Here is a 70,974-nt window from a genome sequence, read left to right on the forward strand (position 1 = left end):
GCCAGCTGTTCCTGCACCCTTTTCCAATGCTCCACACAGCCTCAAGCTGGAGGTGCTGCTCTGCAGAGCAAGTGGGCTGTGATGCCCAGGGCCATGGGTTGAGTCCACAGATTCAAGTTGGTCAGGATGGGAGGAAGACCCAGCTCAGGGCGGCTCCTACTCACTCCCTCTCAGCACACAGACATGGCTCCTGCAGCCCCAGAGATCTCAGAGAGAAGATTCTGGGCAAACAAGGCAGTGCAGGGTCCTTTATTTCATTTTTACACACAGAGAGTACAGCTCCTTTCTCAGAAAAAGACAACGGGTCACACCAGACAGGTAGATACAGATATAGATATAAGATGACAAATAATTTGGCTTGTGAGAAGCATCAATACAACAAAGAAAAGCTAAAAGAAAAGAAAAAAAAAACAAAAACAAAAACAAAAAAACATACAAAACTCAGGTTGAACTAGTAATGTCTTATATTACAAGTGACAGGCAGAAGAAGGAGGTCAGTTCATGACTGCTTTTGAAAAGCTAAGACTCATCAGTTTCCTTATAGACTCCTTGAGTTCCTTGTTCCTCATGCTGTAGATGAGGGGGTTCACTGCTGGAGGCACCACCGAGTACAGAACAGACACCACCAGATCCAGGGATGGGGAGGAGATGGATGGGGGTTTCAGGTCGGCAAACATACCAGTGCTGATGAACAGGGAGACCACGGCCAGGTGAGGGAGGCAGGTGGAAAAGGCTTTGTGCCGTCCCTGCTCAGAGGGGATCCTCAGCACAGCCCTGAAGATCTGCACATAGGATACCACGATGAACACAAAACAGTCAAATACTATTAACATACAAACCGCAAGAAACCCAGTTTCCCTGAGGTAGGAGTGTGAGCAGGAGAGCTTGAGGATCTGGGGGATTTCACAGAAGAACTGGCCCAGGGCATTGCCCTTGCACAGGGGCAGTGAAAATGTATTGGCCGTGTGCAGCAGAGCATTGAGAAACCCAGCGGCCCAGGCAGCTGCTGCCATGTGGACACAAACTCTGCTGCCCAGGAGGGTCCCGTAGTGCAGCGGTTTGCAGATGGCAACGTAGCGGTCGTAGGACATGACTGTGAGGCGAGAATACTCTGCACCAAACAGGAAACATACAAAGAAGACCTGGGCAGCACATCCTGCATAGGAAATGACCCTGGAATCCCACAGAGAGTTGGCCATGAATTTGGGGACAGTTGTGGAGATGGCGCCCAGGTCGAGGAGGGCGAGGTTGAGCAGGAAGAAGTACATGGGGGTGTGGAGGTGCTGGTCCCAGGCTATGGTGGTGATGATGAGGCCGTTGCCCAGGAGGGCAGCCAGGTAGATGCCCAGGAAGAGCCAGAAGTGCAAGAGCTGCAGCTCCCGTGTGTCTGTGAACGGCAGGAGGAGGAACTGGGTGATGGAGCTGCTGTTGGACATTTGCTTTTCCTGAGCATGGGGCACTGTCATGAGAAAAAAAAGACAGTGATAAGCCAGGGAAGAGTTCTCCGACAAAAACAAAACAACTCCCATAGACCTGTCACACACCCTGAGGGCAGAGGCTTTGCTGGGTGGGAGAGGAGGTGAGAGGGCTGCTCACAGGAAGGATCTGCACTGCAGGGGATCATAGCGAGTGTTTTCTCTTCGCCCTCCCATAACAATTCTGGGTTTAGTTTCATTTCTGATCATTTCCCTGCTGCCTGGAGATTCTCCCCCTGGGAGGTGTTTCCCTGTCCATGTCTCTTCCCTGTCAGTGCTCACAGACCCCATCCCACCCTCTGTGCCCTCCCCCTGGCCCTACAGATCCTGCCTGTTCACAGGGCACTGCCTGGGGGCATCTTCCTGTTTGCAGGCTGGAAAACAGGACAGGTCAGACTAGGCTGATGGTCCAGCCAAGGTGATGCAGGTGCTGTGCACAGGCAGAGGGGTGGTGAAGGGATGTTATGAGCCTTCTGGCAGATGTACTGATCACTCAGAGTTGTGGCTCAGGAGTCTCAGTGACTTGTTTAAGCATGAGAGCTCATTTTCATTTTATCCTTTCCTGCACCCCTCACCCCTTGGGAGAGGAAACTGAAAAGACAGGCTCAGGAAAGTTCCTTATCTGTCTGGTAATCCTTGCATTGATCTTCTCCTTGAGGCATCCCCCTGGAAAAGTCCTGGGGGTGATCTGGAGCTGTGAGCAGCACTGACTCATACAGCACCCTCTCCACAGCAGAAGCACAATTACTGCCCTAATAGGGTTTGCTCCTTCTACCTACATCTTCTCCCCTCAGTGTTGTCGGGATCTCCCCGGGCAGGCTGAGCACTGACCCTGGCAGGCGGCAGAGTCCCTTCCCTGGCACAGCCCTGGGGTGCAGGGACCCTGCTCTGCAGGACAGCCCTGGGCACCCCTGGGTGCTCACCCGGCTTCACAGCTGTTCAACATTGCCTGAGAGAGCCCCCTCCTTACAGATCCCACCAGCTGTGCCTGTACCAGTTTTAGGAGATGGCTCCAGGAGCTACAGCTGCATTGCCCTGCACCCAGAGACTTACCATGGCAAGGGCTGCAAAGGTTTCTCCTCCAGTGAGCTCTCAGTCATCTTCCCAATCCTGACCACCTTTCATCTCTCTCTGCCTTGCTCGTCTCCCTGACATCCCCAGGCAGAGCCCTCAGCCCTGCTGCGCTGTGCAGAGGAGCTGCTCCTGGGCAGAGCTGTCTCTCTGCAGCGCTGCCGCTTGCCAGGAGCTCCCTCTGTCCCAGGAGCCCAGCTTTGGTGCAGAGTCCATGAACCTCAGACCCTGACGGCAAGTTGAAGAAGTCAAACTCAGATCTAAACTTCAAAGTTTCTTGTAATGTTAATGAATCCCACTGAGGAACACAACTGAGAAACCATCCCCAGGGCAGCTGGGACAGAAAACTTGAAGCAGAACAAAGGGTAAGCAAGTGAAAGGTGGCTCTGATGCTGAGTAAACCTGAATGCGTTTCATTAACCAAAGGGCCAAGTCCTGACCCCCAGCCCTGGGAAGGCAGATCCTGTCCCTCCCACATTGCCCAGGGCCCTTCCTGGACAGTGTGATGTGGGGCTGTGCAAGGCCAAGGGCAGGACTATGGTCCCACAACTCCCAGGTTCCTGGCTGGGGACAAGGAGGCCATGAGGCCCCTGTGCTGGAAGGACACGGTGTCTCCTCACAGGCATAAGAGGTGGAGACAACAACCATAGCCAAGGGGAGAAGGAGCTGATGTCTGTTGGGGGCTTTCCGCCTCTTTACATCCCTTGATCGTCTCCACCACAGCCTGTCCTGTGCTGTGGCATCCCCTGCACCTCTTTCCCTGCAGGCTGCAGACATCCCCCCTGCTGCCCCACCTTGCTCTTGTCTGAGCATCTTCCTACCTTTGCTGAGCTCTCTCCATCCTCCCCAGCTGCTCCTTGAAGCACAAAGCCTTGGGCTGATGCAGACTCCCTCTGCTGACCTGCTCCACCACAGCACTGCCCTTCCAGTCACATTCCTTGCTGCTCATGTCCAGCCTGGACCTCCCCAGCTGCACTTTGGGCCATTATTTCTTTCCCATGCTCTTTCCCACTATGCAGAAAACCTCCACCATCTCTGAAACCACCCTTCAAGCACTCTCAGGCTACTCCTGCACTGCTGCAGCCTCCCCAGCACCACTCGGCCCAAGCAGCCCAGGTCCCTCAGCATGCCACACCATGTGCACAAGGTGCTGAACCTGCCTTGGCAGAGCCCTGCACTCTCCAGTTCCTCCCTGCTTCTCCAAACTGGGAAGCCGCACACTGGCACACCCCCGTGTGTGTGGGGTCACACCAGTGCTGAACCGAATGGGATGAGAACTCCAGGTGTCTGGGTCCCCACGCTCCTCCTCATGCAGCCCCGTGTGCAGCTGCCTTGTTCATGGTGAGCGTGCACCACGGACCTTGGAGTGCCCAGGGCCTTCTCCTCAGGGTCACTGCTCACAGTCTCAGTTCCTGCTCTGTCCTCATGGATGGGGTTATTGTCCCACCCTGATACGGAACTGATCACTTCATCTTGTCAAAATTCAGAGCTTTCTGATGGGTAAATAGCAAATGCGAGGATCTCTACCTGGGGACAGACAATGTCAGCTAAAGGTTGAGGAGTCAGCATGGGAGGGCAGAACATCGGCAATGTTGTGGTGACTGGACATCAGCTACAGACTCACTGATCAGGAAGAGGAATTAGATGAGGCCTCCTTCAGACAAATTAAAGAAACCTCATGTTTGCAGGTCTGTGTCCCTGTGGCAGACCTGAGATATCCCAATATCTGCAAGGTACCAGCCATCCAGGAGGGGTTGGAGCTCATTGACAACATCTTCCTGACATGGGTGACTGATGGGTCAGTGGGGTGAGGTGCCCTGTGGGACTTCACACTTACAAACCAGAAAGAGTTGGTCAGGATGGAACAGTCAGGGATGGGAAAGTGGAGCTGAGGCTCCTGGGAGATGATCACAAGGCAAAGAGCAGGATTTCAGGAGAGCAAGCTTTGGCCTGCTGAGGGACCTGCTTGGGTCCTATGGGATATGACCCTGGTGTCTGCAGTGCTATTCTCTCACATTTCCTCCCTCCTCTCTCCCATCTGCTGTTGTGCAGCGTTTTTTACCCTTTCTCAAATACAATATCCCAGCGGTGCTGTCAGCATCACTGAGTGGCTCAGATTTGGCAAGGAGTGGGTCCATCTTGGAGCAGCTGAAATCGGTTCTGTCTGACATCGATGAACGTCCTGTTGTCTTCTCAGAGAGGTGACAACTGTAGCACACCCACACTCACCCCCAGTTCCAAGACTTTGCCTTGTAACCCCAGTATAGGGTGACAATGTTTTGGGTGTTACAAACTACTTGATCATGGAGAAGAAATTGAAAAGATCTTCTGCCGGCAACTCAAGGAGGATGTCTCCAGTCAATGAGCAGGTTCCTATGGGGAACTGTAATTGCCCTGACATTCACTGGCCAGGCAAAGCTGCAGGTTCCAACGGTCCAGAAGATCTTGCGCCAACTGCTTAACATGTCTGCCTGATGGGCCAACAAGGGTGATGCTCACCTGGATCTGGAACTGGGAAACAAGGAATAGGTGATGAGGGATGTGAACATCAGTGTCCACCTTGGCTGTTGTGACCAGGAAACAGTGGGGTCCCAGGCACCAGAGGGGAGGGGGGGAGGCCAGTAGCAGAGCACAGTCTGGTGGGCTGCAGAGGAGAAGACTTGGACATACTGGGGGATGGCGGCCAATAAAGGTGGTGACATGAGAAAGTCATGGAGGGTGAAGGAGCTCAGGAAATCTGATAAGCCTTACAGGACAGACTGTTCCAAGCACAAGAATGATCTCTCCAGGTATCCGTGGACAGAAGCATTTATCTCGTGAGGCTGCTCCTCTGAACTGATGGAGCTCCAGGGCAAAAAGGCAGCACACAGGAGATGGAAGCAGAGGAATCTGCAATGCAGGAATTTAGAAACCCTGTCCATGGATGTGGGGATGATGCCAAAGCTGCCCTGGCCTTGATACCTGCAGGGGAGGCTGAGGGCAGCAAGATGAGCTGATACAGCTTCCTCACACTAAAAGAATAGACAGGGCGATCATGGGCTTGCTGCTGAACTTCAGACAAGTAGAATCAGACAGGACTGAGGCTCTTCATGGCTTCTTTGCTTCCATCTTCACCAGCAAGGTCTCCTGGGACTTTGTTCCTGAAGGCAGGAGTCTGGAGAACACCCAGCAGTGGATGGGGCTCATGTCAGGGGTGACCTGAGCAAACTCAGACACCATTACAGAACAGGAGATGGGTCACTTGACCAGCTCCCCGAACACAAGTATCCCTGTGCTGTGGCACCTGAGATTCCCAGGAACACCCACATTTTGGTCCAGAGGAGTGTGATTCCTCTTGAGGTGTCCTGGACTATCTCCTTATTCACATGGTGATTTAGGTACCAACTTTCTGACATATTCAGTCTTATCCTGAGACGCTCTACATCAATATGAACTGGAGGCTGCTGATACCACCTGTTCTGGAAACAGATGGAAGGGCAAACAGGGAAGGAAATAGAAGAATTCTGGATTTATTGTTATTGATTATGGAAATGCTCTCTGTTTGGCTATTCCTGAAATCTCCCTCATCATCCACACCAGACTTTAAGCCTTTAGGAAAATGATGCACAGTGGATTGGAATGGAAGAGCATTTTCTATGTGAATGAGCCCTCTGCTGCCATGATCCTGAACTGCAGCTACTGGAAGAATGAACAAACCTCTGATGAAGTGAAAGGCAGAAACAAATCCAAGTTTCTGAGGGTGTGTGGGACCCCATGAAGGGCCATCACTGACACAGCTGTGAAGGAAACAACGAGTCCAGATCCCTGTCCCCGGAGGCTGGTGAAGGAAAGACTTGGAGACACTGGTTACAGGTGGTGAGGGCCATGTGGAGGTGGCTCTGATGCCATGTCAGCCCTTGACGCTTGTTCATCACCAGAATGGCTGAGCCCTGACCCCTGGGACCTGGTAGATTTTTCTCCAATGTTTTTCAAGGCTTTTCCTGTGGTCACTGTGAGTGTTTTGTGTTTTGGAGTGGGTTTTATGTCAAGTGCTGTTGCTTTAACTGCAAGGCTGTGGTTTTCTGTGGAGTTGGAAATGCCTGTGAGTTCCTCACAACTCATCCAGCTTCTTTCATACACCTCTCAATGGCCACCAGTCTCCTTAATGTCCCAGTCCAACACTTGCTTGAATCCTCTCTTTGGATCCATACCCATCACTCCAGGAGGTTCATGCATCCACCAGGTTCATGGATGATTCCTGAGGTCCATCCAAGCGTGGGCAGTGTGAGAGAGGAGCAGAGCAGAGCAGGGTCAGCCCTGACCCTCTCCCACACCTACACATGTCCAATCACCGCTGCTTAGGCCTCCTGCTCTTCAGAAGAGGCTCTGTCAATCAACACCCCCACGTCTTTTTCTGACAGCAGCTTTCCAGCCGCTCTTCCCCAAGCCTGTACTGTTGCAGGAGGTTGTTATGACCCATCTGCCTGACCCAGCACTTGGCCTCATTGAAACTCAGACAACTGGCCTCAGTCAGCCAGGATCCCTCTGTATGACCTTCCCAACCTCCAGCAGATTAACATTCCAACCCAACTTGGTGTCATCTACAAACTTACTGAGATTGCCCTTGATCACCTCATCCAGATCATTGATAAAGAGATTAAAAAGAACTGTCCCCGATACTGAGTCCTGGGGACACCACTCACCATTAAAGACATGGTGATGAGGCACTTGACCAGCATCTTGAACCACGATATCAGCATGCCCTGTGTCCTGAGATTCCTAGGAACATCTAATCTTGAAGAGCAGAGCATGTGAGTCGTCACTGGGTGTCTGGGCTCATCTCCTGACCCATGTGGTGCTTCAGGCTGTGAAGACAATCAAAACCAACTCTTTTACTGGGGTAGTTCCATTTTGCATGTGTCATGCAAGGGAAAACGAAAGCAGCTCAGAACTCCAGTCTCTGCTGCACTATAAGGTTTGATACCCCATCCATAAGTACACACCTAAGTGGTTCAGATGAAGGGTGGTCTGGGAAAAGTCACTCTTTTCCTCCCCAGGTGCATGGACACTGCTCATGTGCCTCTGCAGAGAGTGGCAGGAGCTGGATCCCCTTCTCGGGACAGACTCCTTCCAGGAGAGACACAGACACAGGGGGAACTCATCAGGTCTTTATGGTATTTCACTTGGCATCAGTTTTTATGTATTTAGTACTTTGCTGTGACTACTCTTTCTGCAAGGATGATCATAAAAAGACAACCATTTAGTAAGACATGGTCATAAAGGGGCTGTTATGGACAAGAAATCTCACTATGAGCCCTGGAGGGAGCAAGAAAGTTTATAATAAGCACCAGCAAGTACCAAGAAGCTCAAGGCCTCTTCTGAAGAGTGAGAGGCCCTGAGCAGCCATGATTGGCCACGTATGGTGTGGGAGGGTCAGGGATGTGAGATAGAAAAGGATGATGGGTGATGATTACAGCATATCCTACAACCAGGTCTGAGCCTGCAAGTGGAATGTGGTTGATATCTGTGGGTGGAGGAGGAATAGGAGGAAGATTTTTTGGGGGGTTATGGAAAGAAAGCAGGCTTCTCTTGGACTAATATACAGCTGTGACATTTCAATCTCATGGGCATGGCTGTGCCTGGGAGATGGGGAATGGCTGCTGCTGGGGTGGCTGTGCTCAGTCACGGTCCATGAGCTGACCCTGCTCTGCTCCTCTCTTACACTGCCCACACTTGGATGGTCCTCAGGAACCATCCATGAGCCTGGAGGAAGCACCAGCATCCTGGAGTGTTGATGCATTACTGGAGGACAAGAGTGAAAGGTCTGAGAGACACATGGGAGTGCAGGAAGAGAGTGGTCTATTGGTCTACGCGTAGCAGTAAGTGTGTTAAAGGCAAGAAAAAGACCGGAACACCATGGTCTGGTCATGGTAATGTGGCATATACTGATTTTTCTTTTTTTATTTTAGGGCAGTAGTAGAAAGAATGTGTGCATTTCAGTGCTGGGGCATGGATTGAAATGGAGGATTCAAGCAAGTTTGGGACTGGGACAGCTCAGGTGATTCAGAAACACTGCCAGGTCTGTGAAAGAAGCTGGACGGGTTGTGAGGAACTCACAGGCATAGAAAACTCCTCAGAAAACCAGAACCTTATGGTATAAGTAGCAGCACTTGGCACTCACCACCCACCACTCAAAACACAAATAGACTCACACAGACCACAGGCAGAGCCTTGAGAAACCTTTGAGAGAAAAGGTCTCCTTTGCCAGGCCCTAGGGATCAGGGCCACCTCCACATCGCCCTCACCACCTGTGACCGTTGTCTCCAGGCTTTTCCTTCACCAGCCTCCAGGGACAGGGACCTGCACTGGTTGTTTCCTCCACAGCTGTGTCAGTGATGGCCCTTCATGGGGTCCCAAGCACCCTCAGAATCTTGGGGTTTGCTTCTGCCTTTCACTTCCTTAGAGGTTTGTTCATTCTTTCAGCAGCTGCAGCTCAGGATCATGGCAGTAGAGTGCTCATCAAAACCTATAATGTCTTTAGAGTGCAAGGCTCTGTGCACTATTTTCATAAATGTTTCAGGTCTGGTGGGGATGATCAGAGAGATTTCAAGACTGTAGCCAAACAGAGAGCATTTTCATAAAAGCCAAAATAAAGCAATATTTCTTCAATTTACTTCCTCCCTCTTCCCTCCTTTCCAGAATAGGTGGTATCAGCAATCTCCAATAAATACCGACCTAGAGAATCTCCTGATAAAGACTGAATGTGTCAGAAAAGTGGGTGCCTAAAACACCGCTTGAGTAACGAGACAGGTCAGGACACCTCAAGAGGAATCACACAACTCTGGACCAAGACGTGAGTGTTCCTGGGAATCTCTGGTGCCACAGAGCAGTTATATTTGTGTTCAGGGAGCTGGTCAAGTGACCCATCTCCTGTTCTGTAATGGTGTCTGAGTTTGCTCAGGTCACCCCGACTTGAGCCCCATCCACTGCTGGGTGTTCTCCAGACTCCTGTCTTCAGGAACAAAGTCCCAGGAGACCTTGGTGGTGAAGATGGAGGCAAAGAAGCCATGAAGCACCTCAGAAAGTTGGCTGATGACACCAGGTTGGGTGGGAGTGTTGATCTGCTGGAGGTTGGGAAGGCCATACAGAGGGATCTGGACCAGCTGGGTCTTTGTGCTGAGGCCAATTGTCTGAGGTTTAACAAGGCCAAATGCTGCGTCCTGTACTTGAGTCACAACAACCCCAGGCAGCGCTACAGGCTCGGGGAAGAACAACTGGAAAATTGCCTGGTAGAGAGCGATCTGGGGGTGTTGATCGACAGAGCTGAACATGAGCCAGTGTATACCCAGGTGGCCAAAAAGGCCAACAGCATCCTGGCTTGTATCAGGAATAGTGTGGCCAGGGGGATGAGAGAAGTGATTGTGGAACTGGGGAGGCCGCACCTTGACTCCTGTGTTCAGTTTTGAATCCTCCATCACAAGAAGGACATTGAGGCACTCGAGAGAGTGCAGAGGATGCGACGAAGCTGCTGAGGGGCTGGAGCACAAGTGTGATGATGTTATGGTTTAAGGCAAGGCAGCAATTGAGGGAACTGGGGCTGTTGAGCCTGGAGAACAGGAACTGAGGGGAGACCTTCTCGTTCTCTGCAGTGCCTGAAAGGAGGTTGGGGCATGGGAGATGTTGTTCTCTTCTGCCAAGGAGCAAGTGATGGGACAAGAGGAAATGGTCCCAAATTGCACCAGAGGAGGTTAAGATTGGATATTAGGAAAAAAATATTCACAAAAAGGGTTTTCAGGTGTTGTAATTGGCTGCCCAGGACAGTGCTGGAGTCACCATCTCTGCGGGGGTTTAAAAGGAGTATAGATGAGGTTCTTAGGGACGTGGTTTAGTGCTAGAGTGAGGTGATGTTTGGACTCAGTGATCCTAAGGGTCTCTTCCAACTGAAATGTTTCTATGATTCTATGATTTCAACTGGAAAATTCTTCTGTCACTTCTTCACACACCTGCCTCCTTACCCATACTCCTGAAACTTCTCTAATTAAGTACACAAGTCTTGAATACCAGATGTAAATGACAAAAGCAACATGGTCTGTCATTCTTGTTTGATACCTGCCAGTCCCAGGCAAACACCTCAGGTACGGGGGGGCCTCTCAAGGTTTGCACTGGGTGCTTAGAGTGAGACCATGGAGCTCAGCCCGAAAACCGGAGAACGCCCCTCAAAACTTGAAAACCAAACCCACCCAACAACAACAACAACAAAAAGAACTAAAATCTTCACACCCTATTTTTTAATAAGATGAAATAATTCAATCTTTCCAGTAAAATGTCTGTGGAATTTCTATCCTGCCAAAATATGAATTTTCAGAATGTGTATGGACTGTGGGAGATGAAACATTGGCCTTTCCCTGTGCTTGCATTGCCAGAACTCTGTCTATCACGATGTGTATTTAATCCCCTGAGCATCCAGGAGTTTCTCCCTGTCCTTATCCAGCTCACCATGTCTGAACTCATCTCTTCAGAAGCCAGTCTGCACATTTGCACTTTCCATGGCTCCCCAGAGGTTCTTCACCTCTCACTCTTTGCTCCTTCAGAGCCTCTCAGCTCTCACTCTGCTTTGAGCTTCAGGCAGGTAAAGTCTTTCAGCAGTTGCTCTCGTACTCCCTACAGGCAACTCTTCAATTATGGCAATGGTCCTCGCTGGAAACTGCTTAATTTAACCATAGAACTGAGAAACACCATTAAGTTCTGTTGTGTTTTTTGTTTTGTTTCCTCTAATTAAAAATTCCCCCGGTGCCTGTTTACTTGCAGTTCTCTGAGAAAATATGAAATAATTCCTGCAAAGAAGCTGTAACAATCAGGTGCAAACTTCAGTGTGGAATCTGATGTAAAGAAATGTGCTGTAAATCCCAGGATGGCCAATGAGCAGAACAGGGAGTTTGGGGAGCTGATTATAGATTTCCTGCTAACAATTTGAGTAGAGAAACATTCTTCACAGGAACTGCTCTGTTTATTTGACACCTTTTAGGTCTCCTCCTCTGCCTGTATTTTTTAATTTTCTTGTTCCTCCCCTTATTCTTTCTCACAAAACCTTTCCAAGGGAAAGATTCCTTGAATCACACAGTAACTCAGGTTGAACATCATCTTGTCTCACTGTCCTGCTCAGGGCAGGGTGAACCAGGTGAGGTTGTCCAAGGCCTCTGCCCAGCTTTGCACCATCCACAAAGGAGCTGAAGGTTCACTGCGTCACATCATACAGGGGAGAATAAAGACGTTCAACAGTGTTGGCCCAAGTGCTGGTCCATGAGGGATTCCACTGGTAACTGGCTCTATGGGGGACTTTGTACCACTGCTGACATTTGGACTCTACGGGGGACTACAGATGCTATATAAAATGCTGTATAAAAAGATGTGCTCATGTTTTTGTGACAGTAGTGTATTGAAAAATGAAAACGTAACGAGTTTGCCAGTTTAAGAGTTGGGGTGTTTGGTTGGAGAAGAGAGGCTCCTGGGAGACTTTATTGCAGCCTTTCTGGACTGAAAAGGGGCCGATAAGAACAATGGGGACAGACTTTTGAGCAGGGCTTGTTGTGACAGGACAAGGGGTGATGGTTTAAACCAGAAGAGGGGAGAGTCAAGGAATGAAATGAGGAAGAGATTTTTTGCAGTGAGGGTGGTAAAACACTGGGACAGGTTTCGCAGAGAGGTGGTGGATGAAACATCCTGGAGACATCCCAGGCCAGGCTGGACGGGGCTCGTAGCAACCTGAGCTGGTGAAGATGTCCCTGATCACCAAAGGGAGTTGGACCAGATGGGTTGTGAATGTCACTTCCAACTCAAACTGTTTTGTGATTCTAGGATTCAGTGGCAGAAAAGACTGGATGCATCAATGCTTGATAACCAGAAAAGGTCTTGTCTGGCAGCTTCACCCAGCAGGTCTCCCCACCTGAGTGGAGAGCTGACCCACTTCTGTACAACCGACCCTGCCCCTGCCCCACAGTGCCCAGAGAATGCTGCCCAGGGCCCCAGGATGGGGATGCTGTGAAGGGGATGCCCCCTCAGAAAGTCAGGGAGAGTTGCAGGGCACAAAGATGATGAAGGGAGTGGAGCATGTCCCATGTGAGGAGGTGATTCTGGTGCCATTTTGAGCCCTGAGGTGATTCTGGCACCACTATTTTGAGTCAGCTTGGGGGTCACTCCTTTGTTCTCCTCTCTGCCCTGGGGAGACCACACCTGGAATATTGTGTCCAGTTGTGGCCCCTCAGTTCCAGAAGGACAGGGAACTGCTGGAGAGAGTCCAGCGCAGCCACCAAGATGTTGAAGGGAGTGGAGCATCTCCCGTGTGAGGAAAGGCTGGGGGAGCTGGGGCTCTGGAGCTGGAGAAGAGGAGACTGAGGGGGGACTCATTCCTGGGGATCAATATGGAAAGGGGCAGTGTCAGGAGGATGGAGCCAGGCTCTTCTGGGTGACAACCAGTGACAGGACAATGGGCAATGGGTGCAAACGCAAACTGGAACACAGGAAGTTCCACTGAGAAAGGAGAAGAAACTTATTCCTGGTGAGGGTGTCAGAGCCTGGCCCAGGCTGCCCAGGGAGGTTGTGGAGTCTCCTTCTCTGCAGACATTCAAACCCGCCTGGACACCTTCCTGTGGAACCTCAGCTGGGTGTTCCTGCTCCATGGGGGGATTGCACTGCATGAGCTTTCCAGGTCCCTTCCAACCCCTCACATTCTGGGATTCTGGGATTAGTGAGGGGTTACTGGGAACACTGGTGGGGTTGCTGGAATCACTGGGGGGTTGCTGGGATGGTTACTGGCAGCACTAAGAGGATTTGTAGAGGATTTGTATTGGCAACACTGGGAGGTTTACTGGGAGCACTGGGAGGTTTTCTGGGAACACTGTGGGTTTTCTTGCAGGCTTACTGGGAACAATTGGGGTTGCTGGGATCACTGGAGAGGTTAGTGAGGGGTTCCTGGGAGCACTGGGAGGGTTACTGGGAACATTGGGGGTTGCTGGGAGTATAGTGGGAGCACTAGGTGGTTACTAGGAGCACTGGGGGGGTTTGCTGGGAGCACTGGTAGAGTTATTGGGAATGTTATGGGAACACTAGAGGGATTAGTAGGAGTTTATTGGGATCACTGAGAGGGCTACTGGGAGCAATGGGGGTTGCTGGGTGGTTACTGGCACCACTGGGAGGGTTACTGGGAACACTAGGAGGATTAGTGCAGGGTTATTGGGATGACTGGGAGGGGTACTGGGAACACTCAAAGTATTAGTGGGGGGTCACTTGAAACACTGTGAGGGTTAGTAGGAGCCCTGTGCGGCCTTGCTGGGAACACTGAGGGGGTTGCTGGGGGCACTGGGAGGGTTACTGGGAACACTGGGGTTTGCTGGGGAGTTACTGGGAGCAGTAGGTGGTTACTGGGAGCACTGGTAAGGTTACAGGGAGGGTTACTGGGAACACCAGGAGAACTAGAGGGTGGTTTCTGGGAACAGTGGGAGGGTTACTGGGAGCACTGGGGGTTTACTGGGAGTTCTTGCAGGATTACTGGGAACAATGGGGGTTTCTGGGAGCACGGGGTGAGTTACTGGGAACATAGGCAGTTGGTGGGGCCTTACTGGGAGCACTAGGTTGTTACTGGGAGCACTGTGAGGGCTTCATGGGAGTACTGGGTGGGTTACTGGGAGCATTTGGGTTCATTGGCAGTTATTGGAGGATTACTGGGAAAGATATTGGGAGCACTGGGGGGTTGCTGGGAGTTATTGAAGGATTAGTGGGAACAATGGGGGTTGCTGGGAGCACTGGAGGGGTTTTTGGGGGGTTACTGGGAGCACTGGGACTGGTTACTGGGAACAGTCGGAGTTGCTAAGGGCTGACATGAAAGCAGTAGGTGGTTACTGGGATCAGTGGGAGGGCTAGCGGGGGATTACTGGGAGCAATGCGGGGTTGCTGGGGTTCACTGCGAGCACTGGGGGGGCTGGTGGGAGCACTGGGACTTTTAATGGGAGGATTACTGGAAACAGTAGGATGGTTAGTGGGGGGTTAATGGGAACACTACATGGTTACTGGGAGCACTGTGGGGGCTTGCTGAACATTCCCTCTGTCACATCATTCAGGGGCCCAGGCTTGGGGCCGTGACACCTCCCTGGGAGCCTGTTCGGTGTCCAGCACCTCTGGGTGAAGAACCTTTTCCTCGTGTCCCACTGACCGTCCCTGGCACATCTTCTGCCATTCCCTGGGCTCTGTCACTGTCACAGAGAAGAGCTCAGCCCTGCCCCACCTGCTCCTGCTGAGGAACCTGCAGCCCATGAGCTCTGCCCTCAGTCTGCTCTGCTCCAGCTGAACAAACCCAGGGACTTCAGCCGCTCATCATACGGCTTCCCCTCCAAACCCTTCACCGAATTTGTAGCCTCTTCTGGACGCTCTCCAGTAGCTTTATCTCCTTTTGTCCTCTGTCCCCAGCCCTGCACACAGTGAAGGCTGCAGGTGAGGCCACCCCAGTGCAGAGCAGAGCGGGACAATCCCCTCCCTGCCCGGCTGGCCGTGCTGTGCTGGATGCACCAGGACATGGTGCCCTCTTGGCTCCAGGGACACTGATGGCTCTTGTTCAATTTCCTGATGACCAGAACTCCCAGATCCCTCTCTGCAGAGCTGCTCTCCAGCATCTTGTCCCCCAGTCTGTATGTACAGACAGGGTTGACATGTCCCAGGTACAAAATGGCACCCCAGAATATCTGACAGCATTGGTGCTCACTTGGGTTCATCTCACCTCATGTACATGATGTTCATGCTCACATCTCATCTGTACAAGGCACACATAGATTTCTGACCTACTCATTTAGGGTCTTTCCAAGGAGGGAAAAAGAACCATTCTGAAATGGGGCGAGAGGTCTGGGCTGGAAGTGAAGGCTGTGACGGATTAGTCCATGATGATTGGGGCAGATTCCTGGATTGTCTAGCACCAACAGCACAGCCCAGCCCCTGCTCAGCTGGTCCTGCAGGTCTCTGGCAGGAGGCCTGGCTGTGAGGGGACACTGCTGTGTGCCAGCCCTGCACACACACAATATTCAACTGTACAATGGTGTTTGCATCTGTGGGTAACTTTTGTGGGAAGGTTCTTGAGATAAACTTTGTAAGAAGAAATAAACCCTCTGGCCCTGCCCATTAGAGATCACCTTTCTATCTGGAAAGGCTGTTGTGAGCCCAGCTCTGTCACAGCAGTGCCCATTGCCTGTCCCTGCCTGCGCTCACAGCACTGACACACAGTAGGACGGGGACCAAGCTGCCAGAGCACTCAGGCCTTGCACCAACACAAGGGATGAGAAGGAGAGTGTGGGAGTGGAACCAGAACAGCTCTGGAAGAACAAGCGCTGCTGCTCCCTTGCTGTGCTGCCATGATGGACTCTTTTCCCCTCCACCGACCGCAGGAACTGTCCCTGCAGCTCCAAGCAGGTCTTGAGTAAAGGATCTCAGAAAAAAATAGATGATGCAAGGCCTTTTAATTTGTTGAAACACACATAGAGCACAGTTTCTCATTCACACAGCCCCTCAGTAAGCAAAGAAGACAGTGAATTGAAAAGGGGATGACAATATACCGCATGTGAAAAAGCACAAGCAGCAACAAAAAATACAGAAGACAGGTTGGGCCTACAACAATTTACACTATAACTGTTATGCAGAAGATGATGGACAGTTAATAGCTATAAGGAAATAATCCAGTCATCAGTTTCCTCAGGGCATCCTTGAGCTCCTGGTTCCTCATGCTGTAGATGAGAGGGTTCACTGCTGGAGGCACCACCGAGTACAGAACAGACACCACCAGGTCCAGGGATGGGGAGGAGATGGAGGGGGGCTTCAGGTGGGCGAAACAGGAGGTGCTGGCAAAGATAGAGACCACGGCCAGGTGAGGGAGGCAGGTGGAAAACGCTTTGTGCCGTCCCTGCTCAGAGGGGATCCTCAGCACGGCCCTGAAGGTCTGCACATAGGACACCACAATGAACACAAAACACATAAAAGCTAAACAGGAACTCACTGCAAGTAGTCCAAGTTCCCTTAGATAGGAGTGTAAGCAGGAGAACTTGAGGATCTGGGGGATTTCACAGAAGAACTGGCCCAGGGCATTGCCCTTGCACAGTGGCAGTGAAAATGTATTGGCCGTATGCAGCAGAGAATAGAGAAACCCAGTGGCCCAGGCAGCTGCTACCATGCAGACACAAGCTCTGTTGCCCAGGAGGGTCCCATAGTGCAGGGGTTTGCATATGGCAACGTAGCGGTCGTAGGACATGACAGTGAGAAGAAAATATTCTGCTGAAATGAAAAAGACAAAGAGAAAGAGCTGGGCAGCACATCCTGTGTAGGAGATGGCCCTGGTGTCCCAGACGGAATTGTCCATGGACTTGGGAACAATGGTGGAGATGGAGCCCAGGTCGAGGAGGGCGAGGTTGAGCAGGAAGAAGTACATGGGGGTGTGGAGGTGCTGGTCACAGGTTATGGTGGTGATGATGAGGCCGTTGCCCAGGAGGGCAGCCAGGTAGATGCCCAGGAAGAGCCAGAAATGCAAGAGCTGCAGCTCCCGTGTGTCTGAGAACGCCAGGAGAACGAACTGGGTGATGGAGCTGCTGTTGGACATTTGCTGCCTGTGGGCATGAGGACCTGTCATAGGAGGAAAGGACACTAATGGTTTAGATGAGACTTCTCTGGAGGAAACCAAAGCAATGCCCCACAGACCCCCCCACAAAGAGGCATTTTTCTTTTTCCAGGAGAACGTCCTGGCTGGAACCCTCGCCGGTGTTTGATGAGTGTGCAATGAAGAGCAGGGTCTCTGCCCAGGGGCTCTTGAGCAGTCAGCCTGACCCTGTGTGATTGGGTGCGTAGGGGCCAGTCCTGGCGTTCAGCTGTGTCAGCTGGAACCGTTCCTGGTGCAGAAGGGACTGTCAGCATCTGTACCCCCAGGCCTGAGAAACTGAGTTGGAGAGGTTTGGGGTTCCTACAGCTCCTTCTGCCCTCCCACCCTGGGCAGTGTTCTTGGGTGTCAGAAACGCTCAGCATTTCTGCTGCACTCAGGGAGAACAGAGCGAGTCCTGTGAGACCAGAGGATGCCTGTGGGTCAGTGCAGAGTGAGGGCAGCTGCTCTGTCCCTCTGTCCTGCTCCAGCTGCCCTGGGCTGGCACCTTTCTGAGATGGAGCCTGATCACACTCCCATGTTGCCCTGAAAAGCCAGCAGACACTGCTGAGAGCAGCATCTCTGTGCTTTTCTAAGGTGCTTTCATACATACACAGATGCTGTGGGACAGGTTTGCATCGTGAAGAGAAGCTCACAGCTTGGAAAAAACCTCAGTGGGACAGACAAGATGGCATTTGATTCAGGGAGCCTCAGCTCACACCCCAGCCCCACAGACTGCATTGCCAATAGCCCCACAGGGCAGAGCAAAGCTGGGACACGTGTTCCCATGGACACACCTGCAGGAAAGGATCCACAAGATCAGGATGTGACTCTGCAGCTGAAACTCCCATCCCCAGAGAGCCTGAGAGCAAGAACAAGATCCCAACAGCAGTGACCCAGAGCAGGGGAGCAAGAAGGACAATGCGGTGAGGGTGGGTGTGAGAGAGGCCAGGGCAGAGGCAGCCGGGCACTCAGACAGCGTCACCCTTCCCCAGCTGTGCAGCCACCTCCCAGACACCAACATTGCCGGGCAGCTGCTCTCAGCCCCTGTGCTCTGCAGAGGAACTGGAGCTCTGGCTGCACAGGAGCTGCTTCATGCCTTGGAGCCACCGGCCCTGAGGGCAGAGGCTTTGCTGGGTGGGACAGGAGGCCAGGGGGCTGCTCACAGGAGGGATCTGCACTGCAGGGGATCACAGGGACTTTTCTCTGTTCTCCCTCCCATAACAATTCTGGGTTTATTTTCCTCTCACTTGTGATCATTTCCCTGCACCCTGGAGATTCTCCCCCTGGGAGGTGTTTCCCTGTCCATGTCTCTTCCCTGTCAGTGCTCACAGACCCCATCCCACCCTCTGTGCCCTCCCCCTGGCCCTACAGATCCTGCCTGTTCACAGGGCACTGCCTGGGGGCATCTTCCTGTTTGCAGGTTGGAAAACAGGACAGGTCAGACTAGGCTGAGGGGTCCAGCCAAGGTGATGCAGGTGCTGTGCACAGGCAGAGGGGTGGTGAAGGGATGTTATGAGCCTTCTGGCAGATGTACTGATCACTCAGAGTTGCAGTTCAGGAGTCTTAGTGACTTGTTTAAGCTCATTTTCACTTTATCCTTTCCTGCACCCCTCACCACTTGGGATAGGAAACTGAAAAGACTGGAAAGCTCATTACCTGTCTGTTAATCCTTGCATTGATCTTGTCCTTGAGGTATCCCCTTGGAAAAGTCCTGCATGTGATCTGGAGCTGTGAGCAGCGCTGACCCACACAGCACCCTCTCCACAGCAGAAACACCTTTCCTGTCCAAGAGGGTTTGCTCCTTCATGCGACAGCTTCTCCCCTCCTTGTCATTGGGATCTCCCCAGGCAGGCTGAGCGCTGACCCTGGCAGGCGGCAGAGTCCCTGCCCCGGCACAGCCCTGGGCTGCAGGGACCCTGCTCTGCAGGACAGCCCTGGGCACCCCTGGGTGCTTCCCCTGCAGTCACCCTCAGCAGAATTTGCCATCATGCCCTTCCCCACTGACAGTGCAGCAGGGAAGCCCTGCTCTGGAGAGTGTTCTTCTCTACAACAGAGATACTGTGGAGACCTGGCAGATCCTGCAAACTGTGTCATGTGCCAGCTTTAGGAGATCCCTCCAGGAAATGTAGCTGTATTGTCCTACAGCCAGAGACTTACCGTGTTACTGCTGTGAAGATTTGTCTCTCAGTGAGCCCTCAGCGACCAACAACCTACATTGCCTTTCCCCTCCCTCCGCCTGGCTCCTGTGCCCTCCGTGCTGCAGGCAGAGCCCTCAGCCCTGCTGCGCTGTGCAGAGGAGCTGCTCCTGGGCAGAGCTGTCTCTCTGCAGCGCTGCTGCTTGCCAGGAGCTCCCTCTGTCCCAGGAGCCCAGCCCAGCTCAGCAGCACAAAAGGTGCTTTAATGACCCCTCTGGTGGGTTTGGTGCTGAGTCCATGGACCTCAGACCCTGAGGGCAAGTTGATGAAACCTCTCAAGAAATCAGATTCAAACTCCAAAGTTTCTTGTTATGTTAATGGGTCCCACTGAAGGACATTACTCAGCAACTGTCCCCAGTGTCTTTTTAGAGCAGAAAACTGGAGACAGTGATGACAGGTCAGCAAAAGCAAAGTAAATGTCCCTCTGATGATCAGTAAACCTTGATGAGTTTCATTAACCAAAGGACCAAGCCCTGACCCCCAGCCATGGGAAGTCAGATCCTGTCCCTCCCACGTTGCCCAGGGCCCTTCCTGGGACAGTGTGATGTGGGGCTGTGCAAGGCCAAGGGCAGGACTATGGTCCCACACCTCCCAGGTTCCTGGCTGGGAACAAGGAGGCCATGAGGCCCCTGTGCTGGAAGGACAAGGTGTCTCCTCACAGGCATCAGAGGTGCAGACAACACCCATAGCCAAGGGGAGAAGGAGCTCATGTCTGTTGGGTCTTTCAGCCTCTTTACATTCCTTGATCATCTCCACCACAGCCTGTCCTGTGCTGTGGCATCCCCTGCACCTCTTTCCCTGCAGGCTGCAGACATCCCCCCTGCTGCCCCACCTTGCTCTTGTCTGAGCATCTTCCTTCCTTTGCTGAGATCTCTCCATCCTCCCCAGCTGTTCCTTGAAGCACAAAGCCTTGGGCTGATGCAGACTCCCTCTGCTGACCTGCTCCACCACAGCACTGCCCTTCCAGTCACATTCCTTGCTGCTCATGTCCAGCCTGGACCTCCCCAGCTGCACTTTGTGCCATTATTTCTTTCTCATGCTCTTTCCCACTATGCAGAAAACCTCCACCACCTCTGAAACCACCCTTCAAGCACTCTCAGGCTACTCCTGCACTGCTGCAGCCTCCCCAGCGCTGCTGGGCCAAAGCAGCCCAGGTCCCTCAGCATCCCACACCATGTGCACAAGGTCCTGAACCTGCCTTGGCAGAGCCCTGCACTCTCCAGTTCCTCCCTGCTCCTCCAAACTGGGAAGCCGCACACTGGCACACCCCCGTGTGTGGGGGGTCACACCAGTGCTGAACCGAATGGGATGAGAACTCCAGGTGCCTGGGTCCCCACGCTCCTCCTCATGCAGCCCCGTGTGCAGCTGCCTTGTTCATGGTGAGCGTGCACCACGGGCTGGTGTGGGGACCTTGGAGTGCCCAGGCCCTTCTCCTCAGGGTCACTGCTCAGCGTGTCAGGTCCTGCTCTGTCCTGATGGATGGGGTTATTGTCCCACCCTGATACAGCACTGGTCACTTCATCTTGTCAATATTCAGAGTTATCTGATGGGTACATACCAGATGCGTGGAACTCTGCCTGGGAGCAGACAATGACAGCTGAAGGTTGAGGAGTCAGCATGAGAGGGCAGAACAACATGGGCAATGTTGTGGTGACTGGACATCAGCTACAGGATCCCTGACCAGGAAGAGGAATGTGATGAGGTCTCCTTTAGACAAATGAAAGAAGCCTCATGTTTCCAGGGCCCTGTCCTCATGACAGACCTTAGACATCCCAGTATCTGCAAGGTACCAACCATCCAGGAGGGGTTGGAGCTCATTGACAACATCTTCCTGACATGGGTGACTGAGGAGTCAGTGAGGTGAGGTGCCCTGTGGGACTTCACACTTACAAACCAGAAAGAGTTGGTCAGGATGGAACAGTCAGGGTTGGGAAAGTGGAGCTGAGGCTCCTGGGAGGTGATCACAAGGCCAAGAGCAGGATTTCAGGAGAGCAAGCTTTGGCCTGCTGAGGGACCTGCTTGGGTCCTATGGGATATGACCTTGGTGTCTGCAGTGCTTTTCTCTCACATCTCCTCCCTCCTCTCTCCCACCTGCTGTTGTGCAGCGTTTTTTACCCTTTCTCAAATACAATATCCCAGAGGTGCTGCCAGCATCACTGAGTGGCTCAGATTTGTCAAGGAGTGGGTCCATCTTGGAGCCAACTGAAATCGGCTCTGTCTGACATAGCTCAGTCTCCTGTTGTCTTCTCGGAGAGGTGACAACTATAGCACAGCCACACCCACCCCCCGTTCCAAGACTTTGCCATAAACCCAGCACAGGGTGACAGTGCGTTGGATGTTACAAAATAATTGATCGTGAAGAAGAAATTTTAAAGATCTTCTTTCAGCAACGCATGAAAGTCTCCAGTCAATGAGCAGGTTCCTATGGGGAACTGTAATTGCCGTGACAGTCACTGGCTGCAGGTGCCAACAGTCCAAAGTATCTTGGGCCAAATGCTTAAGAGAGCTGCCTGATGGGCCATCAAGGGTGATGCTCACCTGGATCTGGTACCAACGAAGAAGGAAGAGATGGTGAGGGATGTGAACATGAGTGTCCACCTTGGCTGTTGTGACCAGGACACAGTGGGGTCCCAGGCACCAGAGGGGAGGGAGGAAGGCCAGCAGCAGAGCACAGGCTGGTAGGCTCCAGAGGAGAAGACTTTGACATACTGGGGGATGGCAGGTAGAGCTGGTGATGTGGTAAAGTCATTGTGGGTGAAGGAGCTCAGGAAATCTGAACAGCCTTATAGGACAGGCTGCTCCAAGCACAAGAATGATCCCTCCGAGTACCCATAAAAAGAAGCATTTATCTTGTGAGGCTGCTCCTCTGAACTGATGGAGCTGCAGAGCAAAAAGGCAGCACACAGGAGGTGGAAGCAGGGGAAGCGGCAAAGGAGGAATTTAGAAACCTTGGCCACGGATGCAGAGATGATTCCAAAGTTGCCCTGGACTTGATACCTAAAGGGGAGGCTGAGGGCAGCAAGATGAGCTGATACAGCTTCCTTACAAAAAAAAAAAAGGAATAGACAGGGAGAACATGGGCTTGCTGCTGAACTTTATAGGGGCAGAATCAGACAGGACTGAGGTTCTTCATGGCTTTTTTGCCTCCATCTTCACCAGCAAGGTCTCCTGGGACTTTGTTCCTGAAGACAGGAGTCTGGAGAACACCCAGCAGTGGATGGGGCTCAAGTCAGGGGTGACCTGAGCAAACTCAGACACCATTACAGAACAGGAGATGGGTCACTTGAACAGCTCCCTGAACACAAGTATCACTGTGCTGTGGCACCTGAGATTCCCAAGAACACCCACCTCTTGGTACAGAGGAGTGTGACTCCTCTTGAGGTGTCCTGGCCTGTCTCCTCGGTCAAGTGATCCTTTAGGCACCCACTTCTCTGACACATTCAGTCGTTCTCAGGAGATTTTCTAGATCAATATTCATTGGAGATTGTTGATACCAGCTGTTGTGGAAATAAGGGTTTTGGGAGGGTGACGGAAATATTAGAGATTTGGTTTTATTACTCTTTATTATGGAAATGCTCACTGTTTGGCTACAATTCTGAAATCTCTGAAATCATCCACACAGGACTTGGAGCCTTTAGGAAAGTGCTGCAGAGAGCATTGTCATGTAAGGGCATTTTGGATGTTACTGAGCCCTCTGCTGCCATGATCCTGAACTGCAGCTACTGAAAGAATGAACAAACCTGTCATGAACTGAAGGGCAGAAACAAACCCCAAGTTTCTGAGGGTGTTTGGACCCCATGAAGGGCCATTGCTGACACAAGCAGTCCCTGTCCCTGGAGACAATGGTCATAGGTGGTAAAGGCGATGTGGAGGTGGCTCTGGTGCCACGTCAGCCCTTGACGTTTGTTCATCATCAGAATGGCCAAGCCCTGACCCCAGGACCAGAAAAAGGAGACCCTTTCAGTCAAATGCTTCTCAGGCTCTGCCTGTGGTCACTGTGAGTGTTTTGTGTTTTGGGGGTGGGTTTGGTGCCAAGTGCTGTTGCTTTAACCACAAGGCTCTGGTTTTCTGAGGACTTGGCAATGCCTGTGAAGTCCCCCAAACCCATTCAACTTCTTTCATACAACTGGCAATGGTCACCAATCACCTGAGCTGTCCCAGTCCCAAACTTGCTTGAATCCTCAATTTGGATCCATGCCCTAGTACTGAACTGCACACGTTCCTTCTTCTGTTGTCGTAAAATAAAAGGAAAAATCAATCTATTTTACATTGGCATGACCAGACCATGGTCTTTAGGTGTTCTTCTTTAACACACTTACTGCTACATGTAGACCACTCTCTTCCTGCACTCCCATGTGTTTTACAAACCTTTCACTCTTGTCCTCCAGTAATGGGCCAACATTCCAGGATCTGGTGCTTCCTCCGGGATCATGGATGATTCCGGAGGACCATCCAAGTGTGGGCAGTGTAAGAGAGGAGCAGAACAGGGTCAGCTCATGGGCCATGACTGAGCACAGCCACCCCAGCAGCAGCCATTCCCCATCACCCAGGCACAGCCAAGCCCACAGCATGCAAATGGCACTGCCATATATCATTAGTCCAAAAAAGCCTACCTTCTTTCTAAAATCAACAACAATATTTCTACCATTCCCCTTCGACCCCCAGATATCAACCGCATTCGACTTGTGGCTCAGACATGGTTGTAAGGATTTGCTGAAGTCATCAGCCATCACCCTTTTCTACCCCACATCTCCTGACCCTCTCCCACACCACACATGGCCGGTCACTGCTGCTCAGGGCCTCGCGCTCTACAGAAGAGACCTTGAGCTTCTTGGCTCTTCCTGGTGCTTGTTATAATCTCCCTCACTCCCTCCAGATCTCACGGTGAGATTTCTTGTTCATGACAGGGCCTTTGTAACCAACTCTTATGAAATGGTTGTCCTTCTGTGATCATCTGTGCAGAAGAAGTGATCACAGAAAAGCACCAAATATGTCAAATCTGATGCCGAGTGAAATGCAATAAAACCTTGTTGAGCCAGCCCTGTAGCTCAGCAAGGAGTTTCTCCTGAGAAAGGGATCCAACCTCTGCCACTCTCTGCAGAGGCACATGAGCAGCGTCCATGCACCTGGGGACACAAAGGGTGACTTTTGCAAGATCTCCCTCTATCTGAACCATTTAGAAATGTACCTGTGGATGGGGTATCAAGCCTTATAGTACAGCAGAGACTGGAGTTCTGAGCTCTCTTCAACTCCCTGTGTGACAGTCTGTAAAATTAATTAACCCAGTGAAATGTTGGTTTTGATTCTCTTCACAGCCTGAAGCACCACATGGCTCAGGAGACAATCCAGGATACCCAACCAGCACTCACATGCTCTGCACTTAAAGTTCAGGTGTTCCCGGAATCTCGGCAGACACGTCACGCTGATATCTGAGTTCAAGGAGCTGGTCAAGAGCCTCGTCTCCATTTCTGTAATTGTGGCTTTGCTGTCTGGCTGATGTGCACACTCTGTACATGGATGTTGACACCTCTTGAACAACCTGCCCTGAAAGGGTTAGCAATATGGGCAGTTCTTTCTGCAAGTGAATTAGGACAGCAAAACAGACCCTGGGTTGGGGCAAAGGAAAAGCGATGCAAAAGTTGTGGTCAGGGCTGTATAGGGCACTTGTAAAGCAGCCCTGCACCTCATGTGAATTATTCCTGTGGTCAGGGAGCACCTGAGAGCTTTGTCTAAACTGAAAACATGAAGGGGATGAAAGGACAGCATCATTCAGGCTGAATGTGATGACAGGAAATGTCTTGACCAACCTCCCGCTCAAAGCAGGGTCAGACCAGATTACTCAGGGCTTGATCCAAACACATCTTGGTCACTTTCTGGGACAGAGTGAGTGCGTACTCCTAGGAAACAGCTTCCAGTGCTTGACTGTCCTCAGGACTGGAAAGTTTCTGCCTTTCTACAGCACCTTTCCAAGCCCAACCATCCAGATTGCTTTTTACCCATCTACTTGCACACTGACACAGACCATAATATCCTACCTTGAACACAGTAATGTTGTGGGGGATGACACCGAATGCCTTGCTGACTTCCAAGTATCAGACCACCACTGCTCTGCCCACATCCAAACCCTGTCCTTTCCTCACAGAAAACAAAGAGGATGGACAGGCACAACCTGCCCTGGGTAAACCCCATCACCTTCTCTTCCAGACACCCAGAAATGGGGTCCCAGTGCACATGCTCTGGGGCACAGCCCTTAGTTCCCCTGCTCACCCATTGGCCATTTTGAAAAGTGCACACACTGTGTGAGAGCTGTCAGTGGTCAGGGAGTCCCCCCAGTCTCCATGAGCTTTCCAAGATGGTGGAGAGTGGCCTCCCTGTGACATCGTCCTGCTGTCTCAGCTCCTGGGATGCTGCCCCTGCTGTCCCATAGACTGGAGAGGGTTGTGTTAGTTCCAGTGACCCCTGACTTGATCCTCATCCACTGCTGGTTGTTCTCCACATTCCTGTCTCCAGTCACAGAGGCTTGGGAGGCAGAAATTTTTCAGAAGAAAGATTCTTCCTCTGAGAGTGCTGCTAGGAAATGTATTTTGCTGAGTAACTGGACACGATTATGTATTTTCCTATATATTTGCCAACACATATATATATATTTCTTTTTCCTTATGATCACATAGAAAGACAGATAACACAGATCTGTTGAGATCACTGTCAACATGGCCATCTAAACAGAGAACAGTTCAATTAACCTTTTTATCCTTCTTTCCTCCATCAGGCAAGAGTGGCCAACAGCTTCCAGCATGACTCACTCTGTGCCAAGGGTAAAAAGTGGCACTGACAGTCCATGGCAGTGGATTGTTTGGTGCCTTCGACTCTGTGCAAGACACAAGGATTATTTTTCTTTACGCTGGAGGCTTTGGTAGGAGAGATATCTAGAGAACATTTTTTTAAAAATGAAGGGAAAAAGAAACCAATTGAAAGATGTAGATGAAGGAAATGTGTTTTGTAACTTTAAACATCAAAAGTTGTTGGTGTTGTAATTCTCCTCTCTTTGTTTTGAATACCTTAAATAGAAGTGTTTTCCCATGAGATCAAAATGAGACTTTTCAGTCTTCTGATGACTTTTCAGGCTTCTGATCCTCCACTAGTTTTGCCTTCTCAGCACTCTGTTATCTGTGCATCTGATCTCCCTCATCCTCCATGTATTTCCTCCTGCCCTAACTAAACTGACCATGTCCGAAATCCCATTTCCAGCAGCTGATCTGCACACAAGCACTTGCGATTGCTCTCTGGGTTTCCCTTCCTCTTACTGTTTGATCACTCAGACACTTGTCAACAATCCAGTTGCTGCTTTCAGCTTCAAGGAGTTAAAGGCTTCCTTGTCATTCAGTAGTCTGTCTAATTCTGTCTTTAGCCAATTCTTTTATTGTGTTTATTTCATAATTTCCTTTCTGTTTACAACATTTCTTGCATGTTTCTGCCTTGGAGAAGGTGAACCTCAGTGGTGGCAGTTTGTCCCTGATGTACAGTTGAGGAATGTGGGTTTTTTTAACCATTACTCTTATCAGTGTTATTTAGTTTGTTCAAAGGTAAAGCAAAGTCCCTGTTTGCTGTGTGCAGCCAGGTCTCCAAGGAGAGCAGGTGGGAGCTGGTGCAAAGGAGCTGGCACATCCAGCTGCAGACTGCAGTGGAGAAGTCTGGTGTAAGGAAAAGGGATGCAAGGCCCAGGGGGCCAATGAGAGAAACGATGGGGTTGGGGAGGTGAGGAGCAAGGTTGTGCACACGGTGTGAGAGCTCAAGGGACAGCTTCTCCAGCCAGTCCAGACCTCCTTAGGAGAGACCCTGGATCAACATCAGATAATGCTGCAATCAGCTCTTCTCCACACTGAAAAGTAATAAAATACACCCTATACAATAGAAAGACATTTTTATCAGAAGCTTTTTGAAATCTTTCTCCATAATTACAACAGGAATACTCTTTAATTCACTCTACAAGAGTAGAAGACAATTACAGGTAGAGACATGACTTGTTAGAGCTTTCTTCATTGTAATGAGCCCCATGGTGCATTTGGTGCTGAGTCCTGGAACATTACTCAGGTGCTGAGAGGACATTGCACAAACCTTTCCAGAAGTCAAAGCCAGAAGAAAACAGTACTAAGTACCTTGAAGTATTAATGAGTTCCACTGAGGGCAAGTACCAGCAAAGCCTCCTCAGGGACTCGTTAGAGCAGAGAATTGGAGGCCATGATGGCAGATAAACAAAGGGAAATGTGCAGGCAGCTGAGGTGCTGAGATCACCCTGGTTTAGTTGGATGAAGCAGAGAGGCCAAGACCTGACCACCAGCCCCTGGGAAGGCAGATCCTGTCCCTCACACAGTGCTCAGGGCTCTTCCTGGGCCAGGGGGATGTCGGCTGTGTGATGCTGAGTGAAGGACAATAGTGTGACAGTTCCCAGCCTTACTGGGGGTGTGCAAGGAGGCCAGGAGGTGCTCCAGTGCCTGAGGACAACATGTCTCCTCATAGGCCTTGGTGGCAGATGCAGTGGCCGTAGCCAAGGGGACAAAGACTTGGGTTCTCTTGGTGACATCCAGCCTTGCCAGTGCCCTTTGCCATCTCCACCACAGGTTGTCCTACAGCGTCCCACAGCTGCTTCTGTTTCCCTGCAGGCTGTAGACACCCATGTCGCTTCCTCCCCTTGCTCTCATCCTGGTATTTCCATACATTGACTCGTGTCTCCACTCTCATGCTTGTTCCTGGAAACACAAGGAGATGGACTGATCTCATGCTCCTTCTGGGTGATTTCTTGTGCCGCAGCACCACCCTTTGAATGACATTTCTTCCTCCTCATGCCCAGTCTCCATGTTCCAATATGAGTTGTGTGACAGTGTTTTTCTCTGCTGTAGAAAGGACGACCCTGAAAGCTACTGACCTGTCAGCCTCTTACCTGTGCCTGGGAAGATGATGGAACAAATCCTCCTAGAAACTGTGCTAAGGAACAAAGAATGGTGACTCAACCACTTCCCTGGGCAGCCTGTTCCACTGCTTCACAAACTTCTCCATTAAGAAATGTTTCCTAATAGAGATTCTGAACCTTCTCTGGCACAAGCTGAGGCCATTTCCTCTCATCCTGTCACTTGCTACTCAGGAGAGACCAACACCCTCCATGCTACAACCTCTTTTCAGATAGTTGTAGAGGGCGAAAAGGTCTCCCCTCAGTCTCCTTTTCTCCAGGCTAAAAACCCTCAGATCCCTCAGCTGCTCCTCAGAAGACTTGTGCTCCAGACCCTCAACAGCCTTGTCCCCTTTTTCTGCACTCAGTCCAACACCCTGAGATATTTCCTATAGTGAGGGGCCCAAAACTGAACTGAGTATTCGAGTTGTGGCTGCACCATCGTCGAGTTCAAGGCGATGATCGCTGCCCTGGTTCTGCTTACTACTCTATTCTTGATGCACACCAGGAGATCATTGGCCTTTTTGGCCACCTGGGCACACAATGGCTCATGTTCAGTCATTGTCGATCAGCACGCCCAGGTCTTTTTCTGCCAGGCAGCTTTCTAGCCACACTTCTCCAAGCCTGTAGGGTTGCAGGGAGTTGTTATGAACCCAGTACAGGAACTGGCACATGGCCGTGTTAAACCTTAGACAACTGTCCTCAGCTTAATGAACCAGCAGCTCCAGATCACTCTGTAGAGCCTTCCTACCCTCCAGCAGATCAATACTCCCACTCAATTTGGTGTCATCTGCAAACTTACTGAGGGTGCACTCGATCCCCTTCTCCAGATCACTAATAAAGAGATTTAACAGAACTGGCCCTGACACTGAGCCCTGGGGACACCACTCGTGACCGGCCACCAACTGGATTTGGCTCCATTCACCACAACTTTTTGGGCCCAGCCCTCCAGCCAGTTCTTTACCCATGGCAGATACACCATCCAGGCCATGAGCTGCAGCTTCTCCAGGAGATGCTGTGGGATACGGTGTCAAAGGCTTTACTGCAGTCTAAGGACACAACACCCACAGCCTGTGTGGTGGATTCACTCCCCACGACAGACTTTCCCTCATCTGCTCAGCCGGTCACCTTGTCATAGAAGGAGATCAGGCTGGTCAAGCAGGACCTGCCTTTCACAAAGCCATGCTGATTGGGCCCGATTGCTCGTCTGGTATGGGTGACCTCACAGTCCTTTCCCAGCCATGTTCCTGCTGTTGACCTATCCCCTGCAGAGGCAGAAGTGACCTCACCGTCCCCTCCACAGTCATTGGTTCCTACTGGACCATGAATTCCTGAGACACAAGTGACCACATGGCATCGTACCCAGCCATCACCCTCCTTGTGGTCCAGTGTGTGAGCAGATAAAACTCAGCTGCTTTCATCAAATGTATCCAATAGATTTCCTATCAAGGGTTTGAGTGGAGAAACATTCCTCAGAGGAGTTGCTGTATTTACACTGGGGTATTTTATATCTCTGCTTCTGACTCTTTGTATCCTTCTTCCTCTGTCTATTCTGCCTTGTGAAAGAGCTCTCCAAGGAAAAGATTCATGGTATCCTACAATAGCGCAGGTTGGAAGAGACCCCGGAACACCATGATGTGTATGTTTACAACTTATCTGAACAATGAAAACACGGACTTTTGACCTAGTATTTCATAGAATCATATAATGTCCTGAGTTGGAAGGACCCACAAGGATCATGGAGTCCAACTCCTGTCCCTGCACAGGACACCCCACAGTTCACACCGTGTGTCTGAGGATGTTGTCCAATCTCTTCTTGAACACTGTCAGATTGTGGCCGTGACACCTCCCTGGGAGCCTGTTCAGTGTCCAGCACCTCTGGGTGAAGAACCTTTTCCTCATGACCAGCTGACCCTCCTGGCACATCTTCTGCCATTCCCTTGGGTTCTGTCATTGGTCACCCCTCCTGAGGAAGCTGTAGCCACCATGAGCTCTCTTTTTAGTCTTTTCTTCAGCTCTGATGCTGAGAAACCCCTTGGTTTGCTTTCTGAAGCAGAAAGGAGAAGCCATGACCTCCAGGCAATGGGAAGGGGGATCCTGTCCGTCACACACGGCTCAGGGCTCTTCCTGGGACCGTGGGATGTGGGTTTGCAAGGTCGAGGGAAGGACAACACTGGTACAACAACTTCCAGCTCCCCATGGGTGACCTCTTGCACCACAGCACAGCCCTTCCAGTGACATTTCTTCCTCCTGACATCCAGTCTCCACTTCCCAGTCTGCACTTGGTGGCTGTTTTTTTTTCTCTCCTGTTTTTTACCACCACTTGAGAAAGCTTTATCACCTCAGAAACTGCCCGTCAAACATGGAAACCAACTGGTTAGTCTTCTTGTGGTCTTCCAGTTGACCAGAGAGAGTCACCTCACTGTGATCTTCTAAATCCCATGAGTGATGCTGGCCTTTCAGCTTCTCTGACAGACACAACTATGTCCCTGCTGCTGTCCCGTCATCTCCTCAAGCAGAATGAACATGACAACCCGTCTCCAAGGCCTTTTCCTGGGTAGTGCCTGTGGGCACTTAGGCAGAGGTTCTTTCCCAGCCATGTCCCTGCTGCTGGGCTGTCACCTCCAGAGACAGAACTGACCTCACTGCCCCTTCACAACCACAGGATTCTGACTGGATTATGGATGTCTGAGACACAACTGACCTCATAATACCACACCCACCCATCTCCCTCCTTAGCACCCAGGACCTGACCAAGACTGAATCATGCTCTACACAGTCCTACACCTGCCCCTCTTTCCCACAGGCTGTAGATGCCCATCTCACTTCCTCACCTTGTTCAAATTTGTCAAATTTGAGTTAAATGTAAGTGAAAAGCATTTCTCAGTGGAATTCCTGTTAACACCCTCTATATCTCTTCTTCTGCCTTTTTTTTTTTTTTTTTCTTTCCTGTTCTTCTAGCAAATTCTGTCAAATCACAGGATAACTCAGGTTTGAAGAGAGCCCTTGTCTCACTCATTTTGTCTCACTCTCCTGCTCAGGGCAGGGTGAACCAGTGAGATTGCTCAAGGCCTCCACCCAGGTTTGCATCATCCTCAAGGCACTTAGAGGGCTCTCTGTTATATCTTAGAAAGGGAGAATAAAGATGTTCAACAGTGTTGTTCAAGTGCTGGTCACTGAGAGATGACACCAGTAACTGGCTGCACGGAGGACTTTGTACCACTGATGATATTTGGGCTTGACGGTTCAGCCAGCTTCCCACCCAGCATCCACTTCTTGAGCCCCATCAGCACCACTCTGGCCAGAAGGAGACCATAGCTGAGCCTTGCAAACGCCCTGTACACAACATGCCTTTCTTTCCCCTGTCCATTTGGGTTCAGCAGTCCCTTCCTTGTCCTTCACATTCCTGGAAATGGCTGCAAGAGGAGCGTCCCATCCCCTTCCCAGGATGGGATGAAGGGTGGCCAGCCTGTAGTTATCCCAGTTCTTGTTTGTGCTCTTCTTGAAGATGGGTTTGAGATGCGTTTTCGAAGGACGCCAGAACCATACTGGTTTCTATGGCACTTTTTGAGAGCATAATCCGGAGTCATGGGCAAGGGTGACATAGCAGACTGGAGCACTTGCAATGAGCCTGTCCAAGGCAGCTGAGATCAATCTCACTGGTCCAGTGGGGTTTGTTGCTGGAGTCACACACAGAAATGTCAGGGTCTGTCAGGTGTCCACATCTGAGCTGACCTCTTGGACTCCTTGTGCACCCAGGGATGTTCAGAGACAGAGTCTGTCCCTTTTACACACTGAGGCAGGAGTCACAGTGTCCCTCTGGCCTCCCGTTGCCACTCACAAAGGACAGGAGACATCTCAGCCCTGTGATGTGTCACCCTGCTCTGCACTGAGCTGAGATGTCCCACGTCATGAGGAATGGACACGGGGACCTCGGTTAAAGGAAGCACAACCCAGTGCTGCATTCAGGTGATTTCCTATGGGGTGTTCCTCCCAATATGAAGTGACCTCAAGACCTTGTCTGTGGCACTGGCCTTCATGGAAGCCCAAGGAACAGTTGATGGTGTTTGTGCTCGCTTGCGTTCATCTCACCTCACGTACATGATGTGCATGCTCACATCTCATCTGCACAAAGTTGCACACATCTCATCTGCACATGGACTGCTGACCTATTCATTGAGTGTCCATCCATGGAAGGAAGAACAACCTCTGTGGGTGAGAGGCCAGTGCTGGAAATGATGGTTTAGAGGGGCCAGTCGATGGTGATTGACCTGAAGCTCCTTCCAAAGGGGTGTCCCGTGCATAGGGGCACAGCCCAGCCCCTGCTCTGCTGGTCCTGCAGGTCTCTGGCAGGAGGCCTGGCTGTGAGAGGACACTGCTGTGTGCCCCAAACCTGCACACACACACTGTTCAGCTGTGCCCTGGGGTTTGAGTCTGCGGGACATTTTTTTAGACATATCCTTCAAGATATAAACCATCATGTACTGCCCTGGGGAGATCACCTTTCTATCTAGAAAGGTTGTTGTGAGGCCAGCTCTGTCACAGCAGTGCCCATTGCCTGTCCCTGCCTGCGCTCACAGCACTGACACACAGCAGGACGGGGACCAAGCTGCCAGAGCACTCAGGCCTTGCACCAACACAAGGGATGAGAAGGAGAGTGTGGGAGTGGAACCAGAACAGCTCTGGAAGAACAAGCGCTGGTGCTCCCTGGCAGGGCTGCCATGATGGACGCTTTTCCCCTCCTTCCATGAACACAGGAACCATCGCTGCAGTTCTAAAAAGGGCTTGCAGGAAGGATATAGTGAAAAACAAGTCACTAAAGAGCCCTTTATTTTGTTTAGAGATAAGGAGAGCCCGGCTCCTCATTTACACAGCCAACAGTTATAAAAGAAAAGCCAACAGTGAATTAGAAAGGGGATGACAACATTATCACAATAAGAAAACAACTAATGACAACAAAAAATCCAGATGACAGGCTGGACCTGTAATTAGCTACATTAAAAGCCTATGGAGAACCAAATGGGCAGTTTATTGCTTGAGAACACACTAGGATATGAGTTTGCACAAGGCATCCTTGAGCTCCTGGTTCCTCATGCTGTAGATGAGGGGGTTCACTGCTGGAGGCACCACCGAGTACAGAACAGACACCACCAGGTCCAGGGATGGGGAGGAGATGGAGTGGGACTTCAGGTAGGCAAACACACCAGTGCTGACAAACAGGGAGACCACGGCCAGGTGAGGGAGGCAGGTGGAAAAGGCTTTGTGCCGTCCCTGCTCAGAGGGGATCCTCAGCATGATCCTGAAGATCTCCACATAGGACACCACAATGAACACAAAACACATAAAAACTAAGCAGACACTGACCACAAGAAGCCCAAGTTCCCTGAGGTAAGTGCCCGAGCAGGAGAACTTGAGGATCTGGGGGATTTCACAGAAGAACTGGCCCAGGGCATTGCCCTTGCACAGTGGCAGTGAAAATGTATTGGCCGTGTGCAGCAGAGCATTGAGAAACCCAGTGGCCCAGGCAGCTGCTGCCATGTGGACACAAGCTCTGCTGCCCAGGACGGTCCCGTAGCGCAGGGGTTTGCAGATGGCAACGTAGCGGTCGTAGGACATGATGGTGAGAAGAGAATACTCTGCACCAAACAAGAAACAAAAAAAGAAGACCTGTGCAGCACATCCTGCATAGGAAATGACCTTGGTATCCCACAGAGAGTTGGCCATGGATTTGGGGACAGTGATGGAGATGGAGCCCAGGTCAAGGAGGGCGAGGTTGAGCAGGAAGAAGTACATGGGGGTGTGGAGGTGCTGGTCCCAGGCTATGGTGGTGATGATGAGGCCGTTGCCCAGGAGGGCAGCCAGGTAGATGCCCAGGAAGAGCCAGAAGTGCAAGAGCTGCAGCTCCCGTGTGTCTGTGAACGGCAGGAGGAGGAACTGGGTGATGGAGCTGCTGTTGGACATTTGCTGCCTGTCGGTATGAGGACCTGTGCAAGGAGGAAAGGACAGCGACAAGTTAGGGGAGACTTCTCTGAGGAAAATAAACAGGCTGTTTCTCATGGAAAACCCCCTCCCTGATGGAGGGACGTTTCCGTTCATTCGCTCTTTCTACCAAGTGAGGAAAACAGTTCATCACAGTTTAAAATGTAGTTTAGAAATCTAGTTTCCATGAACACAGCTCTGGGGGAAATGCCCCTGTGTAGGTGTCAGACCAAAAACTGAACCACACTCCCACCCCAACCGCAGAGAACAAGAGCAGCATGGACAGGTGGAGAAACAGGGAAGGACACTGCAGTGCTTCTGAGAAATAAAGCAAGGACAGAAAGGCAGACAGGCATGCTGTGGAACCTTCTCCTTACCTGGTTGTGCTGCTACCACTCACATAATGACACTGTAGAGCAGGTACTTTTAGCACCTTTTTTGTGTACCACGTTCCAGGAACCCTTCACCTGGAGGTCCAGCTCCTGAGGTGGAGACTCGTGACCTGGACCCCATGGCTTTGGGGCAGAGGCTCCGCTGGGGAGGAGAGGAGACCAGGGGTTGCACTGGGAATCGTTTGCACTGCAGGGGATGGCAGGGGGTTCCTGAATCCCCTCCCCAGCATTTCTGGTCCCTCTCCCTGTCCCTGTCCATGTCTGTGCTCCTGCAGCTGTGTCTCTGTCCCTCGGTCTGCTTCCTGTCAGTGCCACAGACCCCGTCCCACCCTCTGTGTGCTCAGCTCTGTCCTGCTCACACCTCCTGGCACTGCCATGTCTGTGGGGTTGATCTGGAGCTCTGAGCAGCCCTGACCCACACAGCACCCTTCAACCCCACAAGCTCCCTGCCTGCCCTGCCAGGGGTCACTCCTTCCACCCACAGCTGCTGCCATGGGATCTCCCCGGGCAGACTGAGCGCTGACCCTGGCAGGCGGCAGAGTCCCTGCCCCGGCACAGCCCTGGGCTGCAGGGACCCTGCTCTGCAGGACAGCCCTGGGCACACCTGGGTGCTCACTCGGCTTCACAGCTGTTCAGCATTGCTTGACAAGTGCCTGTGCCAGTTTTAGGAGATGCCTCCAGGAGCTACAGCTGCATTGCCCTGCACCCAGAGACTTACCATGGCAAGGGCTGCAAAGGTTTCTCCTCCAGTGATCTCTCAGTCATCCTCCCAGTCCTGACCACCTTTCATCTCTCTCTGCCTTGCTCGTCTCCCTGAGATCCCCAGGCAGAGCCCTCAGCCCTGCTGCGCTGTGCAGAGGAGCTGCTCCTGGGCAGAGCTGTCTCTCTGCAGCGCTGCCGCTTGCCAGGAGCTCCCTCTGTCCCAGGAGCCCAGCCCAGCTCAGCAGCACAGGAGCAGCCCAAGGTGCTTTAATGACCCCTCTGGTAGCTTTGGTGCTGAGTCCATGGACCTCAGACCCTGAGGGCAAGTTGAAGAAGTCAAACTCAGATCTAAACTTCAAAGTTTCTTGTAATGTTAATGAATCCCACTGAGGGACACAAGTGAGAAACCATCCCCAGGGCAGCTGGGACAGAAAACTTGAAGCAGAACAAAGGGTAAGCAAGGTGAAGTTCTCTTAGATGCTGAGTAAACCTGTATGTGTTTCATTAACCAAAGGGCCAACCCCTGATCCCCAGCCCTGGGAAGGCAGATCCTGTCCCTCCCACGTTGCCCAGGACCCTTCCTGGGACAGTGTGATGTGGGGCTGTGCAAGGCCAAGGGCAGGACTATGGTCCCACAGCTCCCAGGGTCCTGGCTGGGGACAAGGAGGCCATGAGGCCCCTGTGCTGGAAGGACAAGGTGTCTCCTCACAAACATCAGAGGTGGAGACGACAGCCATAGCCAAGGGGAGAAGGAGCTCATGTCTGGTGAGGCTTTCAGCCTCTTTACATCCCTTGATCATCTCCACCACAGCCTGTCCTGTGCTGTGGCATCCCCTGCACCTCTTTCCCTGCAGGCTGCAGACATCCCCCCTGTTGCCTCACCTTGCTCTTTTCTGAGCATCTTCCAGCCTGAACCTCCCCAGCTGCACTTTTTGCCATTATTTCTTCCTCATGCTCTTTCCCACTAAGAAGAAAACCTCCACCACCTCTGAAACCACGCTTCAAGCACTCTCAGGCTACTCCTGCACTGCTGCAGCCTCTCCAGCGCTGCTGGGCCCAAGTAGCCCAGGTCCCTCAGCATCCCACACCATGTGCACAAGGTCCTGAACCTGCCTTGGCAGAGCCCTGCACTCTCCAGTTCCTCCCTGCTTCTCCAAACTGGGAAGCCGCACACTGGCACACCCCCGTGTGTGTGGGGTCACACCAGTGCTGAACCAAATGGGATGAGAACTCCGGGTATCTGGGTCCCCACGCTCCTCCTCATGCAGCCCCGTGTGCAGCTGCCTTGTTCATGGTGAGCGTGCACCACGGGCTGGTGTGGGGACCTTGGAGTGCCCAGGTCCTTCTCCTCAGGGTCAGTGCTCAGTGCATCAGGTCCTGGTCTGTCCTGATGGATGGGGTTGTTCTCCTGCCCTGATACAGAACTGGTCACTTTCCGTTATCAAACCCGAACCTGGATGAAGACCAGATTTCCGCAAAGTTGCTCTTCTCCCTGGACTGGAGCTCCATTTGCTCAGCTGTTAATGTTTGCACACAGAGGGCTTATCCTGATGAGTGTGTCTCTCCCAAGATAACAGCATGAGGAGTTACAGGACACTACAAATAGCCCCTCCTGGAGAAATTGTGGGGCCTTGGGCATCTGGTACTCTTAATGCCAAAGGTCTGGACTTAGAGGGGAAGTTTCCCTTCATATGGTAGAGCAGCAGGAATGTGTGGAGCTCTGCCTGGGGACAGACAATGTCAGCTGAAGGTTGAGGAGTCAGCATGAGAGGCCAGAACAATGTGGGCAATGTTGTGGTCACTGGACATCAGCTGCTGACTCACTGATCATGAAGAGGAATTAAATGAGGTCTCCTTCAGATAAATGAAAGAAGCCTCATGTTTCCAGAGCCGTGTCCTCCTGGCACACCTGAGATATCCCAATATCTGCAAGGCACCATCATCCAGGAGGGTTTGGAGCTCAATGACATGGGTGACTGAGGAGTCAGTGGGGTGAGGTGCCCTGTGGGACTTCACACTTACAAACCAGAAAGAGTTGGTCAGGATGGAACAGTCAGGGATGGGAAAGTGGAGCTGAGGCTCCTGGGAGATGATAACAAGGTCAAGAGCAGGATTTCAGGAGAGCAAGCTTTGGCCTGCCGAGGGACCTGCTTGGGTCCTATGGGATATGACCTTGGTGTCTGCACTGCTTTTCTCTCACATCTCCTCCCTCCTCTGTCCTGCCTGCTCTTCTGCAGCGTTTTCTACCCTTTCTCAAATACAATATCCCAGAGGTGCTGCCAGCATCACTGAGTGGCTCAGATCTGGCAAGGAGTGGGTCCATCTTGGAGCAGCTGAAATGGGCTCTGTCTGACGTTGGTCAAACTCCTGTTGTCCTCTCAGAGAGGTGACAACTGTAGCACACCCACACTCATCCCCAGTTCCAGGACTATGTAAATCCCGTACAGGGTGACAACGTGTTGGGTGTTACAAACTACTTGATCATGGAGAAGCAATGGAACAGATCTTCAGTCAGCAGCCTGAGGATGTCTCCAGTCAATGAGCAGGTTCCCATGGGGAACTGTAGTTGCCCTGACATTCACTGACCAGGCAAAGCAGTGGGTGCCCACAGTCCAGGATGCTGAGTTATCTTATTGAGATGGCTGCCTGGGCTAACCAGGACACAGTGGGATTTGGTGGGTGACTGGACTGTCATGACTGGACACAGTGTGGGTTTGGTGCCAAGTGCTGTTGCTTTAACCACAAGGCTCTGGTTTTCTGAGGATTTGGCAATGCCTGTGACATCCCCCAAACCCATTCAACTTCTTTCATAGACCTGGCAATGGTCACCAATCACCTAAGCTGTCCCAGTCCCAAATTTGCTCTAATCCTCGATTTGGATCCATGCCCCAGCACTGAAGTGCACATATTCCTTCTTCTACTGCCCTAAATTGAAAAAGAAAAATCAATCTATTCCACATTAGCATGACCAGCTCATGCTCTTCAGGGCTTCTTCTTGCCTTTAATACAGTTACTGCTACACATAGACCACTCTCTTCCTGCACTCCCATGTGTCTCACAAGCCTTTCACTCTCATTGTTCTGTAATGGGCCAACACTCCAGGAGGTTCCTGCTTCCTCCAGGCTCATGGATGATTCCTGAGTACCATCCAAGTGTGGGTGGAGATTGGCCTCAATCCATGGGCAGAGAAGGAGTTTAGCGCTGTTGCTAAGTACAAAAGATGGTTCCTGGCTGAATATCGTAGAGATCTCTCCACCAAAGGATCACGGATCATGACAGAGGACCGGCAGGATGCTGTTTGGGACCTGGGATAATAGGGACGCCTTTGGACCTGTGGTGGTAGCTAATCCTCTTTCCTCCTTTTTTTTTTTCTGTTTCCCTTTTCTTGACTTTCTCTATCACTTGCCTCTTTATGGGCAGAATAATAAAGTTACACTGTTAGATTGAATTATACCCCCTTGGCATTTTGATCGCCTTAATTTTGCGTTTCAAGGTAAACGAACCAAGACGAGTCCATCACAAAATGGATCATGACAATATGGCATGCTGATTCCTGCATTCAAGGAGTTGATCAAGAGCCTCATCTCCATTGCTGTAATGGTGGGTTTCATGTCTGGCTGATGTGCAGGCCCTGTACATGGATGCTGACAACTGTTGAACAACCTGCTCTGAAAGGATTAACAAGGTGGGCAGTTCCTTCTGGAAGGGTATTAGAACAGCAAAAAAGAAGAACCTCGCTTGGGACAAATGAAAAGGGATGCAAAGGTTGTGGTCAGGGCTGTTCATGGTTACTTGTAAAGCAGCCCTGCACCTCATGTGAATTATTTCTGTGATCAGAGAGAACCTGAGAGATTTCTCTAAATTGAAAACATGAAGGGGATGAAAGGACAGTGTCATTCAGGCTCAAAGGGACCTCAGGAGGTGTCTTGACCAACTTCCTGCTCAATGTGGGGTCAGATCAGATTACTCAGGGCTTTATCTTCCCTTGGATAAAAAATATTGCAGGGAATGATGCTGGATTCCTTGCTGACTTCCAGGCAACAGACCATCAATGTTGTCCCCACATCAATCCTGTTCTTTCCTCACGGAAAGCAAAGAGGATAGGCAGGCACAATGTACCCTGGGTAAACCCTGATCTTCAGGGTCTTTTCCAACTTAAATGATTCTCTGATTCTGTGATTTCAGTCAGAATCATTTCAATTCTCATCACCTCCAGCTTCCCTCAAGGGCGGCTGTTGTGTGGCACAACTGTCCTGGCTCTCCAGGCAGCTTGGGCATGGGTTTGGTGCCTGCATTGGGAGTTTTCCCCTTCTTGGGGTAAAAGACCTTTGATGGGAGATGGTTGTAGAGATCTGGGGGGCAGAGGTCTGAAGTTGTCCTTTCAAAATATGAGCAGGCTGGGCTTTGGAGCCGAGAGACAACAGAGATGCTCTCAAAGATGTTTTTCAATAGTGATACTATCACCAGTAACAGTCACATGGAGCTCCTTATTCTCAGTGATGATGATAATGATGAACCAAACTTTTTAATTTCATTCCCAACAGTCATTCTTGCTTCTCAAAAGAGCTGCTACATTTCAGAAGCTGCCCTTCTGCATGAAGTTCTTAGACCAGTGCTTTTTCTCTCTCTTCTACCTTTTTTATCCTTGAAAGAGTACACATCTTGTGCAGAATTTCCCCCACATCCTCCTTCTTCCATACCTGTTCTCCTTTTTCTGGTTTGAGGCAGAGGTGGCATAGGGAAGTTGTTTCTTTTTTAGCCAAAGAAACTCAAGGAACAGAGAACAGGTCAGTTCAAAGGCACAAATGAAGACAGAAGGTGTCTTGACCAACCTCCTGCTCAAAGCAGCCTCAGACCACATTACTCAGAGCTTTATCCAAACACATCTTGAACACTTTCTGGGGTCAAGTGGATGTGCACTCCTGGGAAACAACTTCCAGATTGTTTTTACCCATCTAATTGCACACTGACAGAGGCTATAATATCCTGTCTTGAACACAAGAATATTGTGGGGGATGATGCTGAATGCCTTGCTGACTTCCAGGTAACAGACCACCACTACTCTCCCCACATCCAGCAACCCTGTCTTTTCCTTACAGAAAGCAAAGAGGATGGACAGGCACAACCCGCCCTGGGTAAACCCCGTCACCTTCTCTTCCAGACACCCAGAAATGGGGTTCCAGTGGACATGTTCTGGGGCACAGCCCTTAGTTCCCCTGCTCACCCATTGGCCATTTTGAAAAGTGCACACACTGTGTGAGAGCTGCCAGTGGTCAGGGAGTCCCCCCAGTCCCCATGAGCTTTCCAGGATGGTGGAGAGTGGCCTCCCTGTGACATCGTCCTGCTGTCTCAGCTCCTGGGATGCTGCCCCTCCTGTCCTATAGACTGGAAAGGATTGCAATAGTTCCAGTGACCCTTCATTTGATCCCCATCTGGTAAACAGGGAGGACAAGAGGACACAGAGATTCCCACCTCTTGCTCTTATTAAGTTCATCAGTGGCCACACAGTGCCTTTGTTTGTCCTTTAAGTGTTCCTGCAGCAGTAACAGCTCATTATGGGTCCTTGAATTGCCTTACAGGTCCAGACTGAGTTCTGATCTGGACTCTTGCTGTGCTTGGAGGCTGCTGTCCTTGCAGACCAGATGAACTCACTTCTGCCACCCTGCCTGGCAGTTCATTCCACCCGTGTCACGGCTCTGTGTGCAACATCGACAGGTCCAGCTCACCCAGTCAGGTCCCTGGCTGAGGCCATTGCCTCACATCTGGGCTGAACCACCCCAGCTGTGGCACCAGCCCAGCTCTGACCTGCCACAAGAAACCTGGTACCAAGTGTCCAAGAGCCCATGTGTGCGAAGGCTTTGCCTCAGAGCACAGACATAACATGGCCAAAGACTGGTGAATGTCTCTCTAGACCGAGGACATAAAACCAGAATAAAATGCCTGAACTCATTCAACTGAAGATATTCCTCCACCAGCCTGGAGAAACCAGATACTTTGCTGTAATATTCCTGTTGTTCTGTCTAATGATGGGACAAGAAAAGATGATTCTCATATCGATTTATTTTTAAAATGAAAAATACAATGCTGGCAAGAAGTGTCTCTAAAGAGGAGAAAGAATCAACATCACTGATTACTTGAGGTTTTTTCAAAGGACGTGCTCCTGGAGCCCCAGGGACACCTGGGGGGAGCCCAGAGGGGAAAGAGAAAGGGACATCATGGGCTGCTCTTGTCTGCTGAGCTGGGCTGGGCTCCTGGGACAGAGGGAGCTCCTGGCAAGAAGCAGCGCTGCAGAGAGACAGCTCTGCCCAGGAGCAGCTCCTCTGCACAGCGCAGCAGGGCTGAGGGCTCTGCCTGCAGCACCGAGGGCAGAGGAGCCAGGCAGAGAGAGGGAAACGCAGTCTGGGGTGGGAGGATGCTGAGAGATCACTGGAAACCACATCTTCACAGACATGAAGCCAGTGGCTGCAGGGCATTGGATCTGGCAATCGTTGTAGGATCTCAAAAAGCTGTCACATTGCAGAGCCTGCAGGAGATGTAAGTACAGCTCTCAGAGATTCTCTGATATAGAGGAGAGGGTGTACTGCAGAGCAGGGATTGGCTTCCGCACTGTCAGAGTGACAAGACGTGAATGCTGCATTCTCCCAATAATGGCTGTGGGGTGTAAACGTAAATGTGCAGGCAGGGGTGCCCAGGGTTGTCCTGCAGAGCAGGGTCCCTGCACCCCAGCGCTGTGCCAAGGCAGAGACTCTGCCACCTGCGAGGGTCAGGTTCCTGGGGAGATCCCCACGGTGCTGTAGGGTGAAACTGTGAGTGGAAAGAACAAGCACTCTTGGCCAGGAAAGGTTCTTCTGCTGTGGAGAGGGTGCTGAGTGGGTCAGGGCTGCTCACAGATACACATCACCCCCAGGATTTTTCCAAGAGGATGCCTCAAGGACAAGATCAATGCAAGGATTACCAGACAGATAAGGAGCTTTCCTGAGCCTGTTTTTTCAATTTCCTATCCCAAGGGGTGGGAGGTGCAGGAAAGCATAAAATGAAAATGAGCTCTCATGCTTAAACAAGTCACTGAGACTCCTGAACTGCAACTCTGAGTGATCAGCACATCTACCAGAAGGCTCATAACATCCCTTCACCACCCCTCTGCCTGTGGACAGCACCTGCATCACCTTGGCTGGACCCCTCAGCCTTAGCCTGACCTGTCCTGTTTTCCAGCCTGCAAACAGGAAGATGCCCCCAGGCAGTGCCCTGTGAACAGGCAGGATCTGTAGGGCCAGGGGGAGGGCACAGAGGGTGGGATGGGTCTGTGAGCACTGACAGGGAAGAGACATGGACAGGGAAACACCTCCCAGGGACAGAATCTCCAGGCAGCAGGGAAATGATCAGAAATGGGAGGAAACTAAACCCGGAATTGTTATGGGAGGGAGAACAGAGAAAAGTCCCTGTGATCCCCTGCAGTGCAGATCCCTCCTGTGAGCAGCCCCCTGGCCTCCTGTCGCACCCAGCAAAGCCTCTGCCCTCAGGGCCGGGGGCTCCAAGGCATGAAGCAGCTCCTGTGCAGCCAGAGCTCCAGTTCCTCTGCAGAGCACAGGGGCTGAGAGCAGCTGCCCGGCAATGTTGGTGTCTGGGAGGTGGCTGCACAGCTGGGGAAGGGTGACGCTGTCTGAGTGCCCGGCTGCCTCTGCCCTGGCCTCTCTCACACCCACCCTCACCGCATTGTCCTTCTTGCTCCCCTGCTCTGGGTCACTGCTGTTGGGATCTTGTTCTTGCTCTCAGGCTCTCTGGGGATGGCAGTTTCAGCTGCAGAGTCACAGCCTGACCTTGTGGGTCCTTTCCTGCAGGTGTGTCCATGGGAACATGTGTCCCAGCTTTGCTCTGACCTGTGGGGTGTGGGCAATGCAGTCTGTGGGGCTGGGGTGTGAGCTGAGGCTCCCTGAATCAAATGCGTTCATTAGGACTATTGGCTGTCTGCTTGCGGTTTCGTTCCAAGCTGTGAGCTTCGCTCCAGGATGCAAACCTGTCCTACAGCATCTGTGTGTTCTCTGAAAGCATCATAATGAAGGCAGAGGTGCTGCTCTCAGCAGTGTCTGCGGGCTTTTCAGGGTAACATGGGAGTGTGATCAGTCTCCATCTCAGAAAGGTGCCAGCCCAGGGCAGCTGGAGCAAGAGAGGGGGACAGACCAGCTGCCCTCACTCTGCACTGACCCACAGGCATCCTCTGGTCTCACAGGACTCGCTCTGTTCTCCCTGAGTGCACCAGTGCTGAGGGTTTCTGACACCCAAGAACACTCTCCAGGGTGGGAGGGCAGAAGGAGCTGTAGAAACACCAAACCTCTCCAACTCAGTTTCTCAGGCCTCGGGATACAGATGCTGACAGTCCCTTCTGCACCAGGAGCGGTTCCAGCTGACAAAGCTGAACCCCAGGACTGGCCCCTGCCCCACCCAATCACACAGGGTCAGGCTGACTGCTCAAGAGCCCCTGGACAGAGACCCTGTTCTTCATTGCACACTCATCAAGCACCGACGAGGGCTCCAGTCAGGACGTTCTCCTTGAAAAAGAAAAGTGTCTTGTTGTGTGATGGGCTGTTAGGGTCTGTGAGTCTTAGGTAAATCTTCACTATCTTTTCCTTCTATGACAGGTCACATACCCAGAGGCAGGAAATATCCAACAGCAGCTCCATCACCCAGTTCCTCCTCCTGCCGTTAACAGACACACGGGAGCTGCAGCTCTTGCACTTCTGGCTCTTCCTGGGCATCTACCTGGCTGCCCTCCTGGGCAACGGCCTCATCATCACCACCATAGCCTGGGACCAGCACCTCCACACCCCCATGTACTTCTTCCTGCTCAACCTCTCCCTCCTTGACCTGGGCTCCATGTCCACCATTCTCCCCAGATCAATGGTCAGCTCCCTCTGGGACACCAGGAATATTTCATACTTGGGATGTGCTTCACAGCTCTTTTCATTTGTCTTTTTCATTTTAGCAGAGTTGTATCTTCTCACCATCATGTCCTACGACCGCTACATTGCCATCTGCAAACCCCTGCACTACGGGACCCTCCTGGGCAGCAGAGCTTGTGTCCACATGGCAGCAGCTGCCTGGGCCACTGGGTTTCTCAGTGCTCTGCTGCACACGGCCAATACATTTTCACTGCCCCTGTGCAAGGGCAATGCCCTGGACCAGTTCTTCTGTGAAATCCCCCAGATCCTCAAACTCTCCTGTTCACACTCCTATCTCAGGGAACTGGGGCTTATTGTGTTTAGTGTCTTAATAGGATGTGGGTGTTTTGTGTTCATTGTGGTGTCCTATGTGCAGATCTTCAGGGCCGTGCTGAGGATCCCCTCTGAGCAGGGACGGCACAAAGCCTTTTCCACCTGCCTCCCTCACCTGGCCGTGGTCTCCCTGCTTATCAGCACTTCCATGTTTGCCTACCTGAAGCCCCCCTCCATCTCCTCTCCTTCCCTGGATCTGGTGGTGTCTGTTCTGTACTCAGTGGTGCCTCCAGCAGTGAACCCCCTCATCTACAGCATGAGGAACCAGGAGCTCAAGGATGCCCTGGGGAAACAGATGACTGGATTACTTCTGAAGCTATAAACTGGGTCTATCTTGTTCTATAGAAGAGTTATAGTCTAACTCATTGTAGATTCATCCTGTCTGCAGTATTTTTTGTATCTCCTTGTGTTTGTTTATTATGAAAAGATTTTAATTCTCTTTGCAATTCGCTGCCTGCTTTTCTTTTCTCAGTAAGTGGCTGTGTCAGTGAGGAATTCGTGTTCTCTGTGTTTAAGTAAAATAAACGGACCTTCAACAATTTTTTTTCTACTGGCATCTTAACTCCAAGACCTTTCTGGAGCTGCAGGGATAGTTCCCGTGTGAATGGGTGGAAGGGAAAAGAGCTCTCTCATGGCAGCAGAACCAGGGAACACCAGCGCTTGGCCTTCCAGAGCTGTTCTGGTTCCACTCCCACACTCTCCTTCTCATCCCTTGTGTTGGTGCAAGGCCTGAGTGCTCTGGCAGCTTGGTCCCCGTCCTGCTGTGTGTCAGTGCTGTGAGCGCAGGCAGGGACAGGCAATGGGCACTGCTGTGACAGAGCTGGCCTCACAACAGCCTTTCCAGATAGAAAGGTGATCTCCTCAGGGCAGGGCCTGAACGTTTAGGTCTTGTTCCAAGCCTTACCTCAAGAACATGCACACAAAAGTGGCCACAGATTGAAACACCTGTGTATAGATAGGGTTAGATAAACAGTATGTGTGTGCAGGGCTGGCACACAGCAGTGTCCCCTCACAGCCAGGCCTCCTGCCAGAGACCTGCAGGACCAGCAGAGCAGGGGCTGGGCTGTGCCCCTGTGCACTGGATACCCCTCAGAAGCTGTCCCAGGGCATCATCATGGATTGGCCCCTCACAACCTCCATTTTCAGCCCTGGCCTCTCTCCCCAGCTCACAAAGGTTGCTCTTCCGTCCACGGAGGGACACTGAATGAGCAGGTCAGAAATCCACGTTTGCATTGTACAGATGAGATGTTTGCACGCACATGTGAGGTGAGATGAACCCAAGTGAGCACAAACAACATCAGCTATTCCTGAGAGTTCCATGAAGAGAGTTCTGTGGGACAGACAGTGTCTTGAGGTCACTTCATATTGGGAGAAACATCCTATGGGAAACCACCTGAATGCAGCACTGGGTTCTGCATCCTCCAGCTGTGATCCCCGTGTCCATTCCTCATGACGCGGGACATCTCAGATGAGTGCAGAGCAGGTGACACACCACAGGGCTGAGGTGCCTCCTGTACTCTGGGAGTGGCAACAGGAGGCCAGAGAGAAATGGAGACCACGGCCTCTGTGTGTAAAAAAGACAGAGTCTGTCTCTGAACACCCCTGGGTGCAGAAGGAGTCCACGAGACCGGCTCAGACATGGATGCCAGACAGATCCTGACATTTCGGTGTGTGACTCCAGGAACAAACCTCACTGCCCCAGTGAGATTGATCTCAGATGCCTTGGACAGGATCATTGCCAGGGCTCCAGTCTGCTCTGTCACCCTTGCCTGGGATTCTGGATTGTGCTCTCATAAGAACCAGGGTAATTAGGGAGGTCCTGCGGTCCTTGGAAAAGGCAGAAATCAAAGCCATGTTCAAGAAAGGCAAGAAAAGGCATTGGGAGCCTGGTCAGCCTTCCTCTGTCCCTGAGAAGGGATTGGACACATCCTCCTGTAGAATGCAATTTTAACTCTTTTGAGGGTGATGCAAAGATGGGTCAAGGCCTTGAACAGGACAGTGTTCACCCAGCCTTGGGTAGGACAGTGAGACAAGATAAGTGAGACAAGGGATCTCTTCAAGAAAGGCAAGGAAGTGAGATGGGTATCTACAGCCTGTAGGGAAAGAGGGGCAGGTGTAGGACTGTGTAGAACACAGTTCAGTCTTGATCAGGTCCTGGTCCCTAAGAAAGGGGATGGATGGGTGTGGTATTATGAGGTCAGTTGTGTCTTAGACAGTCATAATCCAGTCAGAAGCGTGTGGCTGTGAAGGGGACAGTGGAGTCAGTTTTGTCTCTGGAGGTGACAGCCAGGCAGCAGGGACATGGCTGGGAAAGAACCTCTGCCAAGGTACCCACAGACTCTACCCAGGAAGAGGCCTTGGAGATGGGTTGTCATGTCCATCCCACCTGAGAACATGATGGGACAGCAGCAGGAACATGGTCGTGTCTGCCAGAGAAGCTGAAAGGCCAGCAGCAGTCATGGGATTTAGGAGATCGTGGTGAGGTGACTTCTCTCCTGTCAGGTAAAAGACCACAAGAAGCCTAACGAGTTGGGTTCCCTGCATGAAGGGCAGTTTCTGAGGTGGCTGAGTATTCCTTTGTAGTGGGAAAAAGCAGGAGAGGGAAAAAAATATCACATAGTGCAGTTTGGAAAGTGAGGACTGGATATCAGAGGAAGAAATGACAGTGGAAGGGCAGTGCTGTGGTGCAAGAGGTCACCCAGAGGGAGCTGGGTCAGCCCATGGTTTGTGTTCCAAAGAGCAGCCAGTGAGGGTGCAGACACAGCAGTGAAGGTGCAGAAATGCTGGGGTGAGAGCAGGTGGGGAAGCGAGATGGGTGTCTGCAGCCTGCAGGGAAAGAGGGGCAGGGGTAGGACCGTGTAGAACAGCCTGTGGTGGAGATGGCAAAGGGCGCTGGCAAGGCTGGAAGGGACCCACAGAACCCAGGTCTCTGTCCCCTTGGCCATGGCAGTTGTCTCTGCCACTGAGGCCCAGGAGAAGCCATGTTGTCCTCATGGCACTGGGGCCTCGTTGCCTCCTTGCAGTCCCTTGGGGAAGCTAGAAGTTGTCGTACCAGTGTTGCCGTTCCCTCAGCCTTGCACACCCACATCCCACGGTCCCAGGAAGAGCCCTGAGCCGTGTGTGAGGGACAGGATCCCCCTTCCCATTGCCTGGAGGTCATGGCTTCTCCTTTCTCCTTCAGAAAGCAATCCAAGGGGTTTCTCAGCATCAGAGCTGAAGAGAAGACTAAAAGGAGACCTCACGGTGGCTACAACTTCCTCACGAGGGGAGAAGAAAGAGAAGGTACTGATCTCTTCTCTCTGGTGACCAATGACAGAACCCAAGGGAATGGCAGAAGATGTGCCAGGGGAGGGTCAGGTTGGACATGAGGAAAAGGTTCTTCACCCAGAGGTGTTGGACACTGAACAGGCTCCCAGGGAGGTGTCACAGCCCCAACCTGACAGTGTTCAAGAAGAGACTGGACAACGTCCTCAGACACACAGTGTGAGCTGTGGGGTGTCCTGTGCAGGGACAGGAGTTGGATTCAATGATACTTGTGGGTCCCTTCCAACTCAGGACATTCTACAATTCTATGAAATACTAGGTCAAAAGTCCATGTTTCCATTGTACAGATGAGTTGTAACCGTACACATCATGTGCATGTCCACTGTGTGCATGTGGTGAGATGAACCCAAGGGAGCACAAATGCACCTTGGGGTGCCATGAAGGTCAGTGGGACAGAGATGATGTTCAGGGGTCTCTTCCAACCCGTGTTATTGTAGGATTCCATGAATGTTTTCCTTGGAGAGCTCTATCAAGAGAGATAGAAAATACCCCAGAGTAAATACAGCAGCTCCTCTGAGGAACGTTTCTCCACTCAAACCCTGATAGGAAATCTATTGGATACATTTGATGAAAGCAGCTCAGTTTGATCTGCTCACACACTGGATCATAAAGAGGGTGATGGCTGGGTACGATGCCATGTGGTCACTTGTGTCTCAGGAGCTCATAGTCCAGCAGGAAGCCAATGACTGTGGAGGGCACTGTGAGGTCACTTCTGCCTCTGCAGGGGATAGGCCAACAGCAGGAACATGGCTGGGAAAGGACTGTGAGGTCACCCATACCAGACGAGCAATCAGGCCCAGTCAGCATGGCTTTGTGAACGGCACGTCCTGCTTGACCAGCCTGATCTCCTTCTATGACAAGGTGACCGGCTGAGCAGATGAGGGAAAGTCTGTCGTGGGGAGTGAATCCGCCACACAGGCTGTGGGTGTTGTGTCCTTAGACTGCAGTAAAGCCTTTGACACCGTATCCCACAGCATCTCCTGGAGGAGGTGCAGCTCATGGCCTGGATGGTGTATCTGTAATGGGTAAAGAACTGGCTGGAGGGCATGTTAGAGCCACTGGTCCCCTTCCTGTTCACATGGGCATCTCTTATATGCGTCACTGCTCTCTGCCCCAGTGTAGACAGGCACAAGGCCTTCTCCACCAGCTCCTCTCACCAATGCCACTGTTTTCTACAGAACCCTCATCCTTGACTGTGGGATGCCCAGAACAGCCCTCATGAGACACTTTGACAAAGTCTTTTTTCTACACCATCCCCACATCCCTGCTCAATCCCCTCATGTACAGTTCAAGGACCAAAAAGTTTGGGTACAAGTGGGGCATTGAGAAAAATGGTCAGGAAAGCTTCCCAGTGCACAGAGAGCCCATCAACATGTTGGCCTGCTGTTCTCTTCTGAACAAGACCAGAAGACCTCAACAGCATTTGCTGTGTCCCAGAAACTCACCTGGAAGATTGGGATATGGAGAAAAGGTTTGTTCTGGGAAGGGGCGGACAGGTGCTGGTGGAACTGGCTGGTGTGACCGTGAGACATCTCTCAAACCCCTCAGAAAAGTCCTGGCTCTCAGGGAAGTTTCATGGTCCTCTGAGGAAAAAAATATCAAAAATGACATATCACAGAATCATAGAATAGTTGCGGTTGGAAGAGACCCTTAAGATCACCGAGTATAACCATAAACTAACTCTGGCACTAAACCACGTCCCTAAGAGCCTCATCTGTATGTCTTTTAAACACCTTCAGAGATGGTGACTCCACAAACTCACTGGGCAGTCTGTTCTGCAGCTTCAAAACCCTTTCCTCAAAGAATTTATTCCTAATATCCAATCTAAACCTCCCCATGTGCAACTTGAGGCCATTTCCTCTTGTCATATCACTTGCTACTTGGGGGAAGAGACCAACACGACCATGATAAAACCTCCTTTCAGGCAGTTGTAGACAGCGACAAGGTCTCCCCTCAGCCTCCTTTTCTCAAGGCTGAACAGCCCCAGCTCTCTCAACTGCTCCTCATAAGACTGGTGCTCCAGACCCTTCACCAGCCTTGTCACCCTCCCCTGAACTCTCTCCAGCATCTCAATGTCTTCCTTGTCATGAGGGGCCTAAAACTGACCCCAGGATTGAAGGTGCAGCCTCACCAGTGCCCAGTACAAAGGGATGATCACTGCATTAGTCCTGCTGAAACTCGGGTTGAATCAAGGCTTGAACAGCTCGGTGTGACCCAGTTGGTGACAGGTTGGACTGCAGACTCCTGAGGTCCCTTCAACCTCAGTTCTCCTATGGTCCCATTGCGATGTTGGGCTCTGTTTCTAACTGGAGCAGAGCAGACGATGATGGGGCAGGATCCACCTGTGCTGTAGGTGACCATCTAAACCAACATCTCAGCCAGTGAACCACCCAACACCTTAGTGTGACTCGCTCTGGGCAAAGTGTGGGGAATCCTGGGCAGGGAAGGTTTAGGGGGCATGGGGCGCTATGCAAGAGACAAAGTGATCTTGACTTCGTGCTTACAGGCCCATCTGATGTCAGTTAATGTCAATGAAAATTAGAATAAGAAGAACTGAAGACAAAGATACAAAGCCAAAAAAGGTGTCGACATACATTTCTTTACTTTTTCTGTTTTCTTTTGGGGGGTTTCTTTTCTTTGAAAAGGAAAGAGTTTTCCAGAACTGGGCATGGGTTTAGGACACAAATGTCTTCAGCTGCAGGGACACAAACACCTGGTGCCAGTGTGGATGCCCTGGGAACCCCTGCCCAGGCTCCACCTGCATTGCAAGTTGCTCTGGTCTCCCCAGGTCCTGTGTGATAGATGCCAGTCCCAGGCCAGCACCTCAGGTACACTGGGGCCCCTAAAATGGCACTGTCTGATTATGGTGAGAGAGCTGATGACTGATGTTTGTCTGGAAAGGTGTACATTATTGTTGTTTTGTTTGTGGTTAGTTTTGTTGTTGTTGTTGCTGTTTTGGTTTTGGTTGTTGTTATTGTTTGGTTGGTTTGGGTTTTGCTTTGGTTTTGTGTGGATTTCTGTTTCTTTTGTTTGGTTTGTTTGTTTCTTTTATTGGATATTTTTGTTTAGTTGTTTTTTAAATATATTAAAATTTAGAAGGAAAAAGATGGCAGATGATGGAGAGTGACCCAGCAATGACCTCAGCCAGCTCCCTCAGCACTCAGAAGAAGTGTACGAAGGATAGGAGAAGAAATATTGGTCTTCCCCTGTACTTCTACTACCAACACTCTATTATTTCATCTCCCTCATCATTCAGGAGTTCCCACCTCTCCTGATTAAATGTCCCTGTCAAAGGACAACTTTCCAGCACTGTCTGGATGTTTGCCCTTCCCAGTGCTCTCAGGTTTCTCCTCCACTTGCTCTTTGGTCATTCAGTTCCTCTCAACTGTCTGGTTTCTGCTTTGAGCTTCAGGGAGTTACAAACTTACCTTGTTCTTCAGAGCTCTAATTAACATGGCAGTCAACACGTTCATTGTGTTTATTTCTATCCTTTCGTGTGTCTCTGTCTAAACCAGTTCTTGTGTGGATGTCCCTTGTGGATGGTGGACCTCATCAGATCCAGCTTACACACACAGCTGAGGAAAGTGTTTTACTGTTTATTAAACTGTGCAGTGTTTGCACAGGAGAGCAGGTGGAGCTGGTGCACAGGAGCTGCAGCATCTCCTGCAGAGCTCAGTGGAGAAGTCTGATGTGAGGAAAAGTGGTGCAAGTCTCTGGTGGCCAATGAGGGAACCAGCAGACTGGGGGTGGGGGTGAGGAGTGAGGTTGTCCATACAGTGTCCAGCCTCAAGGGACTGTTCTCCTGCCTGTCCAGATGTCTTCAGGAGACCCCCTGGATCAATGTCCAGTGTAGAATGCTGCTGTAACTTCTATACAATGAACAATGACAGAAAATACCCTTGAATGAAAAAACCTCCCTTATGAAATCTTCTTTGAAATCTTCATCACTAAGTGTCCCATTGAAACCTCTCCTGTTAGTTCTACAAGTCTGGAAGATTTGAAGAAAATTAGGGAAAGAAACATTGCTCCTTAGGGTTTTCTGTGTTTTAATGAGCCCCATGGTGTATTTGGTGCTGAGTCCATGAACCTCAGATACCAAGGAGAGACTGAAGAATCTGCTCAAGAAGTCCAAGTCAGAAGCAAACTCCAAAGTACCTTGAAGCATTAATGGGCCCCACTGAGGGCTGTTACTGACAAAGCCTCCCCAGGGACTCGTTAGAGCAGATAATTGGAGGCTGTGATTGCATCAGGCAAAGGCAAAGTGCAGCAGCTCTGATGCTGAGAAAACCCTTGGTTTGTTTGATGAAGGACAATGGCCAAGCCTTGAGCCCCTGCCCCTAGGAAGGGAGATCCTGTCCCTCACGTGTGGCTCAGGGCTCCTCCTGGGTATGTGGGGAGTGCGATGCCCAGTGCAGGACAATGGTGTGACACTCCCTGGGGGTGCAAGGAGGCAATGGGGTGCCATGGCCATGACAACCATGTGTCTCCTCTTAGGCCTCGCTGGCAGGGACATCAGCCATAGCCAAGGGGACAAAGACCATGGATCTTTCAGAGACATCCAGCCTCAGCCTTGGCCATGTCCATCATGGTCCATCCTACACTGTCCCAGGCCTGTGGCTGTTTCCCCACAGGCTGCAGACACCCCATGTGCGTCCCCACCTTGTTCTCACCCTAGTGTGTCCCCACCTGTGCTGCTGTCTCTCCATCCTCACCAGCTGTTCCTTGAAACACAAAGCCATGGCTGATCCAGAGTCCATCTCAATGACCACAGCACTGTGCTCAGAATGATATTTCTTTATCCTGAGCTCCACTCTGGACCTCCAGAGCTGCAGTTTCTGATGGTTTTCCTTTCTCATGCTGTTTCCCTCTACTAAAAAGAAAAAATGCCATCATCTTGGAAAGTGATTTTCAACATTTCTGAAGCTACTACTACCCTTTCTTGTCATGGTTTTACCACAGCCACCAACCAAGACCATGAGAGCTGCTCACATCCTGCTCCCAGTCCCCAAGTGGGATAAGGGAGAGAATGGAAAGGGAAGGGAGAAATTTGTGGGTTTAGGAAAAAAAAAAAAAAAAAAAAAAAGAAAACAGTGAAAATTATATACTACTAATAATAATATACTAAAATATACATAAAGTAAAATATATGATTCTCAGTGCAATCCCCCACGTAACTCCAGTTGTGCTGAACAGGCAGCCCAAAAGAAGAGAGCACCCTGGTCCTGAACAGATGATCCCAGCAAGAGAAAGTACAAGTGCAAAAGGCAGAGAGGCCCAAGGGCCAACTGAAAAACAGAAAAACATCATAAAACTGAACTAACACTGAACTCCCAATAGAATGGAACTTCCAAACAGAGCCAACCAAAGTAGCCGGCAAACCAAAACTGACTGGCTGGAAAAGGCATCTCCAGCTTTATAGTGAGCATGACACCAATGGTACAGAATAGCTCGTTGATTGACCTGGATGTCAGTCAAGGTGCTGTCCTGTCTGTGCCCCCTCCTGCCAATTTGCACCTGCAGCTGGACTCCAGAGAAGTCCTTGGTTTCACTGACAATAGTCCAGGTAAATTAAATAGAAATAGATAAATTAAATTAAGAAAATATACTCAGTGCTATCCCCCGTGTAACTCCAGTCACACGGAACAGCCAGTCCTGCAGAAGGGAGCACCTTGGTCCTGAGCAGCCCATCCCAGCAAGAGAGAGCAAAAGGGCAACAGGCAGAAAGGCCCAAAGGCCAACTGCAGAATGGCAGAACCGCAAAAGGCCGAACTGACATCGAACTCCTGACAGAATGAAACTTGTGAATGGAACAACCAAACCAGCTGGAAAACCCAGAGTAACGGATGTAACAAGCCCTAAAAGCCGGCTCCAGCTTTAGACTGAGCATGGCGCTAATCATAGGGAATATTTCATTGATCAGCCTGGATGTCAATCCAGGTGCTGTCCTGTCTGTGTCCTCCCCTGCCAATCTGCATCTGCAGCTGGATGGCCAAAGAAGTCCTTGGTTTCCCTGACAACAGCCAAGATCTCAGTGAGTTCTGACATTTCTTTCATAGCAAATGGCAAACACTGTGAAGCTGCTAAAACGAAAAATGAACTCTATCCCAGGGAAGAAACAGCGTTATCTCACTATTCTCATAGCAAATCTAAACAAAAGACTGTACTGGATGTGAAGGAGAGAGGTTCAAAATGCATGAAGAATATTAACTCAATTTCAGTAAAAACAGCACTCCCTCACCCTCCCCTTCATGAGGCTGAAGAAGTTTGGGTCTCTCAACATCTCCACATGTGACCCAGACTTTCTCTGGCCACATGGCAGCTCCTCCCCGTTCCTCCAGAATGGGGAACCTCACACTGGGACACACCGCTCCAGATGTGACCACACCAGTGCTGAGTCAAGATGGGCAATAACTGCCCTTGACTGGGTGACCACGCTCCTCCCAGTGCTTATGGGCATATTCCTGCTTAGCACCACTGAGAACTGGCTGAACATCCAGGCTCAGAGGGTTGTGACCAGTGGCACAAAGCCCAGCAGGAGGTACCATGAGGAGCACTGAAGGACACCATATCTCTACCCAACATCTCCTGCACTCTTGGGTCCCCTGGATCCATCGCAGTGATAATGGGAAGAGCACTGCCTGTATGGGGTGGAGGAGATGGGGTCTGGAATGAGGGTCCTGGGGCAGTTTCTCCAGGTTGTTCATGCAGCAACAAGTCAGGCTGGATATTTGGAGAGAGGAACTCTTACTAAGGGCCTCCAATGGGCATGGGGATGGTGTACGGTTTCCTGAATGCCTCTTTTTCTGGTGAAGATCACAGAGGCTGCCAGCCCTTTAGAGGACCCAGGACAGGCCTTGTCCTTCCTCTGGTCACAACTGGACCCCAGTTCTCAAGCTCAGACCCAGCTCAGGAGCCTTGTCTAGGCGTGACTTTTGGGGTAAGGTTGAGAAGAAGGGTGCATAAGTTTGTCTTCAGGACATGTGATGAGCACCAGGACTGAAGTACCAGAGCAAAATGATGTGGCTCCTGGGTGAATACTTTCTTCAGTGCAAGTCCTGACACAGGGTCCCAGACTTGCTTTCCATGCCACCCTTCACAAGGGATGATGCACTAAGGGATGGCAAGTGGGGGACACCAATCCTTCTCCAGCTACTTCCCAGGCCTGGTGAAGCACCAGAACAGCAAGGACTTCTGGTCCTGCACCCTAAACTCTGAATATTATCTTTGAGCAGCTGAACACCAGCATTTTTCTCTCTCTGGTGCTCCTGGTCCCTCCCCTGTGCTCCCCACAGCACCCCAAACTGGCACTGATACTCTGCAGAACAGGTTGGCTGCAGAACCATGGGGTGAGTCCACACTGGTTGTGCTCCTCAGTGAGGGACACGGATGCAGCTGGATGGGCTGCACTGTCACTGAGCTCTTTCCTGGGGGTCTAAAGCTCTCGAATGGGTTCAGAGCATTTCTTGGGACTCATTGGATTTTCCACTCACTTCGGTTCAGCAATCCCTTCCTTGTCCTTCAGGTGCCTAGAGACTGGTGCTGCAAGACGTGGCACATCTGCCATTCCCTCAGTTTCTCTCACTGCCATAGAGAGAAGAGCTCAGCCCTGCCCCTCCTGCTCCCTTGCTGAGGAACCTGCAGCCCCATGAGCTCTGCCCTCAGTCTCCTCTACTCCAGCTGAGCAAACCCAGGGATTTCAGCCACTCCTCATACGGTTTCCCCTCCAAACCCTTCACCAAATTCGTAGCCTCTTCTGGACACTCTCCAGTAGCTTTATCTCATTTGTATCCTGTGTCCCCAGCCCTGCACACAGTGAATGCTGCAGGTGAGGCCGCCCCAGCGCAGAGCAGAGCGGGACAATCCCCTCCCTCCCCAGCTGGCCGTGCTGTGCTGGATGCACCAGGACATGGGTCCCTCTTGGCTCCAGGGACACTGGTGGCTCTTGTTCAATTTCCTGTTGACCAGAACTCCCAAATCACAGTATCACAGTATCACAGTATGTTTGGGATTGGAAGGGACCTCAAAAGATCATCTAGTCCAATCCCCCTGCTGGAGCAGGAACGCCTAGGTGAGGTCGCACAGGAACGTGTCCAGGCGGGCTTTGAATGTCTCCAGGGAAGGAGACTCCACAACCTCCCTGGGTAGCCTGTTCCAGTGCTCTGTTACCCTCACTGAGAAGAAATTCTTTCTCAAATTTAAGTGGAACCTCTTGTGTTCCAGCTTGATCCCATTGCCCCTTGTCCTATCATTGTTTGCCACTGAGAAGAGCCTGACTCCATCCTCATGGCACTCACCCTTTATATATTTATAAACATTAATAAGGTCACCCCTCAGTCTCCTCTTCTCCAAACTAAAGAGCCCCAGCTCCCTCAGCCTTTCTTCATAAGGGAGATGCTCCACTCCCTTAATCATCTTTGTTGCCCTACGCTGGACCCTCTCCAGCAGTTCCCTGTCCTTCTTGAACTGAGGGGCCCAGAACTGAACACAATATTCCAGATGGGGTCTCACCAGGGCGGAGTAGAGGGGAAGGAGGACCTCTCTCGATCTACTGACCACCCCCCTTGTAATACACCCAAGGATGCCATTAGCCTTCCTGGCCACAAGGGCACAGTGCTGGCTCATGGTCATCCTGTTGTCCACCAGGACCCCCAGGTCCCTTTCCCCTACACTGCTCTCTAATAGGTCATGCCCCAACCTATACTGGAACTTGGGATTGTTCCTGCCCAGATGCAGGACTCTACACTTTCCCTTGTTAAATTCCATCAGATTATCCCCCGCCCAACTCTCCAGCCTGTCCAGGTCCCGCTGGATGGCGGCACAGCCTTCTGGCGTGTCAGCCACTCCTCCCAGCTTAGTGTCATCAGCAAACTTGCTGATAGTACACTCAATTCCCTCGTCTAAATCATTAATGAATATATTGAATAATATTGGCCCCAGTACTGACCCCTGAGGCACTCCACTAGATACTGGCCTCCAACGGGACTCCGCACCATTGACCACCACTCTCTGGCTTCTCTCTTTAAGCCAGTTTGCAACCCACCTCACTACTCTATTGTCGAGACCACACCTCCTCAATTTAGCTGTGAGGATGCTGTGAGGGACTGTGTCAAAGGCTTTACTGAAGTCAAGGTAGACCACATCCACCGCTCTGCCATCATCCATCCACCTTGTTACATTCTCATAAAAGGCTATGAGGTTGGTCAAGCATGACTTACCCTTGGTAAAGCCATGCTGACTGCCCCTAATGACCCTCTTATCCCTGATGTGCCTTGAGATGGCACCAAGGATAAGCTGTTCCATTACTTTCCCAGGGACAGAGGTGAGGCTGACCGGTCTATAATTACCCGGGTCCTCCTTCTTGCCCTTTTTAAAGACTGGAGTGACATTTGCTTTCCTCCAATCCTCGGGCACCTCTCCCGTTTCCCAAGACTTGGCAAAAATGATGGATAGCGGTCTAGCAATGACTTCAGCCAGCTCCCTCAGCACCCGCGGATGCATCCCATCTGGACCCATGGATTTATGGACGTCCAGACTACTTAATTGTTCCCTAACCCAGTCCTCATCGACTAAAGCAAACTCCTCCATTAACCTGGCTTCATCCGGGGTCTCAGGGGTACAGGGTTCCCCAGGACATCCTCCAGCGGAGTAGACAGAGACAAAGGCGGCATTCAGCAATTCTGCCTTCTCTGTGTCTTCTGCCACCAGGGCACCCACCCTCTCTGCAGAGCTGCTCTCCAGCATCTTGACCCCCAGTCTGTATGTACAGACAGGGTTGACATGTCCCAGGTACAAAATGGCACCCCAGAATATCTGACAGCTTTGGTGCTCACTTGGGTTCATCTCACCTCATGTACATGATGTTCATGCTCACATCTCATCTGTACAATGCACACATGGACTTCTGACCTACCCATTTAGGGTCTTTCCAAGGAGGGACAAAGAACCTCTCTGAACTGGGGCGAGAGGTCTGGGCTGGAAATGAAGGTTGTGAGGGATTAGTCCATGCTGATTGGGGCAGATTCCATGAAGTGTCCAGCACCCACAAGCACAGCCCAGCCCCTGCTCTGCTGGTCCTGCAGGTCTCTGGCAGGAGGCCTGGCTGTGAGAGGACACTGCTGTGTGCCAGCCCTGCACACACAATATTCAACTGTACAATGGTGTTTGCATCTGTGGCCACTTTTGTGGGAATGTTCTTGAGATAAGCTTAGTAAGAAGACATAAGCCTTCTGGCCCTGCCCATAGGAGATCACCTTTCTATCCGGAAAGGCTGTTGTGAGCCCAGCTCTGTCACAGCAGTGCCCATTGCCTGTCCCTGCCTGCGCTCAGAGCACTGACACACAGCAGGACGGGGACCAAGCTGCCAGAGCACTCAGGCCTTGCACCAACACAAGGGATGAGAAGGAGAGTGTGGGAGTGGAACCAGAACAGCTCTGGAAGAACAAGCGCTGGTGCTCCCTGTCTGTGCTACCATGATGGACTCTTTTCCTCTCCACCCACCGCAGGAACTGTCCCTGCAGCTCCAAACAGGCCCTGGGGAAAGGATCTCAGGAAAAAATAGATGCTGCAAGGCCTTTTAATTTGTTGAAACACCCATAGAGCACAACTTCTCATTCACACAGCCCCTCAGTAAGCAAAGAAGACAGTGAATTGGAAAGGGGATGACAATATTACCATATGTGAAAAACCACAAGCAGCAACAAAAAATACAGAAGGCAGGACGGGCCTACAACAATTTACACTATAACTGTTATGCAGAAGATGATGGGCAGTTAATAGCTATAAGGAAATAATCCAGTCATCAGTTTCCTCAGGGCATCCTTGAGCTCCTGGTTCCTCATGCTGTAGATGAGGGGGTTCACTGCTGGAGGCACCATCGAGTACAGAACAGACACCACCAGATCCAGGGATGGGGAAAAGATGGAGGGGGGCTTCAGGTAGGCAAACATGGCAGTGCTGACAAACAGGGAGACCACAGCCAAGTGAGGGAGGCAGGTGGAAAAGGCTTTGTGCCGTCCCTGCTCAGAGGGGATCCTCAGCACGGCCCTGAAGGTCTGCACATAGGACACCACAATGAACACAAAACACATAAAAGCTAAACAGGAACTCACTGCAAGTAGTCCAAGTTCCCTTAGATAGGAGTGTAAGCAGGAGAACTTGAGGATCTGGGGGATTTCACAGAAGAACTGGCCCAGGGCATTGCCCTTGCACAGGGGCAGTGAAAATGTATTGGCCGTGTGCAGCAGAGCATTGAGAAACCCAGTGGCCCAGGCAGCTGCTGCCATGTGGACACAAGCTCTGCTGCCCAGGAGGGTCCCGTAGTGCAGGGGTTTGCAGATGGCAACGTAGCGGTCGTAGGACATGATGGTGAGAAGTGAATATTCTGCTGTAACACAGAACAAGAAAAAAAAGAGCTGGGTAGCACATCCAGGGTAGGAGATGGCCCTGGTGTCCCAAAGGGAATTGGCCATGGACTTGGGGACAACGCTGGAGATGGAGCCCAGGTCGAGGAGGGCGAGGTTGAGCAGGAAGAAGTACATGGGGGTGTGGAGGTGCTGGTCCCAGGCTATGGTGGTGATGATGAGGCCGTTGCCCAGGAGGGCAGCCAGGTAGATGCCCAGGAAGAGCCAGAAGTGCAAGAGCTGCAGCTCCCGTGTGTCTGTGAACGGCAGGAGGAGGAACTGGGTGATGGAGCTGCTGTTGGACATTTGCTGCCTGTGGGCATGAGGAACTGTGAAAGGAGGAAAGACAGTTTTGTGTTAGGGGCAACTTCCCTGTGGAAAATAAACGTGCTGTTTCTCATGGCAAACCTCTTCACTGATGGAAGGATGTTTCAGCCAATTCTGTTTCTATAAATTGAAAAAAAACCAGTTCATCACAGCTTAACATAAAGCTTGGGCATCTAGATTCCATGAACACACTTCTGGGGCAAGACCCCTGAGTTACTGTGAGATGAAAAATTGACCCACACTTGCACCCCAACCCCAGAGAGCAAGAGCTCCAGGGACAGGTGGAGAAACAGGGAAGAGATGCCTCCAGGAGCTACAGCTGCATTGCCCTGCACCCAGAGACTTACCATGGCAAGGGCTGCAAAGGCTTCTCCTCCAGTGAGCTCTCAGTCATCCTCCCAATCCTGACCACCTTTAATCTCTCTCTGCCTTGCTCGTCTCCCTGAGATCCCCAGGCAGAGCCCTCAGCCCTGCTGCGCTGTGCAGAGGAGCTGCTCCTGGGCAGAGCTGTCTCTCTGCAGCGCTGCCGCTTGCCAGGAGCTCCCTCTGTCCCAGGAGCCCAGCCCAACCCAGCAGCACAGGAGCAGCCCAAGGCACTTTAATGACCCCTCAGGTGGGTTTGGTGCTGAGTCCATGAACCTCAGGCCCTGGAGGAAGATGATGAAACCTCTCAAGAAGTCAAACTCAGATCTAAGCTTCAAAGTTTCTTGTAATGTTAATGGGTCCCACTGAGGGACACAACTGAGAAAGCATCCCCACGGTCAGTTACAGAAGAAAACTGGAGGCAGTGATAACAGATCAGGAAGAGCAAAGTAAAGATGGCTCTGATGCTGAGTAAACCTGGATGTGTTTCATTAATCAAAGGGCCAAGCCCTGACTTCGTACCATGGGAAGTCAGATCCTCTCCCTCCCACGTTGCCCAGGCCCCTTCCTGGGACAGTGTGATGTGGGGCTGTGCAAGGCCAAGGGCAGGACTATGGTCCCACAGCTCCCAGGGTCCTGGCTCGGGAAAGGAGGCCATGAGGCCCCTGTGCTGGAAGGACAAGGTGTCTCCTCACAGGCATCAGAGGTGCAGACAACAGCCATAGCCAAGGGGAGAAGGAGCTCATGTCTGCTGGGGCTTTCATCCTCTTTACGTCCCGTGATCATCTCCACCACAGCCTGTCCTGTGCTGTGGCATCCCCTGCACCTCTTCCCTGCAGGCTGGAGACATCCCCCCTGCTGCCCCACCTTGCTCTTGTCTGAGCATCTTCCTTCCTTTGCTGAGATCTCTGCATCCTCCCCAGCTGTTCCTTGAAGCACAAAGCCTTGGGCTGATGCAGACTCCCTCTGCTGACCTGCTCCACCACAGCACTGCCCTTCCAGTCACATTCCTTGCTGCTCATGTCCAGCCTGGACCTCCCCAGCTGCACTTTGGGCCATTATTTCTTTCTCATGCTCTTTTCCACTATGGAGAAAACCTCCACCACCTCTGAAACCACCCTTCAAGCACTCTCTGGCTACTCCTGCACTGCTGCAGCCTCCCCAGCGCTGCTGGCCCAAAGCAGCCCAGGTCCCTCAGCATCCCACACCATGTGCACAAGGTGCTGAACCTGCCTTGGCAGAGCCCTGCACTCTCCAGTTCCTCCCTGCTTCTCCAAACTGGGAAGCCGCACACTGGCACACCCCCGTGTGTGTGGGGTCACGCCAGTGCTGAACCGAATGGGATGAGAACTCCAGGTGTCTGGGTCCCCACGCTCCTCCTCATGCAGCCCCGTGTGCAGCTGCCTTGTTCATGGTGAGCGTGCACCACGGGCTTGTGTGGGGACCTTGGAGTGCCCAGGCCCTTCTCCTCAGGGTCACTGCTCAGCGTCTCAGTTCCTGCTCTGTCCTGATGGATGGGGTTATTGTCCCACCCTGATACAGAACTGGTCACTTCATCTTGTCAATATTCAGAGTTTTCTGATGCATAAATAGCAGATGCGAGGAGCTCTGCCTGGGGACAGACAATGTCAGCTGAAGGTTGAGGAGTCAGCATGAGAGGGCAGAAAAACATGGGCAATGTTGTGGTCACTGGACGTCAGCTACTGACTCACTGATGAGGAAGAGGAATGAGATGAGGCCTCCTTCAGACAAATTAAAGAAGCTTCATGTTTCCAGGGTCGTGTCCTTGTAGCAGACCTGAGATATCGCAATATCTGCAAGGTACCAGCCATCCAGGAGGGGTTGGAGCTCATTGACAACATCTTCCTGACACGAGTGACTGAGGAGTCAGTGGGGTGAGGTGCCCTGTGTGATTTCACAGTTACAAACCAGAAAGAGTTGGTCAGGGATGGAATAGTCAGGGATGGGAAAGTGGAGCTGAGGCTCCTGGGAGATGATCACAAGGCCAAGAGCAGGATTTCAGGAGAGCAAGCTCTGGCCTGCTGAGGGACCTGCTTGGGTCCTATGGGATATGACCCTGGTGTCTGCAGTGCTTTTCTCTCACATTTCCTCCCTCCTCTCTCCCACCTGCTGCTGTGCAGTGTTTTTTACCCTTTCTCAAATGCAATATGACAGAGGTACTGCCAGCATCACTGAGTGGCTCAGATCTGGCAAGGAATGGGTCCAACCTGGAGCCAGCTGAAATCAGTTCTGTCTGACGTCTGTCAGACTCCTGTTGTCTTCTTAGAGAGGTGACAACTGTAGCAAATCCACACCAACCGCCCAGTTCCAGGACTTTGCCATGTAAACCCTGTACAGGGTGACAACATGTTGGATGTTACAAAATAATTGATCATGGAGAAGAAATTGTAAAGATCTTCTTTCGGCAATGTATGAAAGTCTCCAGTCAATGATCAGGTTCCTATGGGGAACTGTAATTGCTGTGACAGTCACTGGCCAGGCAAAGCTGCAGATGCCAACAGTTCAAAGGATCTTGGGCCAAATGCTTAAGAGAACTGTCTGATGGGCCAACAAGGGTGATGCTCACCTCGATCTGGCAACAACGAAGAAGGAAGAGCTGGTGAGGGATGTGAACATGAGTGTCCACCTTGGCTGTCGTGATGAGGGAGCAGTGGGGTCCCAGGCGCCAGAGGGAAAGGAGGAAGGCCAGCAGCAGAACACAGGTTGGTGGGCTCCAGAGAAGAAGACTTTGACATACTGGGGGATGGCAGGTAGAGGTGGTAACATGAGAAAGTCACGGAGGGTGAAGGAGCTCAGGAAATCTGAGACGCCTTACAGGACAACCTGCTCCAAGTACAAAAATGATCTCTCCGAGTATCCGTGAAAAGAAGCATTTACCTCGTGAGGCTGCTCGTCTGAACTGATGGAGCTGCAGAGCAAAAAGGCAGCACACAGGAGGTGGAAGCAGGGGAAGCTGCAAGGGAGGGATTTAGAAACCTTGTCCATGGATGTGGGGATGATGCCAAAGCTCTCCTGGACTTGATACCTAAAGGGGAGGCTGAGGGCAGCAAGATGAGCTGATACAGCTTCCTTACAAACAAAAAAAAATAGACAGGGAGAACATGGGCTTGCTACTGAACTTCATACAAGCAGAATCAGACAGGACTGAGGTTCTTCATGGCTTCGCTGTCTTCATCTTGAGCAGTAAGGTCTCCTGGGACTTTGTTCCTGAAGGCAGGAGTCTGGAGAACACCCAGCAGTGGATAGGGCTCAAGTCAGGGGTGACCTGAGCAAACTCAGACACCATTACAGAACAGGAGATGGGTCATTTGACCAGCTCCCAAACACAGGTATCACTGTGCTGTGACACCTGAGATTGCCGGGAACACCCACCTCTTGGTCCAGAGGAGTGTGTCTCCTCTTGAGGTGTCCTGGTCTTTCCCCTCACTCACACGGTGATTTGGGCACCCACTTTTCTGACAAATTAAGTCTTTTTCAAGAGACGCTCCACATCAATATGAACTGAAGGCTGCTGATACCACCTGTTCTGGAAAGGGATGGAAGGGCGAGCAAGGAAAGAAATAGAATAAATTTGGCTTTATTGCTTTTTATTGTGGAAATACCCTCTGTTTGGCTATTCCTGAAATCTCTTTAATCATCAACAGTAGACTTGAAGCCTTTAGAAAAATACCGCAGAGAGCCTTGGCTTGTGAGAGCCTTTTAGATGTTAGTGAGCCCTCTGTTGCCATGATCCCGAACTGCAGCTACTGAAAGAACGAACAAACCTCTAAGGAAGTGAAAGGCAGAAGCAAACCCCAAGTTTCTGAGGGTGTTTGGGACCCCATGAAGGGCCATCGCTGACACAGCTGTGAAGGAAATAACCAGTGCAGGTCCCTGTCTCTGGAGGCTGGTGAAGGAAAGACTTGGAGACACTGGTTACAGGTGGTGAGGGCCATGTGGAGGTGACTCTGATGCCATGTCAGCCCTTGATGCTTGTTCATCACCAGAATGGCTGAGACCTGACCCCTGGGACCTGGTAGATCTTTCTCAAATATTTATCAAGGTTTTTCCTGTGGACAGTGTGTTTTGTATTTTGGGAGTTGGTTTTATGTGAACTGCTGTTGCTTTAACTGCAAGGCTCTGGTTTTCTGTGGAGCTGCAAACGCCTGTGAGTTCCTCATAACTCATCCAGCTTCTTTCATACACCTGGCAATGGTCACCAATCACCTCAAGGTCTGAGTCCCAAACTTGCATGAATCCTCTATTTGGATCCATACCCATCACTCCAAGAGGTCCATGCATCCATCAGGCTCATGGATGATTCCTGAGGACCATCCAAGTGTGGGCAGTGTAAGAGAGGAGCAGAGCAGGGTCAGCTCATGGGCCATGGCTGAGCACAAACACCCCAGCAGCAGCCATTCCCCATCTCCCAGGCACAGTCATGCCCACAGCATGCAAATGGCGCTGTCATACATGAGTAGCCCAAGAGAGGCCTTTCTTCCTTCCATATTCCCAGGAAAATCTTCCTCCTATTCCTCCTCCACCTACAGACATCAACTGCTTTCAGACATGGCTGGAAGGGTTCACTGAAGCCATCAGCCATCTCATTGCTTCTCCCTGACATGCCCTGACCCTCTCCCACACCTACACATGGCCAATCACGGCTGCTCAGGGCCTCCCGCTCTTCAGAAGAGGCCTTAAGCTTCTTGGTTCTTCCTGGTGCTTATTATAAACTTCCTCGCTCTCTCCAGAGTTTATGGTGAGCTTTCTTGTCCATAACAGCCCCTTTATGGCCATGTCTTACTAAGTGGTTGTCTTTGTATGATCATTTGTGCAGAAAGGGCAGTCACAGGACAGCACCCAATATGTCAAAACTGATGCCAAGTGAAATGCCCTAAAGACCTGATGAGTTACCCCTGTGTCTGTGTCTCTCCTGGAAGGAGTCTGTCCCGAGAAGGGGATCCAGCTCCTGCCACTCTCTGCAGAGGCACATGAGCAGTGTCCATGCACCTGGGGACACAAAGGTGACGTTTGCCAGACCACCCTTCATCTGAACCACGTAGATGTGTGCTTGTGGATGAGGTACGAAGCCTTATAGTGCAAATACCTATTTAGGTATCATTGCCAGAGGGACTACCACTGATGCAGAGTGCTATTTTACAGATATTTAAATATAAGCGTATTAAACTTTTTTTTTCTTTAAAAACTGACATTCCTAGACAAATACACAAACTCTTGAAGGATTATTGATGCCTTTTAACATGATTATCCACAGAAATCCCACCAGTTTTGCATCTCAGGAAATGGGATGCCAGAGTTCAAGGGCAGGATGGTTTGGGCTCTGTCCTGGGATCTGGAAACTGAAACGTGCTCCCATCTCCCAACCCCCTGCCCTCCTCAGTGAGGGTGTGAGACATTCTGCCAGCGAGGGCTGAACTCACAGTCATGACCAGTATCTTATGTCCAACTGCAGCCAATGGTGTCCTGCCAGCTCAGGACTGGAGCTTCCATTGCTGGAGGTATTTAGAAGATGTGGAGATGTGGCGATTAGGGATTTGATTTACATTTGTACTCTATATTGTTAAGGGTCTTTTCCAAAATAAATGATTCTATGATGGCATGATTCTATGATTTGGGTTGGAACCATTTCAATTCCATCACCTCCAGCTTCCCTCAGAGGCTGCTGTTGTGTGGCACAACTGCCCTGGCTCTCCAGGCATGTTGGGCATTGGTTTGGTGCCTGCATTGGCAGTTTTCCCCTTCCTGGGGTAAAAGGCTGTTGAGGAGAGACAGTTGTAGAGATTTGGGTCACCAGGCTTTGGAGCAATCCTTTCAAAATCTGAGCAGGCTGGGCTTTGGTACAAAGTCACAAAGGACGCCAGAATCTTTATGTGGTGTGCACTGACACACACTGTCACCTGCATTTCCAGTCTCTGCAGTCCCAGCTGTGCAGCAGAGTCTGGAGTTCTGAGCTCCCTTCACCTGCCCTGTGTGACACGTGTAAAATGGAACTACCCCAGTAAAATGGCTGGTTTTGATTCTCCTCACAGCCTAAAGCACCACGTGGGTCAGGAGACAAGTCACCCATCGAGGACTCATATGCTCTGCACTTACAGTTCAGGTGTTCCCTGGAATCTCAGCAGACATGTCATGCTGATATCTGAGTTCAAGGAGCTGGTCAAGAGCCTCGTGTCCATTTCTGTAATGGTGGCTTTGCTGTCTGGCTGATGTGCACACTCTGTACACGGATGTTGACACCTCTTGAACAACCTGCCCTGAAAGGGTTAGCAATATGGGCAGTTCTTTCTGCAAGGAAATTAGGACAGCAAAAAAGACCCTGGGTTGGGGCAAAGGAAAAGCGATGCAAAAGTTGTGGTCAGGGCTGTTTAAGGAACTTGTAAAGCAGCCCTGCACCTCATGTGAATTATTCCTGTGGTCAGAAAGCACCTGAGAGCTTTGTCTAAACTGAAAACATGAAGGGGATGAAAGGACAGCGTCATTCAGGCTCAATGTGATGACAGGAAATGTCTTGACCAACCTCCCGCTCAAAGCAGGGTCAGACCAGATTACTCAGGGCTTGATCCAAACACATCTTGGTCACTTTCTGGGACAGAGTGAGTGCGCACTCCTGGGAAACAGCTTCCAGTGCTTGACTGTCCTCAGGACTGGAAAGTTTCTCACTTTCTATAGCACCTTTCTAAGCCCAACCATCCAGATTGCTTTTTAACCATCTACTTACACACTGACAGAGACCATAATATCCTACCTTGAACACAGTAATGTTGTGGGGGATGACACCGAATGCCTTGCTGACTTCCAAGTATCAGACCACCACTGCTCTGCCCACATCCAAACCCTGTCCTTTCCTCACAGAAAACAAAGAGGATGGACAGGCACAGCCTGCCCTGGGTAAACCCCGCCACCTTCTCTTCCAGACACCCAGAAATGGGGTCCCAGTGGACATGTTCTGGGGCACAGCCCTTAGTTCCCCTGCTCACCCATTGGCCATTTTGAAAAGTGCACACACTGTGTGAGAGCTGCCAGTGGTCAGGGAGTCCCCCCAGTCTCCATGAGCTTTCCAAGATGGTGCAGAGTGGCCTCCCTGTGACATCATCCTGCTGTCTCAGCTCCTGGGATGCTGGCCCTGCTGTCCCATAGACTGGAGAGGGTTGTGTTAGTTCCAGTGACCCCTGACTTGATCCCCATCCACTGCTGGTTGTTCTCCACATTCCTGTCTCCAGTCACACAGTCCTGGGACACATGCGGGTGAAGATGGAGGACAAGACGACACAGGGATTCTCACCTCTTTCCCTTATTAAATTTCATCAATGGCCACGCAGTGTCTTTGTTTCTCCTTTAACTGTTCCTGCAGTAGTAACAGCTCATTATGGGCCCTTGAATTGCCTTAGAGGCCCAGACTGAGTTCTGATCTGGGCTGTTCTGTGCTTGGAGGCTGCTGTCCTTGCAAACCAGATGAACTCACTTTTGCCACCCTGCCTGGCAGTTCATTCCACCCGTGTCACAGCTCTGTCTGCAGCACTGACAGCTCCAGCTCCCCAGTCAGGTCCCTGGCTGAGGCCATTGCCTCAAATCTGAGCTGAACCACCCCAGCTGTGGCACCAGCCCAGCTCTGACCTGCCACAAGAAACCTGGTACCAAGTGTCCAAGACCCCATGTGTGCAAAGGCTTTGATTCAGAGCAAAATGATGTATTAAAAAAAAAAATAAATGACATATTCAAAAGATTGCTGAATGTCTTTCTAGCCCTAGGACTACAAAAACAGAATAAAATCCCTAAACTCATTCAGCTGAAGATATTCCTCTGCCAAGGTTCGAGAATTTAGATCCTTTGCTGTAATCTTCCTGGTGTCTTGTCTAATGATGGGAAAATAAAAGATGCTTCTCATGCCCAAATTATTTTCTAATATGAAAAGAACTACTGCAGGACAGAACTGTGTCTGTAGAGGTGAGAGAAGAAACATCCCTGATTACTTCAGACTGTTTCATGGGTCATTCCCCTGGAGATCCAAGAACACGACGAGGGAGCCCAGAGGGGACAAAGAAAGGGACATCCTGGGTTGCTCCTGTGCTGCTGAGCTGGGCTGGGCTCCTGGGACAGGGGGAGCTCCTGGCAAGCGGCAGCACTGCAGAGAGACAGCTCTGCCCAGGAGCAGCTCCTCTGCACAGCGCAGCAGGGCTTGATAGCCTTATTCTTAAGGTGGACATAGATTTACGATATATTCTTTTAAAGTTGGTACCATAGAAAATAACTGATAATTATAGCATCTTTTAGATAGAAAGTTTGTGTTAGAATAGGTGTGGAATGTGCTAATGGTTGTCAGGGGTGTAATGAATATGTATGTGACCAACTTGTATAATAAGGTATGGTCTGAATCAGCTGTTCGAAGCCAGCTTTGGGTGCGAACCCCTGGTTTCCCAGCGCTGAAATAAAGCACCGCATGGAACTACATCCGTGGTTATGTGTCCTGATTGCTAACATTTTGGTGACCCAGATGGGACTTCGTGGCATTGCTGAGACGGATCACGTCTCGATCCTGCTCCGGCTAGCACCGAGGTATTCTTGGGGAGTGCATCAGACGCGACCGGCTCTCCGCTGCTCACGACGGACCTCTGATTGGTAAGAAGGTGCTTTGTCTGCTGTTTTATCTGGATTATTGGGTACCCTTCTGGTCTGGTAGCCTGCTGGTCAGGCGTCTGGTAGCCTGCCGGTCAGACGTGGCAAAAGCCACGCTCGGTTGGGCAGGGAGCTCCCGAGGTATTGCCTAGGCAGTCGTCCGTTAGACAGAGTGAAACCTCTGCAGGTTCGGCATCTGGTTCTAGTTATTTAAGCCACAGGCTCGGCACCTGGTTTGGTCTGGTTATTTGCGCTCACCTGATCTGGTTATCTATGCTGTTCAGGACCTGGTCTACAGTTTGATCTGTATTTGCTGTTGAAACTGGTGATTTGATCCGTCTTTACTGTTGTTCTGGTAAAGTTATCTGTGTGTCACCTTTCTGTGTTAATCATCTGTGTGTTACCCTTTTGTGTTGATATGAGCGATACAAAGATGTCACCATTGGACTGTTTGTTGAAACATTGGAAGGAGGCTGGATTTGGACAATCAATGAGTAAAAAGAAATTAATTGAATATTGTACTCACTGCTGGCCTGAATATGACTTGCCTAATGAAGTACGGTGGCCGCCAGAGGGTACTTTAGAACCTGGAACTATTAGTGAATTCATGAGGTTTTGTCAAAGGGAAGGTAAAAGGGATGAGGTACAGTACGTGGATCTCTTTTTCTATCTTGTACAAAAACAGGACTGGAGGAAGGAATGTGGGTTAATGTTAGTCCGGAGGAGCGGTACTAATGATAAATGTACGGGCTGTACGGCAGAAAAGAAATGCATGACGTCTTTGGCAACAGAAAGCAGCTGCGGTGACGCCTTAGATCTGCCGTGTTTAGATGTTGCGCCTTCAGAAACTGAAACCTCTGCACCTAAACCCCTTAAACCCCCGGCACCTGTGCGTCTTACTGAAAGTGATATTGATTCCAGTGGGGATGAGGGGGCAGCAATCGGTGTAAAAGGAGTAACAACTACACCAATATCCCAGAGGACTAGGAACAGAGGAAAGGAAGCCCAAAAGGGGGGTGGACTGCCAAATGTAATAGCACCCCTGCGACAAGCGGTAGGAGTGGGGGTAGAGCCGGTTTATGTAAAAGTCCCGTTTTCGCCAGGAGATTTAATGATCTGGAAACAATCAGCTGGTCCTTACCGGGAAAACCCGGACAAGGTTGCAAGGATAATTAAAATGATAATTAAAATGCAGAATCCTGATTGGGATGATTTACAAGTGATTCTTGACACATTAATGGATTCTACAGAAAAGGATATGGTTATACGGGTAGCAAGAGATAAAGTAAGGGAGGATATTCGGAATGGGGCTGTGGGCGGTAATGTTGATGAGAATTTCCCAAAAGAGGAACCCCGGTGGGATTATAATACTGGGGCTGGTCAGCTTCGCCTCCGGAGGTATCGGGACTGGTTATTAATTGGTGTTCAGACTGCTATGCCAAAACAAATGAATTAGTCAAAATTGTATAATGTTAGGCAGGAAAAGAATGAATCCCCTTCAGCCTTTTTAGAAAGATTAAAAGAAACTGCAAGGAGATATACGGATTTAGATACTGAAACAGAACAAGCAAGGGTTCAGTCGGCTTTAATCTTTTTGGGAGTCTCAGGGTGACATTCGGAAGAAATTACAGAAACTGGAGGGGGCACAACTACGAGATCTGGATGTTATGTTAGAAACAGCCTGGAAAGTTTGTAATAATAGAGAAAAGGAACAGTCAAGGCGTTCTCAGCAAGACTTGTTGGCTCTGCTCCAAGGGCAAGGTAGGGGAATAGGAATGGAAGTCCGTGGCAGAGGAACTAGAGGCGGCCGAGGGCGCGGTTTTTGGAATGTTCAGGGAACTCCTTTAAGACCTGTTGTAAAGCTTGGTATAAATCAATGTGCTTATTGTAAGGAGGAAGGACACTGGAAAAATGAATGCCCGAACCATCTGGGCTCCATGAGTCAGGTACCAAGTGCAGCAGGGAATGCAATACAAACTCTGGTGTTTGGGGAGTATAATAACAACAGCTGACTATATGGCAGCACAGAAACAGATACCCAGAGTAAGGAACCCCTGGTGACAATACAAGTGGGGGACTAGGATGTGAGATTTTTAGTGGATACAGGGGCTACTTATTCTGTGCTAAATTCCTTACAGGGAACAATAGGTCATAAAATGACAACGATTGTTGGTGCCACAGGGAGGGAAGAAGTACGGCCATTCCTGCAACCCTTAGACCTGTGTTTTGGAGAAAAGGAATTAACCCATGAGTTCTTAT

General features: G+C 51.0%; 2 protein-coding genes and 1 pseudogene across 2 annotated transcripts; 1 reads left to right on the forward strand and 2 right to left on the reverse strand.

Annotated features, from left to right (window-relative positions):
- Positions 1-16,215: 16,215 nt before the first annotated feature.
- Positions 16,216-17,593, reverse strand: LOC136106306 (olfactory receptor 14J1-like). The gene is made up of 2 exons (XM_065846585.2): positions 17,583-17,593; positions 16,216-17,179 (listed from the first exon to the last, which is right to left on the reverse strand). The coding sequence occupies exon 2, from the start codon at positions 17,149-17,151 to the stop codon at positions 16,216-16,218; it is 936 nt and encodes a 311-aa protein (XP_065702657.1). The 5' UTR covers positions 17,152-17,179; positions 17,583-17,593.
- Positions 17,594-44,402: 26,809 nt separating this feature from the next.
- LOC136106425 (olfactory receptor 14J1-like) lies at positions 44,403-44,990 on the forward strand. Its single transcript, XM_065846760.2, has one exon. It carries the CDS (start codon positions 44,403-44,405, stop codon positions 44,988-44,990), a length of 588 nt encoding a protein of 195 aa, XP_065702832.2.
- A 13,771-nt stretch (positions 44,991-58,761) lies between these two features.
- LOC136106229 (olfactory receptor 14J1-like) lies at positions 58,762-59,792 on the reverse strand (annotated as a pseudogene).
- Positions 59,793-70,974: the final 11,182 nt, after the last annotated feature.

This window comes from Patagioenas fasciata, chromosome 11 (assembly GCF_037038585.1).
Source record: "Patagioenas fasciata isolate bPatFas1 chromosome 11, bPatFas1.hap1, whole genome shotgun sequence".
Lineage (NCBI taxonomy): Eukaryota > Metazoa > Chordata > Aves > Columbiformes > Columbidae > Patagioenas > Patagioenas fasciata.

Coding starts and splice junctions, on each gene's coding strand:
- LOC136106306 (XM_065846585.2), bottom strand. CDS start 17,151: ATGTCCAACAGCAGCTCCATCACCCAGTTCGTTCTCCTGGCGTTCTCA.
- LOC136106425 (XM_065846760.2), top strand. CDS start 44,403: ATGTCCTACGACCGCTACATTGCCATCTGCAAACCCCTGCACTACGGG.